The sequence below is a fragment of the Cajanus cajan genome, chromosome 1, assembly GCF_000230855.2.
Source record: "Cajanus cajan strain Asha chromosome 1, NIPB_CcT2T_4, whole genome shotgun sequence".
NCBI lineage: Eukaryota > Viridiplantae > Streptophyta > Magnoliopsida > Fabales > Fabaceae > Cajanus > Cajanus cajan.
Genome location: NC_138517.1, coordinates 2,971,161 through 3,039,429, shown reverse-complemented (window position 1 = coordinate 3,039,429; position 68,269 = coordinate 2,971,161). Strand labels below are relative to the sequence as shown.

General features: G+C 29.2%; 5 protein-coding genes, 1 long non-coding RNA gene and 1 pseudogene across 11 annotated transcripts; 5 read left to right on the top strand and 2 right to left on the bottom strand.

Annotated features, from left to right (window-relative positions):
- Positions 1-3,004: 3,004 nt before the first annotated feature.
- Positions 3,005-4,830, top strand: HYD1 (C-8,7 sterol isomerase). Its single transcript, XM_020383692.3, has 4 exons — positions 3,005-3,271; positions 3,616-3,759; positions 3,851-3,959; positions 4,305-4,830. The coding sequence occupies exons 1-4, from the start codon at positions 3,136-3,138 to the stop codon at positions 4,573-4,575; spliced, it is 660 nt and encodes a 219-aa protein (XP_020239281.1). The 5' UTR covers positions 3,005-3,135; the 3' UTR covers positions 4,576-4,830.
- Positions 4,831-7,751: 2,921 nt separating this feature from the next.
- LOC109818246 (cell number regulator 2) lies at positions 7,752-12,612 on the top strand. Its single transcript, XM_020383680.3, has 4 exons — positions 7,752-10,990; positions 11,604-11,675; positions 11,807-12,016; positions 12,111-12,612. Exons 1-4 carry the CDS (start codon positions 10,888-10,890, stop codon positions 12,185-12,187), a joined length of 462 nt encoding a protein of 153 aa, XP_020239269.1. The 5' UTR covers positions 7,752-10,887; the 3' UTR covers positions 12,188-12,612.
- A 1,223-nt stretch (positions 12,613-13,835) lies between these two features.
- On the bottom strand, positions 13,836-18,346 carry LOC145956922 (uncharacterized). Of its 5 annotated transcripts, XR_014433308.1 has the most exons (8): positions 18,113-18,346; positions 16,908-17,014; positions 16,368-16,505; positions 15,857-15,906; positions 15,588-15,771; positions 14,876-14,942; positions 14,729-14,797; positions 13,836-14,039 (listed from the first exon to the last, which is right to left on the bottom strand). It is a non-coding gene; the product is annotated as an uncharacterized LOC145956922 (long non-coding RNA). The 5 variants fall into 5 exon arrangements; XR_014433307.1 differs by lacking the exon at positions 15,857-15,906 and having other exon boundaries at positions 18,113-18,342; XR_014433309.1 differs by lacking the exon at positions 15,857-15,906 and having other exon boundaries at positions 16,368-16,497; positions 18,113-18,342.
- A 6,552-nt stretch (positions 18,347-24,898) lies between these two features.
- On the top strand, positions 24,899-26,363 carry LOC109818248 (uncharacterized; annotated as a pseudogene).
- A 12,378-nt stretch (positions 26,364-38,741) lies between these two features.
- Positions 38,742-50,160, top strand: LOC109818251 (protein CASP). Its single transcript, XM_020383686.2, has 19 exons — positions 38,742-39,073; positions 39,259-39,369; positions 39,645-39,823; positions 40,434-40,583; positions 41,490-41,578; positions 42,269-42,378; positions 42,593-42,687; positions 44,446-44,501; positions 45,477-45,642; positions 46,180-46,272; positions 46,347-46,475; positions 46,796-46,915; positions 47,072-47,158; positions 47,872-47,979; positions 48,103-48,246; positions 48,345-48,446; positions 49,019-49,098; positions 49,433-49,525; positions 49,899-50,160. The coding sequence occupies exons 1-19, from the start codon at positions 38,974-38,976 to the stop codon at positions 49,957-49,959; spliced, it is 2,073 nt and encodes a 690-aa protein (XP_020239275.1). The 5' UTR covers positions 38,742-38,973; the 3' UTR covers positions 49,960-50,160.
- Positions 50,161-57,782: 7,622 nt separating this feature from the next.
- Positions 57,783-59,558, top strand: ASPG1 (Eukaryotic aspartyl protease family protein). The gene has a single exon (XM_020383685.3). The coding sequence runs from the start codon at positions 58,005-58,007 to the stop codon at positions 59,448-59,450; it is 1,446 nt and encodes a 481-aa protein (XP_020239274.1). The 5' UTR covers positions 57,783-58,004; the 3' UTR covers positions 59,451-59,558.
- Positions 59,559-62,716: 3,158 nt separating this feature from the next.
- On the bottom strand, positions 62,717-65,752 carry LOC109818253 (ATP-dependent Clp protease adapter protein CLPS1, chloroplastic). 2 transcript variants are annotated; one of them, XM_020383689.3, is made up of 3 exons: positions 65,583-65,752; positions 64,983-65,133; positions 62,717-63,268 (listed from the first exon to the last, which is right to left on the bottom strand). In XM_020383689.3, exons 1-3 carry the CDS (start codon positions 65,647-65,649, stop codon positions 63,007-63,009), a joined length of 480 nt encoding a protein of 159 aa, XP_020239278.1. In that variant the 5' UTR covers positions 65,650-65,752; the 3' UTR covers positions 62,717-63,006. The 2 variants fall into 2 exon arrangements, with proteins under 2 accessions (XP_020239278.1, XP_020239280.1); XM_020383691.3 differs by having other exon boundaries at positions 64,983-65,146; positions 65,583-65,736.
- Between the last annotated feature and the right edge of the window lie 2,517 nt (positions 65,753-68,269).

The following is a 68,269-nucleotide window of genomic DNA, read 5'->3' as shown; positions in this document are numbered from 1 at the left end:
CCGCATCCGAGGTATTGTCCGTTTTGGCGCTCGTTGGGCCATCACGGTTTTGTCCTTGAAAAGGCGCCTCGGTGGGTTAAGGAGGAAGAGTGTTTATAAACTACCCTTAGCCTCGACATTATTCAATAACTTTATATTAAATGTAAATTTTGTAAATTCAACCGTTAGATTGAAAATTCATATCACTTTATATGTGTATATCAAATTTTGTTAAAATTAAACAAGAACTTAAAAGTAATCAAATTATTCATATTTTAGTATATTTTAAAATATATATATTACATCAATTTTGTTTTATAAGAATGAAGTATCAAATCATCTTGGATAAATATAAAATTTTGTATATATGATCTAAGAGTAAAGAACTTTCAATCTAATGAAGTAAAAGTTGTATTGGATTGAGATTTTAAATAATTTTTTTACTTGTGGTATTTAATTAAAAAATTAATATAAAAAATTTTATGATATTCAATTAAGATAATTACAATTTTTAAGAGCACATCAAAATTTAGTGGTATTTGACAAACAAGATTTTTTTAATAATACGTCAAAATCTAGTGGTATTCAATTAAGAATTTTTTCACTTAAAAAAATCTTATAATATTAAAAAAAAATAAAGATTTAAATGAATTATTTTAACAAATGAGAATTATGAGACTTTTTTAGTAGAGTTTATAATAATTTACTCATCCAACAATCTCATAAAAATTATTGAAATTTTACATGACTTTTTTTTTGTTTGTTCTCCTTTTTTCCCTTGCCTTTTATATACTTTCCTCTCTTTATCCTCTCTCACTCTTTCTCATCTTCTCTTTTCTCTCTTTTTCTCCTCTTTGTGTCTTTTCCTTATCTTGTCTTTTTATTTTCCTCTCTCTCTCTCTTTCTCCTCACATTCTCATTCTTTCTCTCTATCTCTTCTCATATCTTTTCTATGTCATATTCTCTTTCTCTTTTTTCATTTCTCTCATTTATTTCTTCTTTTCTCTATTTGTTATCGCCCGTATTTAAAATTATTTTGAATTATTAAATATTATATATTAATAAATATTTTAAGTTATTTTAAATTATTTAAATTTAACAAATGCTTTTTTTTTATAAAATTTAATATTAAAATATCAAAATTTTAAACATATATTAAAAATATATTTTGACAATTTTACCGTTTAATGAGTATCATAAATTTGAACATATTATTTAAATTCAATGGTATGAATGAAAAATATAAATACATAGATGATTGTATGTAAACAAAATGTTACTTAAAATGACATGAAATCAAAATAAATTATTTATTAAAAGATTAAAAAAATTTATTGATCTTATTTTCTTTATTTAAACCTCATCATTTATGTATGTAGAAAAATTATTTTGTTTTTTTTAAAATTCACATTGTCTTTTTAAATCTGATAAAATCCTTTCAAATCTTATAAATTCTTAAGATACAAATCTATTAAATTTCATATTACAAAATTTTGATTAATTTTTTTAAAAAAATCTTAAAATTTATTACATTCCTATAAAATCTTTTGAAAAAATCTTAAAAGTCATTAAATTCTTACAAAGTTTTTTAAAATCTACAAAACTTTTTTGTGTTAAAAATGTCTTATGAAATCCGAATTCAATACACTCACATAGTATAATAAATATTTATTTTATATAACTAATACTACCACCTTTCTTATTTATAAGATTCAACTTAGAGCAATTGTGTTGGTTCTTTTATGTAAGACCTAATTCATAATGTTTTAGGTATTAATTTATTTTTAGACTAAAATACTCCTAATTAAAATATGTCATGTTAAATTAATAGAATACATTAATTATATATCCTTTAAAAGATATATAATATATTGTAATTGGTTAAGAGAGTAATTAAAATTAATTATGAGAGAAAAATAGTGTAGAATAAAATATAAAAATAAGACAAATTTATTATTATAAACTAGATTAATTACTTTTCTTAATTTAGGTAAATTAAGTATTTGGATCTTATATATAAGAATAAAAGTAGTTAACCATATATATTAATGAACCTTTATCTTGTATAGAAAGTATTTTTAGAGATTTTTCTTCGACAGGAGTTTATAATTTTTTTAATTTATTATCTAATTTAATTTTTATTTATCATAATTATTTTTAGATTAAATATTATTATTTAAAATAAATCATGAAAAAAGAAATTTTTTTTTTATTATAATACAAATTATTTATCATAAATTTAAAATGTAATTTATATACTTAGAAAATTGTATATAATAATTTTAAATGTAATTTATATATTTAAATAAAAATATATATTTTTATATATAATTTATTATAAATTTTAATTATATATAATAAACGTGTATATAAATTGCAGATACTATAATACATATATTAAAGAATAAAAGATACATGAGAAGATTTGAACGATCACAATCTAAGTTCATAGTAAGATATGCATTCTGTCGACATTATAATTATCATTAAAAGTTGGCGAAAGTGCGGATATTTAATTTTTGTGAGCTGGAGTTCCACATGCTACGAGGTAAAAGCATGGAAAAGTCATACAAATATGTATATGAGAGAAAACAAAAATACCTTTATCCACATGTATTTTTAGATAAAATTTGTTATAAATAGTAAATAAATAATTTAAATAGATACTTGTGAATAATGAATATGAATATTTTTTATCTATTTATAAATAAAGTAGAATTTTCTTTTGGTAAAGTGATAATATTTATATTTGTTATCTACTAAATATATTATTTAAATATTTATATTTTTATATTATTTTTAATATTTATATTATTTTTATCATTAATTATAAATTCAAAAAATTAATATATATTATTTATCTTTAATATTTTGATATATTTAATATTAAATATAAATTTAAAGTTATTTATAATATATATTTTTTAATTTTTAAAATAATTCATAAATACTTATAAATATTTATAAAATTCACATAGGAATATAAGATAAGTAGAGGTAAATTTTTATTTGACAATATGGATTCGGATTTGCATCCCATCAATCGAATCTCTTCCATCTCACAGTGTCCAAGTCACCAGTCAACGCTCTACATTTACTGATCTCTATTCACATTCATTCCCATCACACAGAGGAACGAAGAAGAAGAAGAAGAAGATGGAGGTTCACCCTTACGTCCCACACGATTTGCATCTACCAGACTACGCCCCATGTCTCCTTTCCATGTCCAACATTCTCTTCGTCTTCGCCTTCTCCTCGCTCCTTGTAGTCACACTCGTTTGGATCTTCTCAGGTACCGCCATTTTCTGTTAGAGAATCTCACATGGAATTAAGTGATTAATCTTAAATCAAGATGCTTGCTTCCAACAACAATCCCACTCTAAATTTCTAAAAAGCCCAATTTGTAGTTTGTGAAATAATGTAAGTGGTCTCGCTTCATCGTATAAGTTCTCGCATAGGGTGCCTTTTGGTTTCTTTTAATTAGGTACTCGCACTATATCGTTTGTTGCAAATTCAAGGTTTAGGTTGTCTGATGTGACTTTCAGTTATCATTGTGATTTGAATTTCTATCACCGGATTCGTGGAAATGATTTTAGGTGTTTCTGATTTTGTTTTCTTGACTTTGTATTCTCCCAGGACGCTTTAAGAAAACCAAAGTTGATAGAGTGCTGATGTGCTGGTGGGCCTTCACTGGCCTCACACACATGATTCTTGAGGGTTATTTTGTTTTCTCACCTGAGTTTTTCAAGGATAAGACTGGCTTCTACCTGGCTGAAGTTTGTGAGTTTCTTTGGCATTGTTAGATTGGAGTGACTTTCAAGGAATTTGCAGTTTTTTAGTTGATGCAAGTTTTTTAATGTGCAAATAACAGGGAAGGAATATAGCAAAGGGGATTCAAGGTATGCAGGAAGAGATGCAGGGGTAGTTACTGTTGAAGGAATAACAGCTGTTTTGGAGGGTCCTGCTAGCCTTCTAGCAGTGTAAGTTGAAAATAAAGAACAAAAGACATGACCAACATACCTAATGCAATGACATTACTGGCTTGTATGGATGAATTTCTCCGGAAGCACTTTGAACAGATAAAAAAAAAGGAAGAAAAAAATGAAACAAACTTCTTTAAAAGCTTAATTTTAGCTTATGGAGAATTTTGTTCATTTTTCCTTCCTATTTTTTCCTCTTAAAAGTTTTTCCGGAGAAGTTTATTCAAACAAACCTTATCGTTACTAATGACCTTTCTTTGTCTAATTTAACTCGATTGCATGTTTTTTCTTCTCTTATTTTTCATTTTTTCACTGAACTGTTTGTGTTACCAATGTGGATGACAGATACGCAATAGCTTGTGGGAAGTCATATAGCTACATTCTTCAGTTTGCCATTTCTTTGGGCCAGCTATATGGAACGGCTGTTTATTATATAACAGCAATCTTAGAAGGTGATAATTTTTCTACAAACACATTTTACTACTATGCTTACTATATTGGAGCAAATGCCTCTTGGATTGTAATACCCTCGATCATTTCCATCCGATGCTGGAGGAAGATCTGTGCATCATTTCGGGTTTTAGGAGGCCAGACAAAGAAGTCTAAAGTCCGTTGATGCAGACATTTTCAGGTTATTGGATTCAAAGATCCTGAGCTAATAATTATGTTTTTGGGATGTTGAGAATTGCGATAGGAGAGATTGTTTTAAGAATTGTGCCAATTGATTCTCTTAAACTGCATATCTCAGGGAGAAAAGAAAAATCCCATTGTCGTTTGAGAAGGTGATGTTTTAAGTTTTGAACAAGTATTCTCCTATGATTGAATTTTAGCTGGCACAGGTTAGAATATAGTCAGCAGCGCTTTTGCTCCACTTGTTCCATTCTTTCCCTTAATTTTCATTTAGAAAGAAAAAAAAAAGTTATCTCATTGTAGTGTTTTATGGTGGGTGTTGTATTTGTTTTCTGTCGTATGTAGATTTTTAAATATAAAACTCAACCTTCTTTTTATATACACTAAAAGATATAGAAAACATTTAATCAGATCGCAAACCCAGCAAATCCTTTTCTTCATTCAACAATCCCATGCCTCTTAGAAGCATAACATGATACTGTTAGAATATTTAGAGAACATCATGGAATATGGTTATTCTATCTTAGAAGTTTTGATTTTTACTTACCATAACAAGATTCTTGATATGCTTTTGATAAATTGTTAGTTTATTAAGCAAATCACAGAGATGCATCTATCCAGGTTCTTTAAGATTGCTTGCCAGTGAGATGCTGACCATCACGATTATGAAGTAATATAATACCTTTTTAAAACTTTCTCATATGTGGATAAAAAACAAAGTGGTTTTCACTTCTGACCATTTTTGTTCTACCAATGTTTTGTTTTATCTATTGAAATGCACTACGAATGAACCTATTGCTGACAATTCCTAGAAGTTTGCGGGAAGTAGTTATTTTGTGCATACAGATATCTCTATGTTAGAATTCAAATGTGAAGTGAAGTTTAACATTCGATAGAGTTGGACATGTTGAGTAGTATATAAGTGAGAAAGATCCTCATATCTAATGTCTTAAGATTGTATATAAGTGAGAAAGATCCTCATATCTAATGTCTTAAGATTTTAAGTTATGTTGTGGTGTCAAATTCACTCATGTGACTTACTATTACCTATTATGTGAAGTGCTCTTTGGTGTAAAACTTTCTAAATGTGGTATCAAAGCTGATGGTTTGATCAAGTGGCTGGTGATCAGTAGGGATGGGAATAGGCTAGGTTTGGCTGAGTTTTGAATATACAAGTTAGGTCTGTTCTGATTGGTAGGAATGGTAATATGTTAGGGAATAGGCAAGGTTGGGCTGAACTTTGAATATATAGGTTAGGTCTATTCTGATTGGTAGGGATGGGAATAAGTCAGGTTAGATCGAGCTTTGAATATATAGGTTAGGTCTGTCCTGATTGGTAGGAATGGGAATTAGTTAGGTTAGGTCAAGCGTTGAATATATAGATTAGGTCTGTTATATAAAATTAAAGTCTAAACTAGACCTATTGTCTTTCATAGGCTTTTTTTATAAGTCCAATCTAGCCTTTCTTAAAGTTTGACCTATTAACCTATTTAAAAGTCTATTTAATAATAAAAAGAATATTTTTAAAATAAAATTTACTCAATATTGTTAAAATTTAAATTTTAAAAGAAATATAAGAGAAAAATTGAATAACTTTCTATTGAAGAAATAATTCATGTGTAATTATGTATGTTGATATACACTTATGTACAAATAGTAAACTTATAAATCTATAATGAAAAAAATATTTGTATAAAAAATATTTTAAATATTAATAATTTATTTTTATTTTATAAATTTATTTGTTTATTTATATTTTTAATAATGTATATATGTATATATATATATATATTATTTTATTATTATATTATATAAATAAATAGATTGATCTATCAGGTTTAATCAATTTTTCTATAAGCTTAAGTCTAACCTTTTTATATAAATAGGTTTTTTTAAAAGTCTAAGCCTGACCTTTTTATTAAATAGGTTAGGCCATGCCAAGTTTTAAAGAGGTCAGGCCATAAGCCCCTGTTTAAGGTCTAACTTATTCTCATCCCTAGTAATCGACTTAGACAAGTATTGGTCAACAAAATTGGTGGTCAATGGGTGGGTCTAAGAGTGTGATCCTAAATAATGTAATTGACGATAAATCTAAGAGTGAGATCATCTCATATATTAAAAGTCTCCCTAGAGGTTTGGAACCTAAGAGTGTGATCCTCAATAATGGAATTGATAGGAGATCTAAGAGTGAAATTATGAATAATGGAATTGGCAAAAGATCTAAGAGTGAGATCATCTCTTGTACTAAAAGTCTTCCTAGAAGTTTGGAAGATGTGCAACGACAATGCAAGTAAAACTACCATTGAATACTTATGGATGGAAAAAAGACTTTCACATGAAGTAGTTATTTTGTGCATACAGATATCTCTATGTTAGAATTCAAGTGTGAAGTGAAGCTTCATATTTGATAGAGTTGGACATGTTGAGTAGTATACAAGTGAGAAAGACCTTCATACCTAATGCCTTAAGATTATAAGTTATATTGTGGTGTCAAATTCACTCATGTGACTTACTGTTACCTATTATGCGAAGTGCTCTTTGGTGTAAAACTTTCTAAATGTGGTATCAAAGCTGATGGTTAGGTCGAGCTTTGAATATACAGGCTAGGTCTGTTCTGATTGGTAGGAATGGGAATAGGTTAGGTTAAGTCGAGTTTTGAATATATAGGTTAGGTCTATTTTATAAAATTAAAGTCTAAACTTGACCTATTATCTTTCATAGGTTTTTTTAATAGGTCTAATCTAACCTTTCTGAAAGTTTGGCCTATTAACCTATTAGTCTATTTAATAATAAAAAATATTTTTAAAATATAGTTTACTCAAATTTTAAAAGAAATATAAGAGAAAAATTGAATAATTTTCTATTGAAGAAACAATTCATATGTAATTATGTATGTTGATGTACACTTATGTACAAATAGTAAACTTATAAATCTCTATAATAAAAAATAATTGTATAAAAAAATATTTTAAATATTGATAATTTATTTTTATTTTATAAATTTATTTGTTTATTTATATTTTTAATAATGTATATATATATATATATATATTATTTTATTATTATATTATATAAATAAATAGGTTGATCTATCAGGTTTAATCGACTTTTCTATAAGCTTAAGTCTAACCTTTTTATATAAATAGACTTTTTTAAAAATTTAAGCATGACCTTTTTATTAAAAAAGTTAGGCTATGTCAAATTTTAAAGAGGTCAGGCCATAAGTCTCTATTTAAGGTCTAATTTATTCTCATCTCTAGCGATCGAATTAGACAAGTATTGATCAACAGAATTGGTAGTCAATGGATGGGTCTAAGAGTGTGATCCTAAATAATGTAATTGGCAGGAAGTCTAAGAGTGAGATTATCTCATATATTGAAAGTCTCCCTAGAAGTTTGGAGTGTGATCCTGAATAATGGAATTAACAAGAGATCTAAGAGTGAAATTCTGAATAATGGAATTGGCAAGAGATATAAGAGTGAGATCATCTCTTGTCCTAAAAGTCTCCCAAGGGATTTGGAAGATGTGCAATGACAATGCAAGTAAGGCCACCATTGAGTACTTGTAGATGGAAAAAAAGACTTTTACATGAAAGGAAGCATGATCATGTGAAAGAGATTCACTTCAGAGAAAATGTTAGAGTTCAAATATGAAGTAAAGTCTCATATTGATTAATTTTGGACATGTTAAGTAATATATAAGTGAGAAAAATTTACCTACCTAATATTTTTAAATTTTAGGTTATGTTGTGCCAAGAGAAAGTCTTTAATCTATATTTTTGGTTTGCAGTATCTAGCGAGTTTGCATAATTTGGAAAAATCTTTAATGCAATGTTTCTCCGGTTATCCCGTGCTAATTGTTTGCTCATACAGTACTGCATTAGTTGGATCATGGGTTGCACTTTGCATTCCGTTTGACTACAATATCATGATGCTAATTATACTATTTTATTGTCAGCTAAATGATAGAGATGCGTCCCCTCTTCCTCTCAATTAGAGGTGGAAATATATCTAAATTAAGCTTTACAAGACTTCGCACCTGTTTTTTAAATCAAAAGCTCAAGTCTAACATGTTTATGTAACATAAACTCTTAAAAAAGGCTTATCTTAATATATTTAAAAGTATAATATGAACTTAAAATATATTTAAAATCCTATTTTTCAGTAAGAGCTATTAAATAAGATTACAAATATACATTTAAATAAGTAAAAAAAAAAAGAAGAAAAAAAAGCTACGCTTATATGTAAGTTAACAAGCTTTAGACCGTATTTGAAAAAGTTTATTAATCGTTTATTTGGGTTTATCAAATTGAATAACAAATGTATAATAGTAAAATATTAAAGTAAAAACTTAATCAATAACTAATAATAATATTATTTTTGTTACATTATGAGTGTGTTTAGTAAGACATTTTAGAAACCTATAGTTCATAAGTTAGTTTCATCAAAGTTCGTGTAGCACGAGTTTATAAAGAAGCATAATTCTATTTGCATTTAGGATGCACAAGTTTTTAAGTACTAAATTGAACAGCTTTAAGGTTTGATTTTGAAAGATTAAAATGGGGTCGTGGCTACCTCAACTTCATACACTTGTACAACTACCATAATATTCATAGTTGAATTTATTCATAAACAAAAACATGCTGCGTATAATTAAAACTCTGGTAGAATAAACGGGTTCCATTATTAACTCGAAGGGAGTACGTGCTCCGAGCAAAAACATACAAAATACAGGGGGAAATAAAAACAAAGAAATGATTAGCATGTCATTGGAATTGACTTTGACTTCATTGAACTACACATGTTGATGTTTTATTCCTGTAAATATGATGAATGCGGATAAAATACAATAAAAACTAATGCATATGAATATTTAGTGCAAGCTCAAAATACTTGTATTTATAATTGTTTGTTGTAAATAAAGGTTAAAATATTTTTTAGTGACAATTCATGAGCCAATTTTCTTGTAGTGTATTGGTATACATATTACTAGTATTTTAACCTGTGCATAATATATGCTAAATGTGTATTATACCTAATTAAAATTTATAATAAATTATATATACAAAAAAATATTATATTTAAATACATAAATTATATTTAAAATTTATATAAATATATATTTTTAAACATATAAATTATATTTTAGATTTATAATAATGTATATAATAGGAATAATGATGATGAGATTGGTGACGACAACGGTAATGATCTAAAACAGTAGTAGTAGAAGTGGTAATGCTGTGTTGGACGATGATGGTAAGGTTCATAGTGATGTTGATGTTGGTACATCATAGTAGTGATTTATTTATAATTGGGGCAAAAGTTGTCTCGTGATTTAAACTTTTGTCATGTGTCTTTTTGTTCTCTCTCATAATCTTTTTACAAGTTAATCACAAAATAATTATATTTATCATGTCTAATATTATAATTATTGTCAACACTTGGTAATAGATAGAGAAAAAGCAAAAGATATAAATATGAAAGGTAATAAGATATATGATAGGAAATGAAAGATAAAGAAAATTGAAAAATATTGATGTGATGTTTAAAAAAATAAGTATCTAAAAATTACTACTTGATGTGAAGCTCTAATTTTAACATATAAGATAAAGATTGTTTCTCATTAATATACATTATTTTAGTCATACTCATATCATTTATAAATCTGATGTTTTTAACACATTCCTCACACATATATTATAAACATCTCAAGCATAAATTTTGTATAAATAAATATTTGCAAGCTTATCTCACCCTAAGAAATAGTTTGAACCTAACTCAACATTACAAATCTATCTTTTCACTTATGCACTATTTTTATCCATACCACTGGTAGATGAGATATTTTTGATAATTTTGACAAAAAAAAGAACTAAGAAATTGTATTATTTAAGACTTTTCCTAACCTAAACTAAAAATGTTGTACAGAAGATCGGGAAGAACTTATAACCATTAATAAATATAACCAAATGGCTGATGCAAAGTGTAGAGATCAATTAACTAATTAATTCATGTTCCAAACATACGTGGATAGTAGAACAACACTAACTAGCTTATTGCTTAACTTAATTAAGGAATTTCCCAAGTCCAGCCTTGCATTTTGAAATAGTGGTCATACGTATATTAAAATCAAGTGTTGTCTAACAGCTTGCTTGTTTTGTCAACTTATGGTGCTTTTCCTGTGGCTATATATATATGTGCAAGATAAACTAGTGAACTAGGAAAATAGTTGCATAGTGTTTCCAATCTCATCATCTCATATATATATACAATTATATATTCTGTGTCTATTCAAAATGTATAACGGTGAAGGTACAACACAAACACCAAAGATCAACGCTCCACCAACTGGAAAATGGACAACAGGTTTATATGATTGCTGTGACGACACTGGAAATTGTAAGTTCATCTTGTGTGAATTCACTATGATGTGTATATCACAAAATTATGTGTTGTTTCTTTTCTAATTCAGACATTTGCACATGATTCAGTTGCTCGGATCAGAAAGCATAACAAAAAGAGTGCGGTATCAAATGGCTATGACTTACAAACATATTTTTAGTACATCTATGAAAAGTAGAAAAACTTGTTTTGGTACAAGTGATTATATTATATCTAGTTAGTTAATTACATACATATATATAATCAAAAGTTCCAACACGGTTGAGACAACGGTATGAAAAAAACATAGACAAAATATATTTAACTGATTTGCACATTTTAAAATTAATAAGTTTCTGAAAATTAATAAAGTTCTGACTACATATCGATTGAAATTTTTTATTTACTCAATGTATATATATACCCTCACCAATAAATACTTAAGACCATAAGTGTTTTTAGAAAAAACTTGTCCAAAAAGTTCATTATTTTTGAGAATTTGGTTTCAAAAATTTATATATAGCCATATATATAATAGGCATAGTAGTTCTCAATAAATTTGATATATGCCAATTAACTACTTATTTTACTTTCATCTTAACTTTTCGAGAAATTAACCTTTCCCCTGAAGGTTGTCTTACATGGTGCTGTCCTCGTTTCACCTTTGGTCGGAATGTAGATATTATTGATCAAGGAAGAACATGTGGGTAAACTTATATTTCTAAATTTAATGGTTCCATTTTGAAGTTGCTTACGTTGTCCTCAACAAACCTATATAGTTAATTATCTCCCTCATAATTATTTTCCTAAAAAATGATGGAAATATAATTGCAGCTCCTACAATTGCACGTTTGATTTTTTTTGCCCTGGGATGTTTTGGGTTGGCAAGCTTATATACATGCGGATTCAGAAGCAAACTAAGAGCCATCTACAACTTACCAGAAGAACCATGTTCGGATTGTTGCGTTCACTATTGTTGTTTACTTTGTGCTATTTGTCAAGAGTACAGAGAACTTAAAAACCGTGGACTGGACCCCTCACAAGGTATAAATATAATTACTATATATGCACACATAAATATACAACTATTTGTATAATATTATATTCACAAATTCTAATTAATTACATGTATATCTAGGTTGGAGGGCAAACGAGGAAAGACTGAGAAGAGCAAATCTAGTACCTCCACATGTTGCGCCAGCCATGACTCGCTAGAATTTCTTAAGTCTAGGATTCATTTGTTGTCCTATATCTTACTTGTGCGTAATTTGTTTCTTAATTACCTGTTTGTGATTTTCCTTTGGAGAGCAATAATTACCTTTGTACTTTATATTAAGTGTTCTCTTGTTTTGTTAGTTTCGTTTTGTATTAATTATATCTTCATTATTACATTTTAATTCTTTAATAATATTTTCTTTTTTATATTTATTAAAATACTACTATATATTGAATAAATAGATTATTTTTGCAACATTTTTTTAAAAATGTTATTATAAATAGAGTAATATTTTATATTTCAATATTATTCTTTTATTTGTTTTCAAAATTAAAGTCTTATATTGAATAAAAAAATATCATATATATTATTTTGCAACATTTTTTTTAAATATTACTACATATAAGTAACATTTTTTATCTTAACATTATTTGTTTTAATTGCTTCTAAAATCAAAGTTTCACATTGAGAAAAAATGTATTCTTAACTCCAAAGGTTTGCAGCAACAACTAAACACTAGCACCACTACTTTAAGATTCTTGGGGAACTAAAAGAAGAAAAAGGAAATGAAGATGAATATATTCTAAGCACCATACAAACTTTCAAGTTTCACAAAAGAACACTACTTCTAATGCGTTATGTTACACACATCACTAAAAGAGTAATAGGATTACGTTATCATCAATTAAAATTTAATTAACAGTGAAGGAATATAAAATTAATGATTAGATCAAAATTCTGTATTTTTTAAAATTAAGAGATTAAATGTCTCTATTTTAAAATAAAATATTAAAATTAAGAGTTGACAAAAAAATAAAAAGGCTAAATTATTCATTTAGTATTTTCTTTAATTATTGCTTACATTTATATTTAATCACTAAATAAATAAAATCAATAAATTTGGTTTAACAATTAAATCATTTATGAAAATAACCTTGCCTGACACATCAGCAGGAGCACCCATTATTCATCTGGATAAACAAACATGGCTAGAAAAATACAGCTTACCTATAAAAGCAGATGAATCTCCAAGCCTAGAGATAGTGGCACCTCAGCAATTGCTGGCACAAAATCTATCAACATTGTATATTTGTATGTAGATTTTGGGATACCACAAAACATTCTCATGCACAACACCAAAAATGATTTTGTGGCAATTTTTATGTTATTTAGCGACCATACAAATGGCCATTAATATCTTTACCGGCAATTAGATTATGGTCGTTGTATGTGGAGCCGGTAAAACTATTAGTGGCATTTAAAGTGAGTGTTGGTAATAAAGACATTTTAAATGGCCGGGAAAAATAAAAATTTTTAATGACAATTCTAGTGACAATTTTAATGGCCACTAGAAGTAATTTCATTAAATAATAGATTCTCATATATGTAAAAAAAATTGTATAGAAATACAATTGAATCTCATTAGATAAAATAATTTATTTTGATAGCATATTAATACTCAATTAGTTAAATTCAATTAAATAAAATTATTTTTAGTCCATGCATTGAAATTGATGAGGGAATCAAATTCAATTTTTCATCCATTGAATTTTTTTATAAAAAAAAACTACTTTCTTTACTAATATTCTCATCCACCATTTCTCATAAAAATAATGAGAATAATAAATTTTTTATGAGTACTCCATATTTGCAATAACACTAAATACCCATTTATTAGAGTAAGCAAAATTTATGAGTTTATCATGTCCTTGAGATACCAAGGAAACCATTGAAAAGACAAAATGAATAGTCAATGATGTCATGATCCAAAGAAATTACAACAAAGGTCTCTTATGATTTAGAGCTATTTGCTAAAATGTCTAAAAGGTCTTCATCAATTGTAATTGAATCCTGCAAAGCACAAAATAAACAAATGTCCTCCTTCAATGCAGGTTCATCAATTTCCTGTTAACAATATAACATTTAATGTACTATCAAATCAAATGCAATATTACAACAAAAGAATAACATGTGCATAAGAAATGGATTAGGCTCAATACCACAATATACTTTAAAAGAGAAAATGAATTTGCTGAAATGGAGTATATGAACATAATTGTAATTACTTCAAACAAACATTATGGCGTATCTGATGGCTCTAGCTAACCCTTTCTTTGACAACCAAAAAGTTCTTAAATTCAATCTAGAAAAAGGTGGGGTGCATAGTGGCCATATTCAACGTGGACTTACAAGCCAAATTTTCAAAATAAAACACTGGGGAAACCTGTTGTGTTTGACATGGACATGAGTGCAGGGGATTTTCTAGCTCTATTTTACCTTCTAAAAGTGTCGGTTCAAGTAATCAACCTTAAGGTATTTGATTTTTTTCATTTTTTTTTATTATTTCTTTAAATTTAATTGTTCTACATTAAACTAATCCCAATGGCGATTGTATGGATTAACGACTACATCACGTGTAAGGGTGTAGAAAACATTGTGAAATTTAATGCCAATGTGTGACAAATAAAACTCACAAAATGTAGTAAAACCTATTTAATGACGTTAACAAAAAGCTACAGTTTTTTACACCACAAACTTACGGGTAGAAACACAAGACCATGCAAGAAGCCAATGATAACCAAAGCCAGATACATCTGGAAGTAATACACCTGCAAAGATCCGAAAGCTACTTTAACATTTCTTGAGCAGACAATCTAGTGTTGGAGCCAAGGTGATATGTCACATACCACAAAAATTTCTGATGTTGAGAAGCAAAGGACGAGAACTCCAACTAATTTTGTAAGTGTGATTCCACTGCCAAGCAAAGATAAATAATACAGAAAGAAAAATGTCAAAAATAATAATGTAGACAGACACTAATAATTCAACCACCAATCAAATAATTTTTGTAACGAGTTATTTCTCTGACAACAGAGCAAGAGTTATATCAAAGCTCCACTACCAAATAACTTATAAGATAAACTTGTCACAAAGTCCAATGGATCAAAAGTTCACATGTTAAATTTCTTGTGCATGTGTATCTAATTCGATTTTGTCTGATAGTGATATGATTATTTGAAAATATAGGATATGGTGTAAGATACATATTTAGATATGTATAAAATATAGAAGAATGCACTCAACCAACCAACCCAGCCACTCTGCATGTCCACCCATAATTGCCGCTGAGTGGCTGACTAGAAGTCTGAATATCCCTTCTTTCTTACCAAGGATATGGATCCTAAGAACTAATATTAGTACAAGTCGAAGCCACCTTGGTGGAAAACTCAGCAGAAGTGATCATGGACTAGTCATATTAAAATTCTAAGGCTCCACAGTGTATCATGAATTTGATAGTAAGATGTTACACAAAAGTAACCTAAAGAAAAACTGTGAAATGAAATTAAGTAATACAATGTCTAATAAATAATTATCATTCATGGATAAATTGGAAATTGCCTTTGCTGCTAGTATGCGAACAGCTTCATCATTATCTTTTCTAGTAAGCTTGAGCAAGGAAGTGAGGTCATCATCTTGAACCATATTGTTTTTGTTAACCTCTACATCAAAAGTAAAAGTCTTTGAAACATCTAGTGGCTCCCTACAGGAAGGTGATGGCCAAAGATCAGGATATCCAGTACCCCTACAAAAATTAATAAAACTTTTTTAATTATGAAGATTGAAAAATAAAATTTATAAAATTATGAAAACTAAAAACATAATTAAACCTTTGTCGAAAGTTATAAAAATAGCGATAGAATTAAATAACACGTTAGACCTGCAAAATGTTGCAAATTAGAAAATAAGTAAATAAAAGAAGACTGTGTTAAGATTTCTCATGTAATAATAGAATAACAGACAAAAGGTTTGTAGAGAAAAGACTAGTGAAGTAGTAGTTTCCCTGTTTAAAACTATTCCCCCCACCCCTCACCAAATGGCCAAAATTATTATACTCCTATAAAAAATAGTAGATAATAAAAATTTAGTAATTATTATTTTTATTTAATAATCATATATTACTTTACAACTGCTTATATAAAAAAATGGTTATTTTAATTAAATATATCAATTTATAAATAGTACGTAATGTTTGATCTATAATAGTGACCATCTCAGGTTGAAGAATCACTTGTTCATAAGTGAGTTCTTCGTGTTCCATCTTTTCTCATTGTTGAACTTGTGAAGTGTGCCTAACATTAGCAATATTAATTGTTGTAACAGGAGGCTCATATTTTCAACCTCTTTGGATATCAAGCTGGTGTATGTGTTGGATTGTAGTCTTTTGGAATCTGACTTTGGATAGGAAGACTTGATTCAGACTGCCTCTTTTCAGGTAATGCACTACCAGAGATCTGCTCCTTGACAGGACCTGAGAAACTTGACCAATACAATAAACAATAAGCAGAGCACCATTAAATTATTTAATGGAAAGCCATAAGATCGAAGTAAAACATAAGATTTAGGAGGAAAAGGTAAACAGAGCTATAAGTTTGACAGCACAAAACCAAGTTCTAGTTTTACCATGCAAGAAAAACACACTAAGCAACTTGAAAGTTATGATTAACAGTAATTAGTCAGCATGAAAACAAACTTCATTCAATTACAGAAGTTCCTCTTCAAAATAAATCTCATTCTGACTAAACTTTCCCAGGTGCAAAGGTAATCACACCTTCCATCTCAGTCAGATCATTATTGAACAATGAGCAACAACAAACCCATGTGATTTGAAACAAATACACAATGGTGACATTCAGAGCAGAAACCAAGTACTCTGTTTACCTGCAGCACTGTAATCGTAATCAAATGCTTCAGGATAACACCTCAGATCTAAAGGAGGCTCATCATCATCCTTGTCCGGAACAACTTTGGCGTCATCTGTTAATTTCCTATAGAGGACAAAATGAACAAAGTTGTATTAAATTCAATAATAAATCCCATAGTAACAGCAACAATGGTAACAACACAAACATCACTGAAAAGGATGATGACAACAACAATATGTATCCCTTTACCGAGTAGACGTGTCAAATTTTAACAAAGCAAAATAAATTTGGACACGTGAAAACAGCTCAAATAAATGACATTCTATTTATAGCAAATCAACATGGCAAATAAAACGCCACTAGTTGGCGCAAATTGCATTCTTAAAGTATAGTTAACTATTCTCAACTAAATCCTCTCTCCTTGAAGTTTTAAAAGATCAAAAAGAAGAAAAAAAGTCAATTAAAGTTCTCACAAACTATAGCGTTAAACACTATGCACAAGATTTTAAAAAACAGTCTGCAACCATGATTTTGACTGTGACATCAAGGATTTTGAAGTGCTCATGACCACAATTGTAACCACATTCGTCCCCAATATTAAGGAATGCGACAAAACCATAACTGCAATTTAAAACATTCGTCTGTGCACTTTATTAAAATAGCATCTAATATACTTACAAATCCAACACTAATCTGCTTGTGACCTAAACATGAAAGCTTCACATTAACAGACAATGAAAATTAAAAATAAACTAATTATAATTCAAAATAAATCTCATTCTGACTAAACTTTCCCAGGTGCAAAGGTAATCACACCTTCCATCTCAGTCAGATCATTATTGAATAATGAGCAACAACAAATCCATGTGATTTGAAACAAATACACAATGGTGACATTCAGATAAATGTATTAAAAAATCGAAAGACAGTGCCACTAATCTATTAGTGACGAAGGGATGTATAAATTGGTTAACCCTCCCTGTTACAACTTACAAGTAGTTAGAAATCCCAAAAAAATTAAAAATGGATTGTGAATCAGAGTCGATAATAGTGAGGTATTGGTTCAGAGGAGAAAGGATATTTTACGAATTACAGGTCAAGGACATAACAGAAACAAACAAAACAAATAATTCATGAATAAATAAAAGTCAAAATGGCTTAAACGTGAGAAATTCTGAAATTGAAGATTGAAATTGAGAATGATAGTGAGACCTAACTAACCTTGATATTCAGCGGCAATGAGGACACGGCGGAGGAGTTATTGACGGCGGAAAAGAGACAAAAGGATTAAATTGAATCGTGCAAAACAAACCCTAAAATTGAAATTACTATATGAAGATCCAAAAGGAGAATGAGTTGACCCAGCCGAAGAAGCCATTAGTGAGAGTGAGAAGCGAGAGTGAGAGTGAGATGACGGTGAGAAGTGAGGTAAAAGTTTTAGTGTGATGCCTTATGCACTGTGAGGAATTTTTTTAAAAAAAGTTTAAATAAAAATTAATATTAACGGTAATTTTAAAAAATTGTCACTGTAATTAAAGTTTTAGTGGCTAATTTTTATTGGTCACTAAAAATCTTAGCTAATAATAATATGCAGGCAATTATCTTATTGCCACTAAATAATAGTCGCTAATGATGCTTTTTGTTGTAGTGTGATAGGTACTCATAGACAGAAGATTCATTCAACATGTGTAACATGAATCCTAAACGGCCAAATTGATATTCCATCTTCTGTTGTGAGATCTCTGTTTCCTTAGACCAAAAATCGACGAAGATGAAAGAGTATAGGTATTTGAATTCAAATATTACTTGAAAAAAAAAATTAACCATCAAAGAATTTGCAATGAGTTAAAATTTGAAAGTAACTCACTGCTTATAAAAGGCTCATCTAGTTGCTGCGTATAAAAGGCTCATCCAATTCATTATATTATCATTACACATGCTAAAATATTAGTTGACACTAATGATGTTAATTTAATTTGATAAAATATTAATATTGAATATCTTTTGAAAATTAAAGACCAAATTGAACATTTTACAAATAATTGGATCAAATTGGACATTCCAAAAATAGAGGGACTAAATTGAATAATAATTTATCTAATATTTTTTTGTCTAGATCGATTTGATTTTTTTCACCTATTTATATTTTCTTTTAGGCTTAATTGTGTTTTTGATCACTCTTGTATCATAATTGTACAATTTTGGTCTCGTAAATTTTAATTGAGTAATTTTTAAGTATCATAACTGTACGATTTTAATCCCTTAAATATTGCAACTATTCAATTTTGACCTATTTAAGTTACATATATTATAATTTTTATTCATTCATGTATTAAATGATACATATATTTATTATTACTAAAATCACTAATATATTTAACTTAAATATGTAAAAATTTGTATAATTAAGATACTTGAGTGACTAAAATACCACAATTGTGATATTTTAGGGACTAAAATTATACAATTATAATATAAAAGTAAAATTGCTCAATTAAAATTTAAGGGACTGAAATCGCACAATTACTTTACTTAATGGACCAAAAACACATTAAGTCTTTCTTTTAGTAGATAACTCTTCCATTTTGTGATTAATTTTCCAATAACTCAATTCATTGTCTTTCAAGATCCTGTTAAGGCAATTATTTTTTTTCATGAATCCTATTCAATTTTGATTATTGTTTCAAAATTTGGATTGGACTATTTAATTCAATTAGCCTAATCGAGAACTGATGTGATGATTGGTCCACTAACTTTAATTAGTTTGATTGAGAATTGATGTGATGGTCGGTTTTATCTAATTTTGTTATTTTTAAATGGTTCAATTTGATCATCTAATTTTTTTAAAAAAATGTTTCTTGTTATCTTTTCATCCAAATTCATTACCTTTGTTAGTGTGAATTTTCAGATGAAATGACATAACTATTTTTTTTAAAATTAGATAAGTGAAATAGTGAGACTAAGTTGAATCCTCAAAATAAATAAAAAGACTACCAATATAATTTAGTCGATAAATTTAATAGTCCGTTCTTATAGATTTTTTTTTAAGTTCGTCCTTGGAGTATCCACCGCTGATAGCAGTGACTAATTTTCTCGCTACGTTGGAGGCATCTCAAAGGGTGGGATAGTTGGCTCCAAGATTTAATGCAACTGCATACACAAGACAGGATTCGAAGTCCGTTCTTATAGATTAAAACATATGGTATAGAATAAAATGATAAAAAAAAACGGTTATAGATTAAAACATATGGTATAGAATAAAAAAAAAACGCGCTTAATTGCTATTTGTTAATAGTATGACTCTATTTGTTTATTTATTTATTTTAATTTCAAAGGGGGCTAGCAACCCAAATTTAAAACCCATAAAAGAAAGCTACAATAAGAAAGTTTATAAGCAAAGGAAAGTAAATCCAAACTAGGAGAGTATCAAACACATATGTATCTCCTCTAATAAAGTAAGACCTCTATTGACAAAACAATTTGCCACTTGATTAGCTTTCTTAAGGGCATAAGCATAATCATGGTTATGATTGTCTCCTGCCATTTGGACCATAAGATTCACAAGGTTGTAGCATAGATGATTTTAGAGACAACCTTCGTTAATGTATTTAACAACAAGAGTTAAATCCAACTCCACTAAAATCTTTCCCTGAACGCCTTTATCTCTAATGAGTTTTAAGCCATGATAAATGACCCATAACTCAACTTGAAACACCAATCAAGGACCACGAAGAATTCCTCCATAGATTTTAATTTGATCCGATAACACAGCCCCATCATAATTGAGCTTAACACATCCTTCTAGGCATTTAACCCAACTCATATGAGAACTCTAAGGATTATGGTAGTTGAGGGGTCCACCACCTTGAACTCCAACTTGCAAAATCTTATGCAATCCATGTATCTCCAAGCTCAATGTTGTTTTCTCATAATTATGTGTCGTTATCTCTCTCTAATTTCATTTCAATCATTTTGAATGAATTGTCTTATTCCTTTTTTGTGTCTAGTCATTTTGAGTCGTAATCAAATCAAGGTGTGTGTATGTTTAATTTTCCCATTCATTTTCTTTATAATAAATTTTGGATTTTAATAATTTTGTCACATCATAGAGTGTGTGAACTATCAATTGGGAGAAATTGACCTAACACATAATGACATCGAAGGTGCTCAAGGTGGTGACACCATTAACAAGGAAGTGAGAGACGCGATGACAAAAGATGATATGGTGAATTACTAGTGATCCTAGCGATTGTGAAAGATTCTATAGGTTTGTGTATAACAGAAAGAAGAAGAGAGGTGCAACACCCACGAACAATAATAACATGAATTAGTGAGTATTCTTTGTTGTTATGAAGCACTCTTGCAACATAGATAGTGACTACATGTGGTTCTTGTTTATGGCGTTGAATTACATCACAAAGTTAAAGTTCACGCTTAAGGAGCTCACTGAGTCCCTTCTAATGGACCTTTTTGTTCCACATATGCATCACAAGGAATATACTTGGTGTAGGTAAAAAAAATAGGAAATTAAACCATTTTTTTTTTACTTATACCTAGTAGATCCTCTATGACGCGTATATGGAATGAAAAGGTTCCATTAGAAGGAACTCAACAATCTCATTAACCGTGAAATTTAACATTATGATGTAATTCAACACCACAAACAAGAAGCATTAGTAGTCAACATCCATATCACAAGAGTGCTTCATAACCACAATGAACATACATCAATTCTTGTTATTATCATTTATAGGCATTGTGCCTCTCTTCTTCTTTCTGTTATACATCAGCCTATAAAACCTCTCATGCTCATTGGGATCACTTGTAGAAAGAGCTTTTCATACCCTTCGATTCACCATATCCATTTCCGTCATTGTATCTTTTGCTTCCATGTTGATGATGTTGTCGCCATTCATCGCCTTGAGCACCATCGATGTCATTGTGCATTAGGTCAATTTCTCCCGATCAATAGTTCACACACTTTGTGACATGACAAAATTGTTAAAATCAAAATATTATTATAAGAGATGAACATGAAAATTAAACACACACCTTGGCTTCATGGCAAGTCAAAATGACCGAACAAAAAAAAAGGAATAAGAAAACAATTTATTCAAAATAACTAAAATGATATATAAAACAAAAGGAGAAAGCAAAATAGACTAAGAATGAAAAAACAACTTTGAGCTTTCACAACCCAGGTAGAGGAGAAAAAAGAGGTCAATGAAGAGAGAGAAATCTGAGAGAGAGAGAAAGAGAGTGCGAGTGAGTTACAAATAGCGTTTTCTTTTTATAAAGAGATAAGAAGAAGAGGATATTTATGGCTTTCTTTAGAATTTAATTTATGTAATTAATTTTTATGTCATTAATTACCCGTGAAATTTATTACACCCACTTATACTTTACCACGTTGACTTAGGAGGGTGTATTGGTTTCGTAGGATTTTAAAATACTTTTTTTGAGTAAAAAAATCCATTGGTATTCAATCAGGATTTTATGTCACTTAAAAATAATCCAGTGGTATTCAATCTGGATTTTCAGGGATTTTTTAAGAGTCCATTAAAATCCATTGGTATTCATTTGAGATTTTTTACAACTCAAAAATAATCTATTGGTATTAAAAAATATAAGCATTTTAAAGGATTGTTGTGTGAGAGGGATTTTGAAGGACTTTTTAGTGTTATCTATAAATACCAAATTCATAAAACAATTTCATCCAAACCCATCGAATTTTGAAGGATTGTTTGAAGTGATTTTTCAAGTGCTTCAAGAATTTTCAAGTGATTTTTTCATCTCTTTTTTTTCTATGCTTCTCTCTTCTCCATTTTTCTCTACTAATAATATTACACTATTGTTCATTGCTCATATATAATATTGTAGTACTGTTCTCATTCTATTCCCCTATTTTGTGAAACTTCGATATGTAAATGATAGTGTCATTGACTTGCTCTATTTTTTTGTTCGTTCTCTTTAATTGGCTTGTTCCATTTTATTCTATTTAGTTGAATTTGTTCTTTTATATAACACAAAAAAAATACTGGAAATTTTGACTTTTAAGTGATAAGTTTTTTTATAACACACGTCAAGAAAAGGAAAAGGTGAAAGATAAAATTGATATCATGGTCTCTACAATATATATATATATATATATATATATATATATATGTAAAAGATGAATTTGAGATAGGGTTTTTGTGAATAGAATGAGATGAAAATGGATCTTAATTGGGGGAAGAACCCTCTCAGGATAAAAACTGCGATCTCTCTCCTTCCTTGTTACTCTTATCCCTCCTCCTTTTATGACTCAACAATTATTTTTTTTTTACTATGAATTTTTATTATTATTTTATATTGTGAACTTAGGATTTTTTATATTTTAAAAAAATTAACATAAGATATTGTAGTATCTAATTTTTTAGGGTTTAAGGTTTATGCCTTCATTAGCTTATTTTTATAAAAAAGGAAATATTGTTAAAATATTTGTTAGAATAATTTACATTTATAAATATCGTTAAAAAATTATCATATAATATATAACTAAAATAATATATATATATATATATATATATATATATTCTCTATATGTAAATACTCCTGTTTATATAAAATTTTATATATCTAAATATTTTCTCAGTATCGAATATATTGATTTTTTTATATAAAAATTATCTTATATTTCTATATTTCCGTTTTTACATGTTTTTTATAATGGATGAGGTGTTTTTTTATATAAAAAATTATTTTAAAATTATTTTATTTTTTTTACTGTGAATTTTTTATTATTTTTATATTGTGAAATTAGGATTTTTTATATTTAAAAAAATTGTCATAAGATATTGTAGTATCTAATTTTTTAGGGTTTAAGGTTTATGCCTTCATTAGCTTATTTTTTAAAAAGGAAATATTGTTAAAATATTTGTTAGAATAATTTACATTTATAAATATCGTTAAAAAATTATCATATAATATATAACTAAAATAATATATATATATATATATATATATATATATATATATATTCTCTATATCTAAATACTCATGTTTATATAAAATTTTATATATCTAAATATTTTCTCAGTATCGAATATACTAATTTTTTTATATAAAAAATTATATTATATTTCTATATTTCCGTTTTTACATGTTTTTTATAATGGCTGAGGTATTTGATCCATTTGGATGACCAAGATATATTCAATCTTGTATGATTGATGTGCTTATAAAAATAATAATATAATTTATTGATTTTGTCTCTTATCCATAATTATTTGTATAACTAGTTTTCAACATATATTGTTTTAGTAATTCAAATGGGAGATTCACAAGGAAATAATAAAGGAAAAGAGAAAGAAAACTATGACGCTTGGACCAAGGAGGATTCCAATGAATTGTTACAATTGATAGTGGATGCTATAAAAAGTGGACTACGTGATGCTAATGGGTCAATTAGCAATAGTCAAGCCAAAGTTCTAGAAAATCTATCTGTTGGCATTGAGACTATAGCTGCCAATTTTGAAAAAAATTTCTAACTTGATGGAGAAAAGAGAAAGATACCAAGAGGCAAAGGGAAATATTTGGAGTGCCATAAAAGAGATCCCAAATTTAGATGATCGAACTCGCTACATGGTGGTTGGTTTGCTCGATACTAATGCAAAGAAAGACTTTTTCTTGATGTTATCAATAGAAGAGCGTTCAGATTGGATAAAGTACAAGCTAGGATGAACAATATTGTTTTGGTGTTATTTCAGTTGCACTTGATTTGAGTATTTTATTTATAATTTGGTTGTGTATGAACACATGTTGGATTTGTCAAACTATATTGTTTTGGTGTTATTTTGGTTGCACTTGATTGAAGTGTTTGCTTTATATTTTGGTTGTGAATGAACACATTTTGAATGGTGGAATTATATTATTTTGATGTTATTTTGGTCGTACTTGATTGAAATATTTTAGCATGTTTTATTTTCTATTATATTATTATTAGTTATATTGTTTTATATAGGTACAATGTCACATTCGAGCATGTATGAAGGTAGTGACATAGATGAAGAAGCAATGAGTGACAAAGAGATATATGATAAAGAGATATATGATGCCATGTACGCATGTGTAATGGCAATTCATGCATTAATATTGCATGTGTTGACTCAGTTTATAGTTATGATACGTAATGAACAAATTGAGCGTCCATTAAATCGACAATGAATTATTAACATGGGAAATGACTATATACACCGAGCATTAAACGATGATCCTACAATATTTCGACAAGTTTATAGGATGTATCCAGATGTATTTTGAAAGTTATGTGCAATTCTTAGAGTAAAAATACCTCTAGAGGATACACGATATATTTGTGTTGAAGAAATGCTTGCATCATTCCTACAAATTGTTGGTCAGAATACTCGATATTGTGTAATTCGTAACACATTTGGCCGATCACAATTTGCTACAAGTGAAAATTTTCACAAGATTTTGAAGGCTTTGAATATGATAGCACCTACTTTGATGGCTAAACCAGGATCAACTGTGCCAACTAAAATTAGAGAAAGCACAAGGTTCTTCCCTTTCTTCAAGGTATGTACTAATAATTATCTTACAATAAAAATTATAATTAAATTTGACACTACTATATTTATAATTTTCATACGATGAAGTGTTATAATGTTAAATTTTAGGATTGCATTGGAGCTATTGACAGCACACATATTCTAGCAATAGTGAGGGGGCGAGATGTAAGTAGTTATCGTAATCGTCATGGCAAGATATCACAAAATGTATTAACCGCTTGTAATTTTGATTTGGAGTTCATGTACATTCTTAGTGGGCGTGGGAGGGTTCGGCTCATGATTCTAAGCTACTAAATGATGCTATAACAAGGAGGAATGGACTTAAAGTGGCTCAAGGTAAATGTTTATTCTTTAAATAATAATAATAATTATTATAATTATAATTATAATTTATTATTATTATTATACTAATATTATATATATTGCATATGTAATTAGGTAAATATTTTTTGGTGGATTGTGGATTTCCTAATCGATGTCAATTTTTAGCTCCATTTTGAGGTGTAAGATATCATCTACAAGATTTTGCAGGTCAGGGTAATGACCCTGGAAATGAGAAAGAATTGTTCAATCTTTGTCATGCGTCTTTAAGGAATGTGATCGAGAGAATATTTGGTATTTTTAAATCAAGGTTCACAATTTTTAAGTCAGCACCTCCATTTTTATTTAAGACACAAGTAAAACTTGTACTAGTATGTGTAGCACTACATAACTTTCTACATAAAAAATGTCGTTCTGATAAATTTCCAATTGAAGCGATGGATGAACCTTCATCTTCAACATTACCGGTTAATGAAAATCACACTTTTGAGCCTATTATTCAAACCCAGAAGCAAGAGCGAGAAGACGTTAATGCTTGGAAGACTAGTATAACCATGAATATGTGGGTGAATGCTATTTAATATGATAGGCTATTATGAAAAATTATTATTATTATTATTGTTATTTATCTAGACATTGTTGTTTTTTTTATTATTTTTGTCTTTGACTCTTTTTAAATTTGAATGTATGAGTATTTTTTTGAAATCTTATCAAATGTCAAAATTTCACGAAAATTCTACAAAATCCACAAAATCCCACAGAATCCATTAAAATCCTGATTTAAAAGTCTTGTAGAATCCATTAAAATCCTAATTTTAAGTCTTGCAGAATCCTGCACAATCTTAAAAGTCATGAAAATCTTGTAAAATCTTTTAAAATTCGTAAGATTTTTTTTAACTAAAAAAGTCTTTTAAAATCCTAATCTAATATACCCCCCTTAAACTACTTTTGTTCGAACCACTACAGTTTGTCTAGTTGTGGGAGGTTGAGATAAAATGTATAGGGTCTTTGGTTCATTTTGGAGTTTTTATTGTAATTTTGATAGATAAAAAAAATATTACTTATATTTTTTTTAGTAGTCGTATAAGGTTGTTCTACTTCTACACAAAGGATGTCAATCTTAAATATTAGTTTTGTTTCTTTATAGTAGTCATTTAAAGTTATTCTACAAAGAAAAAAAAGATGTTGATCTTAAATGTGAAGGGTGTGGTCTCACGTGTAAAATAAAAGTAATTGTTGTGTAACTCTTTATAACTCTTTACTTACTCTAAGTTAACCATTGTGTTGGATTTCTTAGAGTCTAGACGTAACTTAGCCCATCAAACATTAATTGTATAACCCATCTTATTTTTATTATTATAACTAGTTTTAAAAGGGATTTTTGTGTCCTTTAAAAAATAAAAAATGAAAATATAATAAAAGTGAGTAGTTTGAATAAAAAATTTTATGAAAAGTAGAAAAAAAATAATAACCAAATAAAAAATGGTGGAGAGAGAAGAAAAAGTAGTTTGATAAATAGTTATAAGGACACAATTATCCAAAAGAATATGTACATGAAATGAGATAATCTCCTTTATTTTTAGTATATATTATAATTATACAAACACCCTTTATTTATCCTTTATCTTATTTTTTAGATTTATTTCGGTTATTTATCTATTAAATATTTGTTTTAATTCTTTATCTTTTATATTTGAAGCAATTTAGTCCTAAAATAATGGTTATTTTCAATTTTACAACACAATTTAAAATCAACTTTTAATTTTTGATTGATTTAAAACTTGAAACTTGTAACATTAAATTCACCTATATGAAAATTATTAAATGTAATTGACATTTGAATTCAAAAAGACCATAATTGTGTGAAACATAAATTTCATGAACAAGTAAAAACTAATAAGAAATTATATTTAAAAAAAATATATATTTTCACCATATTTATAACACATTTAGTTTAAACTTAAATTTCATTAAAATAGTTTTAATATAAGTGAGTTTTATGAGATAAATTTTAAATTTTCAATCGGTCAAAGAAAATTCAAAAGAATTATAAAAGGATCCAAATTTAGGAGATAAAAAATTAAAATAAATTAAAAAAAATAAAATAAAATACCAAAAAAAATATAATTTAACCTTTATTGTAAATTAATATTTTGAAAGATAAAAATTGACATCGGAGTTATTTATTCTATAAATGGTAGTAGTTTATTAACCTGTAATCATTATACATATTCAAAAATATTATAAAAGTAGTGAAAAGATAAAAGGGAAAAAGTCATTCAAATTTGATTGAACATTAAAAATTCACTGCAACTTTCAAAACTCAAAACAGAAGGAAAAAAAAAAGCAAACTTCTTAATGAGAAATATTAGTTTTAATTAAAAAAAAAGGCTAAAATAGTATTTTAGTCTCTTATAATAATTATTTGTTTCAATTTAGTCCCATTTTTATTTTTGGTCTTAATTTGGTCCCTAATAAATTAATTGGTTTCAATTTGGTCTCTAATAAATTAATTAGTTTCAATTTGGGACTTCCGTCCAAATTATTTAAACGGAGTTAACTGTTGGCCACGTGGATGCCACGTAGATGCATAGGTGGATGCTACATGGATGCCAATTTTTTGAAAACACCTGGAACCAGAACGACCCGTTCTGAAACCAGAACGACCCGTTCTGGGTGCACTCTTGGTGTGTAAATTTTGCATCCAAAATGGCCCGTTCCAGGTGCAAAATTAACACACTAAATGTGCAACCAGAACGGGCCGTTCTGGTTCAAGACTGCTAAACATAAACGATCAATGATTATAGTTCACGATTGTGAATCGTGGAAGGAAAAAGACCCAAGGTACAAAGCATTTCAAACACTGAATTTTGTAATATTGTCAATGGAAATTGATAACTTCAATTGCTAAACAGTTAGGCTATACAGTGTATCATTAAGGACAATGCAGTGTATCACTAAAAACAATGGTAGCAGATTTTATTTCATTTTAAACTGGAGTGAACCACTTACTACCAAATTGACACTATGCAGTAAATGATGAAATGATATGATATTTTTCCTTGAAGTCATTAACGATGTACCCCCACAACAACAACCTGTTCTTGAAGAGGTAGAACCTGAAGTAAAGGAAGAGGATACACATGACTAACATTTCACCACACAACCACATGCAGAGACAGATATAAGTTAATCATAGTGGGAGCACTAAAAAAATTTTCATTCTTTTTTATATATAAAATATTAATAATTTTATAAAATATATATTATTAATTATATTTTAATTATGTTGTTATATCTAATATAATAAATACTTTAATTTTTTTATTTTATTTTATTGTTTAATTGTTTTTTATTTTGTGGTAAAATTATCTTCATTTTTAATGAAGAAAAAATTTACTTACTTCAAGAGTAAGTCTTAATAGATTTATTCTATTTAATAATTAATGTTCTATATCAAATTTTTAAAAATTTAATTGTTAAATTAAAAAGCTTTTCATGTATAGATCAAATTTATAAAAAAATTAAAAATCATATGATACTTCGTTAAATTAATTCAAATTAACATATACAATATTTTTGTTTTAAATGAATGTAAAAATTTAGAGGACACTAAAAGAAAATAAATTAATAATTTTATTATGTTTATCCTATTAATTTTTATCATTTTATTCCTCTAATTTTAAATAAGTTGCAAAAAATTATAAAGTAACACTTAAATATTTCTTCAGACAGAAAGAGAAAAGGGAAAAGTTATTACTCTTTTTATAAGAATTATATTTTATAAAAATAAGTAATTTTAAAAATTTTACCATAAAAAATATTTTTTAAAATTATTATATTTTTTAATAAAATTAATAAAGAATATTTTATTGTCTTCATTGAGTTCTGGAACGGGCCGTTCTAGATTCAGAACGGCCCGTTCCAAAACCAGAACGGCCTGTTCTGGTTTCAGAACGGCCTGTTCTGGTTTCAGAACGGACCGTTCTGATGTACTGGTGGTGTGTTAATTTTGCATCTGGAACGACCCATTTCAGATGCAAAATTAACACACCAAGAGTGCACCCAGAACGGCCCGTTTAAATAATTTGGACGGAAGTCCCAAATTGAAACCAATTAACTTATTTGGGACCAAATTGAGACCAAAAATAAAAGTGAAACTAAATTGAAGCAAACAATTATTATAAGAGACCAAAATAAGTTTTTAGCCTAAAAAAAATTGTGATACACAAAATATTTTTTGTACAATGAAAAAAGTCTTTTGATTACTAATTATTTTACATAATAATTACAATAATAATGATTGGTTTTAAAAGTATATAAAAAAATTATATATGTCAAGAGAATTATTTTATTTTATTATTAAATTTTATTTATATTTTTCTTCTCTCTAAATATTATGTCATTAAATATCACATCATTTAAATAATAATAGAATTACATGATGAATTAATTGAAATTTAATAGTTAAGAAATGTTAAATTCATGATAAGATTAAAATTATGGATTTTTAAAATTAAAAAATTGAATGACTCTTTTAAAATTAGGAAATTAAAATTAAGAGTTGAAAAAAAATAGAAAGACCAAAATATTTATTTAATATTTTCTTTAATTATTACTTACATTTATTTTTAATCATTAATTAAATAAAATCAATAAATTTGGTCTAAAATTTTCAAATTAACAATTAAATTATTTATGACTGAAAATACAGCTTGCCTGACACATTGGTAGGAGCAACTATTATTCGTCTGGAATGGATAAACAGACATGACTAGAGATTGTGGCACAAAATCTATTAACATTGTGTATTTGTATGTAGATCGTGAAATACCATAAAACACTCATCCTGTGTTAAGGTATCAAAACGGGTCACGTGAGTTGATATTAAGAAATTAACGGATGAAATTAGATATTCTGATTTATTAATTTGTTTAGTTTGTTGGACTAAATGGTGGGCTAGTTTGACGGTCCTTTTTTAATTTTATTTATATATTTATTATTTTTAATATAAATTTAATTAGTATTTTTTATTTTGATAAGTTTAACTTTTTTTTTTGCTTATTTATATTTTCTTTAGAGTTAATTGTATTTTTTTTTATTATACCATTACAATTCTATGATTTTAATATTCTAAATTTTAATTAAACAAAGTATCACATTAGAATTAATTGTCGCGTTACAAAGTGTGTCAACTATCGATTGGGAGAAATTAACCTAACATATAATGACATTGAAGGTGCTCAAGGCGGTGAAAGGTGGTAACACCGTCAATAAGGAAGTGAAAGATACAATGATAAAAGATGATATGGTGAATCAGAGGGTACAAGTGTAACAATCCACCGTAGTCTCTACACTTAATGGAATCGTACAAAAAAATTTGCAAACTAAGATAAATAATAAAATTGGATAACTCATAAATACAAAAAGTGATAAATATATACAATAATTAAGTTTTTTAAGTATTAGTATTTACACAGTTATCCAAAACTACTATCTCCTAGTGTCGGTCAAGCACAAAACTGTTACCCAAAGTGGTAACTCTGACATTAGGAACCAAAAAAATTCCACTTCTAGCAGTAGACTCAGCCAATAGCTCCAACCTAGCCCTGATCTGCTCCCATACAACGTATGATCATAGCAGTCCATCCACATAGAAACAAAAGGGTAAGCTAGAATTCAATAATCAACCATATGAGTATAGGGAAAATACTATACTACACATTCATTACATCATCATCACAAACAACCATACAGTTCAACATAAAAACACAATTCATTCATACAACTTAGAAGCAACTTTAATACAACAACAACAACAACAATATACAACTTAATATTTAATGCGTTGTCAGGCATATACAACTGGGAGATCTCCAACAACTGAAGTTGAGCAGTCTAGGTGACATAAACCCTACCGAATCCAGCGTTTGACCTATCTCAACCAGGTCAGGTATAGAACAACGTTAGGAACTCCGAAGAGAACCAGGTATAGACAACAATAGTTGACTTCTCAGGTGTGCCACTTAGACTCGGAGGTCCAGTACTACTGTCAGAATAAAAGGGTTTGAGTATGAGCCTACCACGGCCTTGGCTAGCTTCACCAATCCACATATGGAGTTAGCCCACCCATTGTCCTCCAAGTACCACGCACCCTCTAGTACCTAGTCAAAGACTACATCTCTAACTAGATACCTTACTCAATTTGGTCATTCAACCATGACATGGATCGACTATCTGTCTATTTCCATGTCGCCCACACAGTACTAAGGGATTCAACTTTAAAACAGCTTTCAACTTTAAAACAACTTTCAACTTATCACATTAGTACTATGTATCTCAACATAGGACATATATCTTCACCATATGTCCCCAACTTTTCAACTTTACAACAATAGACATCTTTACAACTTTACAACAATAAGCACCTTACCACAATAGACAACTTACAGCAATACAACAATGGGCATCTTACGATGATAAGCAACTTACAACAATACGACTATAAACATCTTACAACAATAGGCAACTTTTTACAACTTTTACAACTTTAAACTACTTCAACTTATACATCTCAACTTATTAATAACTCAACAATAAACAACATAGAAACAATTTAGTTTCACAATGTATAACAACTTTAACAACATAACACATAGTAGCAACACACAACATATGATCAACTTAAGTCAACAACTACTCAATCCACACCCAACAACTTAACCAATTTCAAGGAAAACAACGCATGAACTTCCCTAACTCTCCTGAAATTAAACAATCTACATTCTAGCTTCCCTCACCTGAAAATTGGCTCAGATATTCAAAAACTGAACTGAAGTAGAATTTCCCCTCGAAGCTCAACTCGAAACTTCAATCCACCCAAATCAAGTTTTCTAATCTGAATTTCAAGAAATGACAGGAGACATTAGTTGTCTAGAGAAGAAAATGAATCATACAGAGGAATTTGGGAGAGAAAGGAGCTCACAGACCCAGAGACCTTCTCTCTAAAACTTCTTTCTAAACTCGCATTCTCCTCAAGGCCCTCAACCCCTATTTATAGACTTTCCGGAAAGGCCAGAACGGCCCGTACCGAATCCGGAACGACCCGTTTTGTATCTCTTCGTCATGTGCAAAAACTACATGCAGAACGACCCGTTCTAAAATCAAAACGGCCCGTTCTGGGACTTATCCAGAACGGCCCATTCTGCATCCATAACGCCCCGTACTTCAACCAAAACGGCCCGTTCTCAACCACGAATTACAGGTAAATTTAATAGCTTGGAACGGCCCGTTCAAGATTGGAAACGGGCCGTTCTGGACTATTAAATTACCTATATTGAGCTTTCTAAAACAACTTGCTACGTTACAACAAAAGACTCTTCCTACAAGTGATCCCAACGAACATGAAAAGTTTTATAAGTTGGTGTATAGAAGAGGAAAGAAGAGAGGCACAACACCCACAAATGATAATAACAAGAATAGGTGCGTAATTATTATGAAGCACTCTTGTGACATTGACGTTAACTACTATTAGTTATTATTTCCGACCAAAAAATCTGTCGATAATTTCTAACGGATTTTTTGACGGATTTTTTCGTCAAAAATTTTTGACAGATTTTTCTGTTGGAAATTTTTGACAGATTTTTTTATCAAAAAATATAAATTTTCCGACGAATTTTTCCGTCAAAAAATTTATGTTTTACACCGGTCAATAACTTTATATTAAATGAAAATTTTGTAAATCTAACCGTTAAATTAAAAATTCTTTACTCTTAAAACATATATACAAAATTTTATATTAGAAAATAAAATAAGGATAAATACATTTTTTAAATTTTATATATTTGATTTAAGATAAATAAATATATTAAAGTAATTAATAATTTATATTTTAAATTTTAAATTTTAATTTATAAGTATGTAATAAATAAATATTTATAATTTTATAAATTATATTATCATTATAAATTATAAAATTAAATAATTTAAATTATAATTTTAAATACAAATAAGTAGATTGTTAATTATAAAAATAAGTATATATAAATAAAGATTCATTAAATATATTATTATTATTATTATTCGTAATATAATTATTATATATTATTATATTTTTATAGTAATCTAACGGTTGAATTTACAAAATTTATATTTAATATAAAGTTATTGAGCGGTGTGTCATACTTAGTAAAAGTTACACCGGTGTTAGTATAATAACCTCTTTCTATATATATAAAGAGAGATAGAGACATAGAGACAGGAAAAATGAATGGAAGATAAATAGTTAAATAGTCGTTTGATTATCTATAGTAATAGATAAAGGGAAATATACATCATCTTGTAACTGATTTTTGTCTCCAAAATTATGGATAATTATATCCTTAATTCTTAAGAAATAAATAAATAATTTTTAATTATTTTACTTTTAAAAATATTTAAAGACACGAAGTGTGTGTTTCCTCCTTCTCCTAGTATATATAATGGTACGTGATAACCTAATGAAGAGATATCCTTTTATTCCAAAAGTAAGTTTACCTAGAACTACTCCGTTCAATAACTCATGTTCAACATTAAATTTCAACTATCAAATTGTTCAATTTAAAATTCTTAATGCATAGATCAAATCTGCAAATTTTTAGAAAATTTGAAAATTATTTGATACTTCATTTCATTAATTCAAATTGACGGATAATCATAAAATCATTGTATACATTGATTCAAATTAATGAAACGAAATATCAAATGATTTTAAAATTTTCTGACTATTTACATATTTGATATAAAAATAAATAATTTAAATTATAATTTTAAATAGAAATAAGTAGATTGTTAATTATAAAAGTAAGTATATATAAATAAAGATTAATTAAATATATTATTATTATTTTTTATTTGTAATATAATTATTATATATTAATATATTTTTTTATAGTAATCTAACGATTAGATTTACAAAATTCATATTTTAATATAAAGTTATTGAGCAATGCGTAAAGTGTAATACTTAATAAAAGTTACACTAGTGTTAGTATAACCCTCCTCCCTCTCTCTCTCTCTCTCTATATATATATATATATATATATTATAGAGAGAGAGAGACTGAGATAGAGAGAGAGAGTGGAGGAATCAAATAACTTACAAAATAACTTTTAGTAAAGTTATTCTGCTCAATAACTCATGGTGTTTGTTGAATTTCATCGATCAAAATGTTAAATTAAAAGTTATTAACTTTTACTAATAATTAATATAAAAAAATAAATAACTTTAGAATAAATTATTTGCTAATTAACAATATAATTGAAACATTAATTATTTTAAATTATTTAACTAAAATCTTAATTATTGACAATTTACTATATGATCTTAATATTTTTGTATAACTAATATCTGGTTTTAAATTTAATATAAAAATATTGTGATATAATTAGATAAGATTTTAAGGTAGTATTTTATTAATGGTTGATAATTAAAAAATAAAACAAGGATAAATACATTTTTGAATTTTATATGTTTCATTTAAGATAAATAAATATATTAAGTTAATTAATAATTTATTTAAAATATTAAAATTTAATTTATAAGTATGTAATAAATAAATATTTATAATTTTATAAATTATATTATCATTATAAATTATAAAATTAAATAATTTAAATTATAATTTTAAATAGAAATAAGTAGATTGTTAATTATAAAAGTAAGTACATATAAATAAAGAATAATTAAATATATTATTATTATTATTATTATTTGTAATATAAAATTATTATATATTATTATTATTGTACAAATATGAGATTGTATAGTTGAAGATGACTTAAATGAATTAATTTGTACAAGTTATACTGACAACATGCATATACATTTTGGTAGCTTATCTCATTAGAACTTCACAGTTAAGCGTGCTTGACCTGGAGTAATATAGGGATGGGTGACCTTCTGGGAAGTTTATCAGAAATTACCCAAGTAAAGATAAAACACGATAAAAAATAAAATGTTGTGAAATAGAACCCTTGAAAGGCCAAATATGATGGTTGTTACATTAATAAATTTTGTAAAATTAAACAAAAATTACAATTTCTGACAGAATTTTTTGATGGAATTTTCTGTCAGAAATTTTCCAATGGAATATGGTATTTTCGATGGATTTTTTTTTCTTCTAAAGCCACTTTTTTCGACAGATTTAAATCCGTCGAAAATTTACTTGTTTCCGTCGGAAATTAACATTTTTTTTGTAGTGTATATAAGTATGCATTTTTAAAAGTCTAAACTTAATTTTTTTATTAAACAAATCAAGACAAACTTTAAAAAGGTCAGATTATAGGCCATCATTTAAGACCCAACTTATTCTCATTCCTAGTTGTGCGTTAAGTCAATTTCTCGTAATTGATAGTTCACACACTTTGCAACATGACAAAATTATTATTAAGATCAAAATATTATTATAAAAAGATGTATGTAAAAATTAAACACACCTTGACTTAGTGCCAACTCAAAATGACCAAAAAAGGGAATAAAAAGATGATTCATTGAAACAATTGAAATAAAATCAAATAGAAAGGGAGAGAGTAGAACAAACTAAGTGTGACAAAACAATGTTGAGCTTTCACAACCTCAACGGAAGAGAAAAAAGAGATTAATGAAGAGAGAGAGAGTGAATTGCAAAGAGCATTTTCTTGTTATAAAGAGAAATGTGGGGGAGGATACTTGTGGTTGTCTTTGGGATTTAATTTATGTCATTAATTTTTTATTTAATTTTTATGTAATTGATTATCCGTGAAATTTATGACTCTCACTCATTTTACCCCGTTGACTTATACTACTTTTGTTCAAATCACTAGAGTCAGCCTAATAGTGAGAAATTGAGGTAGAATATACACGATTTTTGATTCAAATCCTAATTTCGTCATTGTAATTCCGATAGATAAAAAAACATTACCTTTATTTATTTTTAATAGTCTTTTAAGGTTGTTCTACACAAAAGATGTTGATTTTAAATGCGAAGAGTGGCATAAAATAGAAGTAATTATAGAGTAACTCTTTTTAATTAACTCATCACTTACTCTAGGTTAACCATTATGTTGAATTTCTTAGAGTCTAGACTCAACTGAACCCATCAACACATATTAATTATAAAATCCATCTTATTTTTTGTTATTATAACTAGCGTTAAAAGGCATTATGTGTTTCCGTGTATTTTTTTTTAAAAAATATGAATGAAAATATAATAAAAGTGAGTTGTTTGAATACAGAAATTTATGAAAATGAAAAAAAAAACCCAAATAAAAAATGGTGGAGAGAGAAAAAGTAATTTGATAAATAATTATATGGACATGATTATCCAAAAAAATATATGTACATAAAATAAGATAATCTTCTTTATTATTAGTATACATTATAATTATAAAAATACCCTTTATTTATTTTAGGCTAAATTATACTTTTGGCCATTTATCCTATTTTTTAAAATTTATTTTGATCATTTATCTTTTTATATTTGAATCAATTTGATAATTTAAAAACAATGATCATTTTCAATTTTGTAATATGATTTTGAAATAATTTTTGATTGACTCAAAAATTTTAACTTGCAACATTAGATTCACATATATGAAAAACATTTGAATTCAAAAGAACTATAAACATATGTGAAAAATAAATCCCATGAATAAATAAAAAATAATATGAAAATAGATTTTTTTTTGAAAATTTTGGTTTTCACCATATTTATAACACATTTGTTTAAACTTTAATAGCTTTAAATAGTTTTCATATAAATAAATTTTACCACATAAGTTTCAAGTTTTCAATTAGTCAATTTTTTTTAAAATAACTAAATTGACCTAAATTTACAAGTTAAAAGACCAAAATAAATATTTTAAAAAATAATTGATCAAAATAAATAAAAAATAAGATGAAGCACCAAAAATATAATTTAGCCTTTATTTTAAAAGTCCAATTAACCAAATTAATTACGCAAATAAAATTGATTATATACATTAAACAACTATATTATTTTATTAAAAGAAACAACCACATTATTTTATTTTAAAAAAAGATGTTACATCTATACCTGACCACTCTTAAAACAATAAGCTTTATACTTTGATAAATATTTTGAGCCAAAATACTCTTTTTTATTATCCTATTTTTAACTATTTTATTGAAATAATCATTTTATCAAGGTAAATAATTAAGAATTTTCTTCTCTACATTAGTATTCATTTTTAATCGACTAATAGTTAAATTATATATAAATATGAAATTTTTGCATGAAATTATATTAACATCTGAAATACAATATACATTTTATTACAATTTTTGAATCTTTATCTAATTTATTATTATAATAATTTTAATATGATCATTTTTTTTACATTGTCTTCTCCCTTAAGTAATAATTCATTAAATATTTCTTTATCTAACAAAATCCATTTTCTCATGTAATTTAAATATTAATCATAATTTAGATATTTTTAAATGTCCTGTAAAAGTAACATAATTAATTAAGTCCCCTTATTTCTTTTAAATATAGAATCATGTTAGGATAAAACATTTATTTTATATATGTTTATGAATTTTTACAATAGATATTTCATATCAATATTGTGATTATCTAAAAATAAAAATTATAAAATCAAATTTAACTTTTCTTTGTTTTATATCATTTAATTTCATGTGGATTTACTTTTAAAAAAAAAAAGTAGGCGATGCATAATTTCAATGTAAACAATGCTAAATGCATGGAAATAATTTTTGGCATACTCATTACTCGCCGCAACTTCATAGCCATTCAGCATTGACGATCAAAGTTAGAACTGTATACACCATGGGCCCAACATTTCACAAAGCAACAAATACAAGGGCCTAAAGCCCAAAGGACCAACTCGGCCCAATGATTACGAGGAAGAACCCGTCCAGTCTCCTTCAAAACTCTGCACCTGTAAAAAATACTCGTTGATTCTGATAAAATCGATAGTAATATCAACCCAGAAAAGACATTGCTTATCGACCAAAAATCTGAAAGAAAAAAAATAAACTAAGCTATTACTTAATTAACTTCCCAAACATTCAGATCCGTTTTTCTGATCCCACATTACCAGAAGAAAGAGTTTTCCGTTCGGGGAATATAAATCTCGAGACACAGAAAATATAATTTCTTCAACCAATTTGGATACAGTGCACCGGAAAATGGAGGCTCCGCCAAGTGGATCCGGATCCGGACCCGAGAGAGACAAATCCACCGCTCCGACGTCTTCTCCGATCTCCGTCGTCTCCGCCTTCTGGAAAGGTAATGCGCTCAATCGGAACTTCACTTCCACGTTTCGCTTTTTTCAATTTTCATCGATTTTCGTAGCTTTCGTCTTAGTTCTTAATTCCACGTGAATTGACTTGTTGATCTCGATGTGTTGCCGCATTGTTTCAATTGCTGCGAGATTACTGACGGTGTTGTGACTTTGTTTTTCGTCTTTTTAGATTTTGAGTTGGAAAAGGAGAAATCTATATTGGACGAGCAAGGGCTTCGAATTGCAGAGAATCAGGAAAACAGTCAGAAGAATCGGCGCAAGCTTGCAGAGAACACTAGAGGCATGTTCAGCTTAGTGCTTTTGTTACTGTTTCGAAATTATGCTAGAAACATAGTTAATCGCATTTATTATGAAATCGTCATTCAATATGTGCTTCGCAATCATACTTACCCGCTAGGTACCGTAAATGATCACGTTTTCACTAAAATTGGAACTAGGGAGGAGCACAGCTGCACTCTGTGATTTTTTATTTTATTTTTATTATTGTTGTTATTTATTTATTGTTTGGGGGTACTAAATGGATGTCTGAGAAATTACATGTTGTGCTGCTTACAGACTTCAGAAAGGCTTCGCCAGAGGATAAGTTAAGTTTGTTCAGTGCCTTGCTTAAGGGCTATCAGGAAGAGGTTGATAATCTTACTAAGAGAGCTAAGTTTGGAGAAAATGCTTTTCTCAACATCTATCAAAAGCTCTATGAAGCTCCGGATCCTTATCCTGCTATTGCATCTATTGCTGTGAGTTCAAGCATTTTGCTTACGGGCCCTGTTCTTTTTATTATCAATCTTTTTGTACGTATGTGATAGAACTTTTGCAATATTATTGAATGTATTACATATATACATGCATGAAGTAGTTATGGACTTATGGATGATGAGTGCATGGTTCTCAAATGTAAATATATTGGTGTAAAGTGTAATAATGCTATTTTTGCTATGAGCACTGGGAATGTCTTTCCATCTTGGCCTGCATGCATCTTTAAGGGTATATCCTTGCCATCAAATCTATGTTGGGTTAGGATTCTGCTTCTAGTATCTCTTTTTGTGTTCTGCCCACTATTGCTTTAATTAAGGTGTTTTCAACTTTTCATCTCTTGACTTTCAGAGAGATTGGCAGCCCTCCAACTTTCCCAGTATGTATGTTTAAACATTACCATCTTAGGTGTTTTCCATTACTCCTTATTAGTAATTTAATATGGTTCAAAAAATTTCATTTTTATTGCTTACTAAACTGTATGTACGATACTTGTGTGCATTGACATTACATTTTAATATTTTATGCATGTAAGGAAAGCCATGTGCATATTTACATATGTTTGTTCATGTTCTGAATGTTTTCATTGTACAGGAGCAAGATCTTAAGTTATCTGAGCTTGAATCTGAAAACCGGAAAATGAAAGTTGAGCTTGAGGAGTTCAGAACAGAGGCAACTCACCTGAAGAATCAGCAGGCTACAATACGAAGACTTGAAGAAAGAAATAGGCAATTAGAGCAACAGGTTATTGATACTTCTGATATTGTGTATATGAATCATGATTAATTAATGTCGCAGTTTCTTTCATTTCTTGAGGAAAATACCTGTTGATACCTTTATATGTTGCTTCTTGTATTCGGTCTTGTAACACTGGTGTATTGTCAGGATCCTATTATGACCACCTGTTTTCATTTCTATTATGAAACAACTCTCCCAAAAGCTTAAGCTTTTTGGTGAAAGCACAACAATGGTTTTTAATATATTGCTCCTCTAAAATTAATATCCTAATCCTTTATCATTGTTTCTTACCCAATTTAATTTTATAGCAATTTAAGGATGAATAAGATTATAAGATTAGATGAAAAATAATTATAAGTACTGTATTGACTAAAGGTTGCCTTACGGATGTTTTTGTGTCTAATATTGTATCCTATAATTATCCTTAAATCTATTTTGTAACTTGATAGCACCTTGGAGTTAGAAAAGGAGCAAAGTAGGACTTACCAAGTTGCTGATTTCTCATGAATTGCTAATTTCTGAATTTGAGATGCATTGGCCTGGTTTATGCATATATTGTGCAAATGGGTGAATCTGCACATGCATTCAAACAAGTGCAGAATTTTTCCTTTTGTGATAAAGAACGTTGTTAATTGTGGTGACTGCCCCTAAATGTCTACTGGTAAATTTTGGCAGAAAGGCTTCAACGATTTGCATTTATGAGATGCAATAAATTGATTTCCTAGCTTACCTGAATTTAACTCCCTACTGTCAAATTGATAAAGTTCCTTTCAATTTGTATGTTGATATTGTTATCTTATGATAAATTTGCAAGGTGTAGAATTCTCTAGTTACCCAACATCTTTAAAATTAAATTACAAATTAGATCCAACTTTTTTTCATGATTTTTTTATTTGAATTTATGTGAGTTAGATGGAAGAGAAAGTTAAAGAAATTGTGGAGATTAAGCAACGCAGTCTGGCAGAAGAGAACCAGAAAACATTGGAAGTTTTGAAAGAAAGGTACCTTGTAATCTTGTCTGCTGTGGCAAATCGTTTGTTTATTCAGTGTAGTACATGTTCGATTGCATTTGGTAAATGTTTATAGCATTCTTATCATTGCTGGACTATAGAAGAACAGAGGAGAAGTGTTAAAGAGATGATTCTGTTATGATTTGATCTTATGTAAATAGGGAAATATGGAAACTTGTATAGCTGAAAATTAGGGACTACAGTAGTTATTTCTTTTCTCTAATTTTAGCTTATTGATTATAAATAAAGCTGATATGTGCAATCATTTAAAACACACGGTTTCTGTAAATCCTTTAAGAAGCATGGGATTGTCACCTCTTGTGAGCTGAAAAGACACTGGCTTCTTGAAGCACTACCTGCAGACATAGGAGGGGGGTGGGAGGAAAGAAACAAAATTTGTTAATGGTGTGAAGTGTAAGAAGGGAAGGCAGGGAAAGGGAGGACCAAGCTATGATTGAGTGAGGGATTGAATGGGATGTTCAGGTCTATTGAATGACCTTTTTTCTTTTCTGCCTGCAAGTATTTCCATTAGCTTTCTGTTTGCTGCAAGTGAGGGAGAGTTTATGCTTGACAGTTTGTCCTTCTTGCTTTGTATAGAACGACCACGACTATGCTATTGGAACTTTACTTCTTTGCCTTGGCATTGCTTACCTAGTCTGATGATCTCTTTATTGTATGCAGGGAACAAGCACTTCAAGACCAGTTGCAGCATGCCAAAGACAGTGTTTCTAATATGCAGAAATTGCATGAAATTGCACAAAACCAGTTGTTTGAACTCCGAGCCCAATCTGGTAATCAGATAGTTTTCACTTTTCATTTCAATTTTAGTCATACACTTCACTTGAATCTGTAGCATCAGTACTTAAATGTAACATCAGTTCTTACATTACTGTATAATCTCATCACTATGCCTTTCTATCTGCATATTAAGAGTTAAGTCCATGATTCTCCTAATATTGTTTAATATTGAAGAAAATGATCTCTTGTTTTTCTTGAAAACTGCAGAGGAAGAGAGGGCAGCTAAGCAATCAGAGGTTGGTCTTCTGATGGATGAAGTGGAACGTGCACAATCAATGCTTCTTAGTTTAGAAAGAGAGAAGGTGCAATTTACAAACTTTTATTTGATTTTGAAGTGTGATTATTTGTAATTGTGTGTTTTCCTGTTCAGTCAAATTCTCCATTTTTTGCTGCTTTCTATCTGTTTGTTTTAGAATTTATGAAATATTACAGTCCACCGTTTTTAGATTTATTTAAGTGTAGTGAACTGTGAACATGATTAATGTTGAGGTGGATGATTGTACACACTAGATTATAAATATGTATTTGAAATGAACTTAGAATAGCACCTATCTTGAGAAGATGACAGAACCTCAACGAAGTTGATTTGGTCATGTGAGGAGTTGATTAGCATAGTTTCTGAAATTGAATCAAATGGAGAAGTCAGAAGAGAGAGATCCATGGGAATTTTTTTGGATAAACTATTAAGAAAGATTTTGCTCTAGAATTTTTGGATAAACTATTAAGAACTATTTTTTTGATAAAAAAAAAAAGTTTTGATAGAGTCTAATAGCAGAGTTTGATCCATGATGATTCCTAGCAAGATAAGACTTGAGTTTTGTTTTTTGTTCCATATTTGGAGGTGCTTTGTTGAATTATAACAGTTAGTTGCTTCTATCCTAAGTATCCTTTAACAAATTATCACTGCTGCAATCAATTCATATTCCATATACATATTAATTACAGCTGGGAATCTCTTACAATTACAAATCAACAAACCAGAATTGTAGAATAGAATGTAAGATGGAAAGAATAAGGATGAATCTGTTATTGGAGAATGATATTTGAACAGAAAAGGAGAGAAATCCCCTTCTAACTTCTAAGGGTTTCCCCTTGACAAGGAGTTGCCCCTTTTAGGCTTTCACAACTGAGCTATTGCTTTGTTTTCCGATACGAACAATTTTGGATGCCTTCTCCTTTCATTCCTCTTCTGTTTATGCTAACCAATAAACCACTTCTGTAACTGTTGTAACTACTTTGCTGAGTCCTATCAGAGTCCTTCTATATATTTCAAGCTCAAAAGAGGAAGAAGCCGTGAGAAATTTTTAAAATTTTGAAATCATGCAAAATCTGCAAGAACAAACTGCCAAAAGAAACACAGTTTTTTGTAACTAGGAAGATTGTGTCTTAACTCTAAATCTCTCTTTAACTATTCCTTGTGGAATGACTTGTGTTTGAGTATTCAAGTATTTGTAGTCATCCCGATTCTTGGGATAAGGCTTGGTTGATGTTATTATTTTAAGTTTCTATTTTGTTTCTCTTCTTTTGTAAAATTTTCTTTAAATTGTTTTAAGCGTATCCTTACTACTCAACTTTAAATTTCTATGGACAACTTACCCCTCAACCTCCTATTCTGTTCTGGTCTCACTGGCAATGTTATTCCCATCTGTAGGCATAAATAATAGGATTACTAGATTATATTATTTGCAAAGGCTGTTTTCAATGACTGTAAGTTGAATATAGTTTGTGTGATTGTCACTGGATGAACTGTGTATTTGTGTACGCCTTTCTTGGGTCTTTCTGATGTACTAGTTTACAGTTGTTACTGTTTAGTCATAATCAAATCTTAAAATAACTAAGGCTCAGTTTGATATGCAGACTTTGGTTGGGTGGGGAAGGAAGAAGGGGAATGAAAGGTTTTTTCCCTTGTTTGGTATCAATTTAAGGGTAGAAGGAAGAGAATTGAAAAGAATTTCCTTCTGTAACATTAAGTGGAATGAATCTTGTCTCAAGCTGCTGAGTGATACTTTAACATATTCAGTCAGACTTCCTGTTTATTCTAGTGAAACTTGTGTATGCAGGGGGTTCTCCGATCACAGTTACAAACAGCAAATGAAGAGACTGATATTAAGAAAAGGTATGTGACACTTTATTTTCTATTTAAATAACAATGATGATAATGATGATGATGATAATAATAATAAATAATAATATTTTGTTACCAAACATACAAAGCAGTATTAATTGGACATATTTACATGTATTTCCCTTTCTAAAATTAATATTTTCCACATTTTAAGTTTCTAACATTCGAAATTCTACATGGAGAAGCATTTTTTTTTATTGGCCGTTAAAGCAATTTCTTGTAATTACGCTATCCATCTTTAGCATCCCTTTTGAAGTTGAATAACACTACAGTTCTGCATATCCTTTAAAGATTCTTTGGTCTTCATTGTTCCAAACATGATGAAATAATGCATCCTAGTTCAATTTGTTAAAGATTTGCCAGATGAAATATTTTCCTTTTTCATCAAGCCATCCAGTTTTACTTTTATCATCATTTTACTATTTCTTGGAACCAAGTAGAAGTTGCAGCTGCTTGTTCCAAATATCCGAGTAAGTTTCATATTGAAGAAATTATCACAGTTCTCTGAATATGGTAAGAAACACACCAGAAGTTGTTGGATATATAGGGAAGTTTCTATTAGTCTTGTATCATTTTAATTCTGTATCTTTAGCTTTATGTTTTATTATTTTAATTATTTTGTACAGCTGTAAAAGCTTGTCAAACAAATCTTTACTTGATAAAAATTCAGAGCATGGTGTCTTAAATAAACTTCATTCTCCACCTTTGGGGTTATCTCTTTCTGATAATAAAAGTGATTATTTGGATCACTTAACCTGTTAATCCTTCCTTAGTGAAAGTATTGTCAGATAAGTATAGTCTCTGAAAGAAATAAGACCATAGAGCTACTGGACTTATTTGTGTTTTCTGTCTATCTGCCCTCTATTGATAATGCATATTCTCATTGATACTGATCAAATCCTTCTAATTTCTTATCCTTTACACTGGATCACAGTCTTCAGTTTACTGTTTGCTTTTATTTTGCAGAGATAATTTTGACTCAAATAGTGCGCTTGAGAATTCTTTAAATGTCAAAGAAAAGCAAATCTCTGAATTGAACATGGAACTACACAATATTGAAACAGTGTTATCAAATGAAAGGGAGGAACACATAAATGAAGTCAAGAAACTTACAGCAATGCTCAATGAGAAGGTGATATTTTTGTGGCTAAAGTCTCTTAAAGACTTCCTTAATATATTTTGGTTCACTTATACTTCAATGCATTACAAGTGTTCTTGAATACCAACACATTTTGATCCAATATATTTTAGTTTCAAACCAAGACCCACATTAGATGCGTTGGCAGCAGTTGATATATTAGCAATTACATCCATTTGCATCATTACATGGCTCATAATTTTGTTCCTCCATGTTCATGAAATTTCAAAACCATGTTTTTAACTAACCCAGTCATAAAATTCTCAATTCAGATTGTTGTTTGGCTTGGAGGATCTTTGTGAACTTTCATTTCTAGGATGTTGGAATTTTCTTTTTCATTGCTTGTGATAATTGAAATGCAACTTGATAGTGCTATTTTTGTGTAATTTTATGTTTGATACCCTGATTTACAAGCATTTGCTCAATTATCTAATAGTATGAACAGTAAAATACATGTCTGCTAATAAATTTGTGTCTCTAAATTTCTTTTTGGGCTCCAATTTACTTTTTTATTACCTTCTCTTGATATAGGAGGCTTCCCTTGAGGAGATGAAGAAAGAACTTCAAGCAAGGCCAACAGAAAAAATGGTTGATGATCTCCGTAAGAAAGTGAAAATTTTGCAGGTGGTTATTCTCATCTTGGTGACCTATCTTGTAACATCACTATTTATGTAACTCCTTGTGAGCTATACATGCAGGCAGTGGGTTATAATTCAATTGAGGCTGAAGACTGGGAGGTGGCTACAAGTGGGGAAGAGATGAGCAAGATGGAGTCTCTTCTTCTTGATAAGAACCGTAAAATGGAACATGAACTAACACAGTTGAAGGTATGAATGGGATTCATTTAGCAATTGGACATCCGGTCCTCCTGCCCCCATAAACAAAGAAGACCATGAAAAAATTAGAGTGAAAGAAATAATAAACTAAGAACTAACATAAAACTGGCCTTTTATATAGTGTAGCTTGCAAAGAAAGCAAGACCAGTTAGGAAAGGATGTTCTGCACTTTATTCATTTAAGCAGTGTTCATGTTGTGGAATCAATAACAATTTCATTTAGAAGACTGTTCTTTAAGATGATATGCAGGTATTATTGCCGTGCATTTTGAAATACATCTTTTATTCAGGTTGAAGTTCTACCATTTTCAGGTCACACTTACAGAGAAAACATCCTTACTGGAAACAGCTGAACAGAAGATAAAAGAACTTACAGCAAAGGTTAATGAACAACAAAAATTGATACAGAAGTTAGAAGATGATATATTGAAGGTTTGGAATGATTACCTCCACCACCTCTGTTACATGTCAACCACTTTAGAACATCAATTGCTCTCTTTTTGCTAATATCTGTTTATGAATTTATAAATTATGATGAAATTTTATGCTTTTTATTTATTAATGCACTTAGTAACCCTTTTCATACAGGGATATGGTTCCAATTCAAAAGATCGTAAAGGGAACTTCCTTGATGATTGGGATCTTTCAGAAGCTGGTGGGGGTGAGGCTTCTGAGGTAAATTCTCTTTTGTGCTGCCATTCTTTCTGCGTTTTCTTCTTTCTGAAGAACAATCTTCTAAAGAAATAAGTGTCATGCAGTCAAAAATTGGAAAGAGATGCTGTCTCATCTTTTTTTCATTACTGTTGTTTTGTTTTAGGTCAACAGAAAACCTAATCAGTTTTCACCAGTGATTTGTTAAGTGGAGTTTACAATGGAAAAATATAATTCTAATTTTAGATGTATCAGTAAGAGATATAAGTAAAATCTATCATAGGCCTTCTCATAACATCTTGTGCTTTTAGGATAGTTCATGGTAGGGTGTGAATGCCTTTTCGACCAAGTAATTGGTAGATTGATTCTCAACATTCCAATTCTCGCATTCAAATTTAAATGAACTTTATATGTGCTTCAAGCTAACTGGCTTCGAAGGAGTGTGAACCATTATTCAACTTTTTCTTAACAGCTTCAGCTTTTGAGCCAAATGGTTGAATGATGCAATTGTAATCTTCTTTTTTTTAAAAAAAAGATGATGCCTTTGGGTTCAAATGTTGATTTTCTTACAATTTACCCATGCAATTAGAAGATTAAGATTTTGGGTAACATTGAAAAAAGTCTTGCTGGATAATTTTATAGTGAATGATTAATCACACACCCAAGGCTTCTTCTGTATGTAGCATTTCTGTATAATTGGATTTAAAGAATACTTAAATTGGCTTCTTTTGCATCAGAATACAGACCAAAGGCAAGTATCCTTAGACCAAGATCAGAGCTCAATGCTTAAAGTAATTTGTAATCAAAGAGATCGGTTTAGGACCCGCTTGCGAGAGACAGAAGAGGTATGTTTATAATCAATATTGATTCATTTCTTTTTATTTGTTTCTATTTAATATTATTTCAATTAAATTTTAGATTATGGATATGGCAGTGTTGACAATGGTGAAATTTTTTACTTTTAATAGGAGATAAGGCAGTTGAAGGAGAAGATTGGGGTATTAACAGTGGAACTGGAAAAGAGCAAGGCTGATAATGTGAAACTATATGGGAAGATTCGATATGTACAAGATTATAATCATGAGAAAGTGGTTTCTAGGGGTTCTAAAAAGGTTTTTAAATTATGCTTAAAACATCATTCTGTTTCTTTGTTCAAGATCATTTTTTCCCTTTTTCTGAACTTCAGATTTGTTTGTGATTTTTTGCTCAGTATGCTGAAGATCTTGAAAGTGGTTTAACGTCAGATGTTGAATCTAAATACAAGAAGATATATGAGGATGATATAAATCCTTTTGCTGCATTCTCTAAAAAGGTGACTCAGCTTGGCTTCTTTAATGAAATAAAGCATTTAAAAAAATGGCTCATGCATTTTAAGTTGCTTCACTTATGAAATTTGCAAATGTTGAAACTGAAATGTTTCTCTCCGAGATAACAAAATGACTAAAACCACACAATAAGATCTTTGAAGGAATTTTCTATCTATTTTAAGGTTGATGCTGCCAAATGCAACTTCTTCACAACTGTTTTGAATTAACTTGAGTTTTCAGGTGTATTATTACTGATAAAAAAATGGTATATGTCTCGTCAGCGGGTACAGGGAAGAATATTTGTTATGTCCTTGAATAAAAGCCTAAACTTTGTTGGTTAAACATGCATTTAAATAGTTGCTGTTGCCTGTTGAAGTTATTGAACACCAGACTATCCTTATAGATCTCCCTCTCCCATTTCGCATCTTACCAAGAAAAGGAAGGGTGGATTGGGATTGAATAAAAGATAAGGAAGTGTTTGGTTAGAAACATGAGAATGTTATCTTTCACTGTGTTCTCTAATCAATATTATTTAATTTGAATTATGAACAGTTCCATTTATTTTTCATGTAATTAGGAAAGGGATCAAAGATACAAAGAGTTGGGATTCAGGGACAGAATTACGCTCAGCAGTGGACGTTTTCTCCTTGGTAACAAGTATGCTTGAACGCTTCTGCGACTTTTAAACATTCTCCGATGCTCCTGTTTTCTTCTGCTTAAATAGTTTGTTATCCTGTTTGATATTGAAATAAATGAAGAAAAAGAAAACTTTCTTATTTTTTCTTTTAACTCATCATTAACTGTTTCGCCAACCATTATTTATAAAAAAAAATTAGCTTTCATAGTTTTGATTCTCCAATTCATCTTGCTGGTTGTGTCTGCTGAAGGCGTCTCTTTCGGAAGATCGAGTGTATTATTCGTGTTTCTTCCTTTACATACGTGGATAAAATATTGTGTATCGTTACTTAATTGATAAAGAATCCCCCTGCAGGTATGCCCGAACTTTCGCATTCTTTTATACCATTGGATTGCATATCTTGGTCTTCACCTGTCTCTACCGAATGTCTGCTCTCAGTTATCTTAGGTAATTATCTGATGATTAATTTCACTATTATAAGGAATTTTAAAAAATCTAAATTAAACTGAACTGATTCAGTTAACCAAATTATTTATAAAGTGGATTGATTTGATATTTTTTAAATATGAATTGATTCTTAAATTAGATTGGATCGATTGAGTTCGGTTATCTACTCTATGCTCATATATATGATTTTATTTTTTCAGAAAACTGAATCAAATCAATCCACTTAATAAAAATGACTCAGTTAACTAAGCCATTTTTACAAAATATATCTGTTCGGTTTTTATAATCTAAATTGGATCGGCTTTGGATCCCTTCAGTTCGGTTTTTACCATAAATGGATTTCTGCCACTCTTACCCTTCTCTTTACCTGCAGCAATGGCCCAGAGGAATTCCTGGTTGGAGAGAAAAACGTCGATCTTCCTCGTGGACCATAGTGAGTATGCAACTCAGTTTTCAGTGATCGATTTCTCAAATTAAACGGTGCACGTGGCCGGTATACAACCTTTTTTCAGTGGTCTTTTGCTAAATGACAACGATAATATATTGTCAATATTCAAATATCAAATGTATTGTACATATGGCTGTTGTTTTACTCCGCACTGTTGCAATGAAATATAGAGGCATTTTTTCTTGAACACGAGAATGGCAAAAACACTGAAATTATTTTTATGGACTGAAAATAAATAAACTTAAATTGCATAAGTACATATATTAACATATTATCGGACTATTTTTTGCGGTTAGGTATTAAATTCTGTAAAATTATACTTTCAACAACTTTTTATTAAAATATTTTTATCAATTAAATTATTAAAATTTTCATGAAATAAATTATTTATAACATTTGTTAAAAAATACTTAAATATATTTTTAGTCCCTTTAAAAAATAAATTTTATATAATTGTATTCTAACAAGAAAGAGGCGCCAGACCCCACCTTTTCCCCCAATGAAATAATGTACAAACCCCTCTTTCGTTTATCTGTTTATGTTTTTCTAAGGCGTCTCATGGTCCTTGTGTTATTAGTGATAGTAAAGTTTCATTGATCGGGCTTCATGCTGTGCCAAGAATTTGATGCAGTAGTCTCTTCTTCCTGTGGTCTGAACTGACAAAAGGGTCCTAAAACATGGATTTTGGTTCTAAACAAACTAAATTTGCTGCATTTGATAAAGATACAACGATTTAAGACTGCCAAAATGATATAGCATACAAGTTGAGTTTTGAATAAGAGACAAACAGGGTCGTCTTGCCAAGTGATTAACTCAAAGCGGTTTTTTTTTTGCTATTATAAATTAAAAGAAAATAAAAATACTAAAAATAAAAATTTTTAAAAATCATTTATTGAAATAAATAGTTTGTACCAACGTGACACTGGATAAAAGAAAAACTCTGGAGGGGTTACGTTTTATGAACATAAAATATTTGAATAAAAAATGTTTAAGAGGGAAGTGTTTTTTTGTTAAATTTTTTTTTAATAAAAAGCATTTAGGGGACTAGACGTTTTCTGTTCACAACTCATCATGGGTTAGTTGAATGAAAGTTGAATGAAAAACGCCTACTTCCTTAAACGTTTTCTGTTCAAAAAAAAAATTACCCTTAAAATATTTATAATTTAATTTAATATTTAGTTTTAAAAATTATATTTATTTTTTTTGTATTATTAAATTTTAAGTTTATAAGTTTAAATATTAATTTTATTATATATGTAGATTTAAGATAATATTTATTATTTTATTTATTTTTTAATATTTAATATATTATGATTGATTTTTAAAAACTAATTTACCTACTAACAACTAAGTTAATCTATTGTGGCTATTACATGATATGATTATATCTAAAATCATTTAAAAATCATATTACAAAAGTTCACTTCAATTGCAAATAAAACAAGTTTATAAAAACGCAAATGAATATATCACTTTGTAGATGCAAAGCTTAAAAGAAATTATTACAAACCCTAAATACTAAAAAATTTTAAAAAAATTATAAGTATTATCTTAAATCTACACATATAATAAAATTAATATTTAAATTTATAAACTAAAAATTTAATAATACAAAAAAAATAAATATAATTTTTAAAATTAAATATTAAACTAAATTACAACTTAAATATTTTAAGGGTAAAAAAAAAATTGGACAAAAAACACTTAAGGGGAGAGACGTTTTTTGTTAAAAAAATTTTTAAACAAAAAGCGTTTAGGGATAGACATTTTTTGTTCATGTCCCATCATGGGTCATTTGAACAAAATTCTATTCCCTAAGTGCTTTCTATTAAAAATATTTTGAATAAAAAATGTCTCTCTCTAAAACTTTTTTTTCCAAATATTCTATATTCAAAAAATATTATTCTCCATGGACGTTTTCTTTAATCCAGTGTCATGTTGGCTCAATCTATTTATTTCGATAAATAATTTTTTAAAATTTTTATTTTATTTTTTATTTAGAATGACTAAAAAGCCACTCAAAGCACCAAAAACCCTAAACACTAAATTGCATTTCCATTAGTTAATTAAATGTTTTTACCATTTTCACATATAACATTACTTGAGAGGACCAACACTACTTATACAAGCAAGAATCCCCATTAGTTGATTATATATTATCATGTTTGGATAAATTTCTTCATAAATATTTTAAGAAAAAAATTAAAAAATAATCTTTTATAAATTAAAATTAATTTATACATAAATTGTTTTTACACCAACTTATACAAAGTTAAAAAACATATTTTAGAGACCAATATGAAAAATTTTATCTAAATTAATTTATATATGCACTAATATTAATTTATAAAAAATATTTTTCTCCTAAATATATTTATAAAACATTCAAAATATTGTTACTAAAATTCCATTCGATTTTTTAGAAGACTTTGGCTAACATAAAAGCAGGTCAATAATATTTTTTTTTTTAAGAAACGATGACATGTTTTTTTTATTAAAAAGATCATCTTTGATTGTTAGCTCTGGAAGCACACTTCAAAGAAAGTTTGTTGTGTTATTTGTCGAAAAAGTTTGTGATGTGGTAACTTCTCCATTGATTTTATGGGCGGTTTTACTCTTCCATTGGGATTATATAATTCCTCTTTTGACCATACCAGAAAAAGGAAAAAGGTAAAGAAATAAATATCTGCAAGCTTTGCGAAACCATGATTCGTTATTTTCAATGGTGATGTGCATTCCTTTATGCACACCCTAACTTCTGTGTGAGAAAGAGAATTGTCAACTTTCTTCCAAAAATGTTTGATATATTGGCTTGATTTGTTTTGGAAAAATTGCCAAATGTTTTCTTAAACTTATTGTAGGTCAAATTCTATAGTCTTTTTTCTTTGTCAAGATTTGGATGTGTGAACTGTGAAGGTAGCAGTTGGCCATAACAACTATCTTTAGAAAAAAAAGAATACTATTGAACGATAGTCTATAGTTATGTAATCAAATTATTTTTAGAAAGTGCTCCATTTTGAATCAAATTTCAATTAACTGCAGTTTATACTCCTTCACTTACCCTCCTCTTTTGTACTCTTGACATATACCTCTGAATGATCCCAATGTGTAATAAGTGGTCAACGTACCACTTTTTCATATAGGTCATTATGAAAATATTGTAATATATTTTACAGCAATATCATAATATATATAATTAATTTGTAGTGAAAAAATATAAAAATAAAAATTATTTTTGTCAGTGACAAGATTTGAACTTAAATATTTCTCAATAAGTTCTTGTATAAGCTAAATAATAAACTATATTGAACAACTTAATAACAAATTTAAAACATCTTATAAGTTATTAAAAAGGATGGATTCATGTTAATAAGTGTTTGGGAATTTTTTACTATTTAGTTATTTATTTATTTTATATATACATATTATAATAATGAGTTCCTAATTATTATGCTTAAAACTATAAGTGTAACAAAAATTGATTAAAACTAAGTGCCTTTATTGCTCTCCTTATTTTTATTTTTTAAAAAAAAGTCAAAGTTAATATATTAATTTTTTAAAGTATTTTTTTTAAGTATATAATATTAATTATAGTTAAATTAAGTTAGTAAAAGAGATTTCAAGACTGACCCAAGAATAAGACAAATAAAGTTTAAGGTTCATAAACTAAAAATATGTACTAATAGGCTTTTGTAAAGGGAGAAAGGTTACATATATCGGTAAAAAGGTAAAACATATAACTATTTTATTTTAAGTATAAAAGTCTCTTCCAAATTTTGCTTTACACTTTTGTTATCGTTGGGTTGGCCTTAAAAAGGATATTAGTTGACCTGTCGATATTATACTATTTTTAAAAAGAAAAAATTAAAATTTTTATATGAAAAATAAATAGATAAATGATTAATTAGCTACTTATATGGACAATGGTATTTTTTGAAAGTGTTGAAAATGAAAAAATCATTTATGGTGTATTTGGATGAGGAATTTTAGAAATTCAAAAAATTAAAAATTCTTAAAATCTGAATTACTTTAATTTCAATTTCTATCATTATTTAAATATTTTGTTTGGATAAGTGAATTCAAATTTTTTAAATTTTAAATTCTTCGTTCAAATATGATAATTTGATTTTCATTATGGATAAAATTGATTATATATATATGGATATTTAAGATTAAATTTTATAAAAATAAATATTAGCCTATTTTAAAATTATTAATAGTTTGAAAAATTAATTTTATATAATATTTAATAATTTTAAAATTATTTTTGAATATTCAATAACTAAAATTATTTATATTTTTTATGTTGACTTCGAAAGAGAGGTGAGATAGATAGGAAAAAACAATAATAAAAAAGAGAGAGAGAGAGAGAGAAAGAGAGAGAGAAAAATGAAATAGAAAGAGGGAGAGATGAAGAGAAAAGAGAAATAGGGGAGAGAGAGATGAGAAAGAAAAGAAATAAAAATTAGAGAGAGAAGAAAGAAAAGAAAAGAAATAGGGAGAGAAAAAAAGGAAAGAAAGAGAGGAATAAGAAGGAAGAGAGAAAATAGAGTATGAGAGAGAGAGTGAGAAAAAAGATATATAAGTGAGGAAAGAAAGAAAAAAATATGAAGAATCTCATAATTTTACTTTTTTGAGAGAATTTAAAATTCTATTATTTAGGAAATCTCACAAATACTTGAATTTCAAATTCTTTGAAAAATTTCCATCTAAACACAACATTTCACTCCCAAGACATTTGAAATCATTTTTAAAAAAAATAAATTACTCTATTTAAATTTTTCATCCAAACATTCTCTTAATGTTTTTGTAATATAAAAGAAAATAATTGTGATACATATTTATATTTTATAAAATGAAAAGTTATATGTGTAAATGCTACAAGTTTATATATAAGAATTGTTCTCATTATCTAAAATTTTTAAATCTATCACTAATTATTCATAGAATATTTTATAAGTTTGTTTAAATATTATTATAAACGTTTATAGAATAAGATAAATATAAATAGTTGTACATAAACTCTTTTAATGAAATATTTTTATGGATGAATAATCTTTATTAAAAAACTTAATTAATCACTTTTAACAAAAAAAAAAAAAAATTCTTCTCTCAAATTTTTTTTTTCATTCATAAGATTCATACTTAAAACCTTAAAAAATTTGAGACCCTTTTCACTTGAACTAACCATTTGTTAAGTCACCATGATACATAAAACAAAACAATGAATGAGGAAAAGGTACATGATTTGTGGCTTTATTAGTGGCATAACACGTGCAACTTTTTTACATGTGAGGCAACATATTTAGGAACTTGCAACTACTTTTTGTGGCATTTGTAGTTGACCAACCTGCATTGAAGCATTTTGTCAATGGCTTGATTGTGAGAACTGAAAGTCCCTTGCTTGCTTTCTCTTTGCTTCAACATTTGCACTCCCAACTACTGCCTTCATTTTCTGATACATTTTCTTCTTCCATGCACATCGAGCATCCATCTTTATGACAATTGACATCACGTTGATTCAATTCACTATGTTAGACAAAATGGCATCATGTTGATTCAATTCACTATGTTAGACATGTGAAATATTATCCTTTGCCAGATCTTAAAGTTCTTTATATAAAAACGTTAACATAATAATTTTCTACGTATTAATTAAAATCATATTACCAATCTTATCAAATTATTACTTGAAGACCGAAGACTCTTTTTAGAGAGTTACTTAACGCTAACATGGGACCCTATCTGTGGTTAATGATACATAAGGTTTCATTTGATATGCCATAATGTTTTATCAAAATTATTATTAGTTTACATGTTGTTTTGGAATTCAATTGTAAAACTCTTTGGAGTGTTTCTTAACCTTTTATATTTTCTTTTATTCAAGTGAACAATTGTTTAATATTTTATTAAATTTTTGTACTTTAAATAATAAATAGAAGAAATCATTTTAAAATAAGGGGTGTCACATTTAAAAATAATTACTCGCCATTTATCTATGTACCAAGTTCAATAGTATTGGACGTGAAGGAGTGTACTAGGAAAAATCAAAGTCCTATACTAAAGATATAACAATTAAAAAATATATAAGTAAAAAATAATTATCACTTTAAAAATAAATTTTATAAGGTTGAGTTAAACTCTTAACTCACATTCTAATTATACACATGCATTAAATATTTCTAATGTGAGTATTAAAATTCTTTTTACAAATATTCTGCACATTTTCTCATTATTAATAAACACATAAATAAAGTTAATCTTGATGACAAAAATTTGTAACAGATGAGAAGTTCTTACTTTTAGCAAGAACATTTTCTAGATAATTTACATGAAATTTTATGTTCTTTGATTCGATGTTTAACACTTGTTTTTCTCAAATATAAACACATGAAATATGTCCTACGTAACTGTTAAAATCCCTTTTACAAATATTCTGCACATTTTCTCATTGTTAATGAACACATAAATAAAGTTAATCTTGTCGACAGAAATTTCTGGCAGATGAGAAATTCTAATTGTTAGCAAGAATATTTTCTAAATGATTTACATGAAATTTATGATTTTATGTTTAACACTTGCTTTGCTAAAATATTTTACCTCTATCCAAAATAGTAAAATCTAGTCATTTAAATGTCTTTTTCCAACCGCCAATATTATGATCATCCTAACTAGTTATGCAAATATTGAAGTGTTACACGATAATACTTAATCAAACGTGCATGGATTCTCTCATATCGCATCAAATTTTTATCTCCAATACAAATCATAACCATTCATTATATTTTCTCTCTTCTTTAATTGTTGTACAATAACCAATAAGACTCAAATGCTGTAAGATTTTGACAAGAGGGTGACTTTGCTAGAGATGATTCAGATTCTACTCTAACCTACACAATTAAAAGTTTTCGTTTGACAGCATCGAAATGGATAACATCACACCCTCCTATGACGTAAAGAATTACCCATTCTGTGATCCAATACATTGTTGTAAACAATTCTAAAATTAGGAAACTTTTAATTGGAAAAATGGTACTAATCAAAGTTAATTAATTGTGATGTAGAAATGAATTGACATTTTTATCTTTATCTTATATATATATATATATATATATATATATATATATATATATATATATATATATAATATGAGGATATATTTATTTATTTTAAGAGATAGACTTATTTTATTTAATAATTTATGTTTTATATCAAATTTTAACAATTTAATTATTAAATTAAAAAATTTTAATACATAAATTAAATTTATAAATTTAAAAACTATTTAATATTTTATTTCGTTACTTCAAATTAATGTATAAAATAATTTTATAATTATCTAATAATGAATTAATTTTAAAAGTTTTTTCCTAAAAAAACTTTAATTTATTTTTCAAAATGTCTTTTTAAAAAGTACATTTTCTTAGAAACATTTTTTTTTTAATTTATAAAAACGAACCCATAACAACTAATTCAAATTCAAGCATACATCAATAGGAACATATATGCTAAGAAGGGAGAATACTATACTTCATAATACACCTCTTTTAATATATTTATTTTTATTTATTAAAAACTATAAAATTAAGAGAGTCACTATATAAAATGTGAAATGTATGGAATTTTATATTTGTAATAAATTTTAATCAATTAAAGAAAATTGTTTAAAAGAATATATTATGTCGCTAACAAAATTTCTTACATGCATGCATCCAAAATAATAATAAATAATAATAAATAAAAAAACCGTAAACTTGACCATGCACATAAAAACAAAAGGAGCGATTAGCAATAGCAATGGAGCCTCACTATTGAAATTCATAATTTATAATACCATGATGCATCACCAAACACTTTTTCTGGCTTTAATTTCCCCATCCACCAACCAACAACAAATCAACCCCCATCCCATGTAATGCCATCACCTCTCTCTTTCTGCCATCTCCTTTCCTCAAACCAATAAAGCCAATCACCCCTCACACCCTCACACCCTCACTCACACTCTCTACTCTCTTCCCAATCCCAAAAACAATGGCTTCCAACCTTAGCCTACACCTCTCATTCCTAGTATCAACACTTTTCATAGTCACAACACTTTCCTCACACAAACACACCACTCTTCTCAATGTCACCTCCTCCCTCCACCAAGCCCACCAAATCCTCACCTCCACCCCAAACCTTCTAGAACAATCCACTCCCACAACCACACCCACACCCCACCTTCTACAATCTTCCACTTCCTTCTCCCTCCACCTCCACCCCAGAGAAACCCTCCTCAACTCCAACTCCCCCAACTACAAAACCCTAGTCCTCGCCCGACTCGCCCGCGACTCAGCCCGAGTCACCTCGCTCCACTTAAAGCTCCAACTCGCCCTCACCAGCCTCGCCAGATCCGACCTCCACCCGACCCGACCCGAAGACCTCTCCGCCCCAGTCTCCTCCGGCATCGGCCAGGGCAGCGGCGAGTACTTCTCACGCGTCGCCGTCGGCAACCCCCCGAAGCCCTTCTTCATGGTCATCGACACCGGCTCCGACGTCAACTGGCTCCAGTGCAAGCCCTGCTCCGACTGCTACCAACAAACCGACCCGATTTACGACCCGACAGCATCCTCCTCGTACGCGCCACTAACCTGCGACGCGCAACAGTGCCAAAACCTCGAAACGTCGGCGTGTAGAAACCAACGCTGCCTCTACCAAGTCTCCTACGGAGACGGATCCTTCACCGTAGGTGAATACGTAACCGAAACCGTTTCCCTCGGATCCGGGTCGGTTAACAGAGTCGCAATCGGGTGCGGACATGATAATGAGGGCCTCTTCGTCGGGGCCGCTGGGCTTCTTGGGCTCGGTGGTGGGCCTTTGTCATTAACCAACCAAATCAAAGCGACGTCGTTTTCCTATTGTTTAGTAGACCGCGACTCAGGGAAATCGTCCACACTCGAGTTCAACTCGCCTCGACCCAGTGACTCGGTCACTGCACAGTTAATCAAAAACCAGAAATTAAACACATTCTATTACATCAAACTCACCGGATTCAGCGTCGGCGGGGAAGCCATCTCCGTCCCGCCGGAGACTTTCGACGTTGACCAGTCCGGTGCCGGCGGCGTCATCGTTGATTCCGGCACCGCCATCACGCGGCTGAGGACCCAGGCCTACGAGGCCGTTCGCGACGCGTTTCGAAGGATGACGCAGAACTTGCGCTCCGCCGAGGGAGTGGCGCTGTTTGACACGTGCTACGACATGTCGTCGCTTCAGACCGTGCGTGTGCCGACGGTGGCGTTTCACTTTGGCGGTGGCCAGACGTGGAATTTGCCGGCGAAGAATTACTTGATTCCGGTGGACGGCGCCGGGACTTATTGCTTCGCGTTTGCGCCGACGTCGTCGCCGCTGTCGATTATTGGCAATGTGCAGCAGCAGGGGACACGTGTCAGCTTCGATCTAGCGAATTCTGTAGTGGGATTCTCACCCAATAAGTGCTAGATCTTTTTATTAATTTACATTAATATTTAACCTTATTGTTATTAGTATTAGATTTATATGCTCCTTTTGTTTTTATAGCTTTCAAATCTTTACAAATTTTCCTCTCAATTTCTTTTTTCCCCAAGTTTCTCTCTAGTTTTCAAAAATATGTGAATTGTTTCCAAATGAAAATTTTAGGTGGTTTAAAGAAAAAAAAATTGTTATAATGTATCGGTTCAAAGGAAAAGTTGTACACAATTATCTTAATTATAAATAAAACTTACATGTAAAATTATATATGTGTGTATTTTAGTGTTGTTTTTATAAGGATCGAATTGTATCTTTGATAATATATTTTGACAATTTGGTGAAATTATTATAATTAATGATGTTAGTAAGTTTATATTATTATTATTATTATTATTATAATTATAATAATTATTATTAAAAGCTACTATAGGGAGTGACCCACTCGGCCACTCAATTAAATTTGGGTTTGCCTTGGATTGCGTGAGATTGTATTGGGATATCCAATTTTTAGCTTTTGAAAAATGGTTTGTGAATTGTGATTGAATACTCGATGGCATGGCATGCAAATTTTATCAAGCTTTGGGTCCATTTTGGCTAGAAAAGTAGTTTGTGATTGAATGCTCGTTTCATACTACTTTGTACTTTGTGGTGTCGGTGTAAAGGCTTGCATGTAGGCCACATGGCTAACAATGTGACAATGATATGAGATTAATTTCACAAGGGATTGTGTGTGGCTAGTTATGCATCACTTATTTGGATAAAGAAGGGTTTCAGGGATGTTTGTCTGTTAATTTTTTTTATTTTTATTTTTATTTTTTATCTTCTCATTTGTGGCACTCTGTTGACTAGAGTCTACCTGTAACGATAAGGAAGACAGTTTAATAATAATGTTGTTTGGTACTAGTGTGAAATAAGGACAATAACCTTTGGGTGACTTTGGTCTAATTCAGTGTTTGCCGGGAGATTACGAAGGGATAATCTAGATTCTTTTATTCTTGTACCAAAATTAGATGCACTACAAGGTGATTATTATGGTCATTGTTTATTAAAATTTGTTTGATTTTTGCATTCGTTGAGTCTTAAGAAACAATTTTATTTAACTGTAAGCTTAACTAATGGAGTTAATTAGAGAATAGTAATAAGAAAGTTTTGCATGGTGGGTAAGAATATTTGGAAACATTAAATTGTTGGGTCAAATATCCGTGATTGTAGGCGAAATAATGCATGGGTAGGGTAGTAAATAGGGGTGGTGGTGGTGTGTTATCACTTATCATGTCCTCTGGCGTTTTCAACAGCTGGATCCCACTCCAGAGTTCTCATTTCAAGAAGGGTCTGCCTCTCCTTAATGGCTGTCACACGGACATTGGTTAGAAAATCAAAATATATAATTGATATATTATTTTTATTAAAAAAATTATTAACTTATCTTAAAAAGTGTGTTGTAATACTACCTTCCTTAAATTTATTTTACTTTTTTATTTGTCTTTCCGTTGCATTTAATAATTATTTTAATATTTTTATTTAATAAATAATTTTTTACAAAATATAATAAATGTTTGAAATTAATTATATAATAATTTTATCTTTTATTAGAATTAGAAAAAATAAATAAACACATAGATATATTTCCTTCAAGGAATTATTAAGTGGATTGAGAAGATTAATTTTAGTAAAGTAGTTTAAATTATTGAGAAATTTAATTCTCTTAATTAAATTGACTAACATTTTTTTAAAAGTATAATTTAGTTGAAAGGATTTTATAATTAGGGATGGAGATAGTAGTACATGATACTATTTTTTGTCTCATAATAAATGTCCTTCTAGATTATTTTATTCAGATCAAGAAAAATTAATAAATAGAGGACATATAATATTAATTTTACAAAATTAACCTTATAATTCTTTTTCTAATAAAAATGATGTAACACAAAAATTATTTTTTACATAATATTATTAGAAGTATAAATGTAAAAGAGATAATTAATACTATATTAAAAAATTAAAATAATACTTATTTTATGACTTATTTTTTTTCTTCTAATGCAATACTTACAATGAAACGGATAAAGTACTTTTTAATAAAATAAAAATTACTTTTAATTTTTTTAACTAATAGTTAGCATTTTCCTTTCAAGAATATATTTTCTTTTTACATTATTAACAAATAATAGTTCTATCTCTTACTATTAGTTTAATAAACACTGAAATGTGTTATATTAATTTCTTTGTAATATTAACACGATAACTAATTGGAAATCATACATAAATTTAAAAATAACTGAAATTTAATATATATATATATATATATATATATATATATATAATTATACTACATTGCATGATCAGATGATAGTGTTTTTGTCGGTGTAATTTAATTCAGTTGTTATGGTTTTTTACAACATAATTTATGATGTTATGTAGCACAATTTGAAGAAAAAATAATTTATAAAGCAAGTGTCATTTGACGTTGTATTGATTATCTCTGTTTTATTTATATTTTTCATAATATTTTTTTAGAAAGTAGTTTTATTTGTATCGTTTATAATAAAATACTCATAATTAATACAATCCCAATCATTTTTTTTATCCCGCTATTAATTCACTCTGATTTGAGCCTTTTGTGCATTTAAATTTTTCCAATTTTAGAATTGTTGATTACAAATTTACAATGTATTTATCACGTAATAGGGTAATTCATTGCATCATTCGAGGATGTCATTATCCATTTCAAGGTTGATGCTGTCTAACTGAAAAACTAGATAAATTTTGTTAGTTAATATACTTATTTTACCTTGCGTTTAAATGTTTATGGAAATATAATTGACAAGGAAAGTGAATGCAATGCTAGTGTATTTAAATGTTTCATCTAAGGGCTATAAGGCTATAAACTCAATTGAACACGCTTTTAATTGTGTAGAGTATAGTAGGCTAGACTGAGTTTTCTGGTGTAACACTTTAATGTTCACAGACCAGCTACTTAGGATGTTCATAATATTTGAAATTTGGAAAGGGCATAAGAATAAATAGGTTAAAAATATAGAATCCAAGTTGAACAAGTCCAAGTTATACGGATTGATCAAGTCAAGTGATAGATCGATTTTTTTTTTTTTCATTTTCAAAGAGTATCAAGAATTAATCTATGTTGAACGTTTGACAGGTATAAAAAAGATGAACATCCTCTTTGAATTTAAACAATTAAACAAGATAATATTGTCCCTACGAGGCCTACTATATTGCGCAATTCAACCCAATTCAAATTCTTAAGTATAGCCAAGGTGAAATTATTACTAAGTAGAGCATTGTACTCATGATAGTATGTATAACACGTTAAATCCAGCGGTTGGTAGTAGCAATTTATGTTCTGTATAAGTACTAACTAACACTATCCTTTTCCTCTCCTAGTCACTATTTTCCTATACAATTATCTTCAATGATTGAAAAGATGCACATTATGAAACTGTGTATGATATGATATGTGACCAGTGACCACCCCCTCCCCAAATGAAACTATTAGCCAAAGCTCATGTCAATGGTCTCTCTATCTCTATCAACAGCCACCATCAGCAGGCTCAATTGAACTCAGAAGTCCGTTTCCTCTTAACTGCATGCAGTGGTCTTCTGCATCCACTTGGGCACACACGATCACCACTGCTAGTCCATTATAATGTGCCTCCTGCATGATGTTAACTGCATTATCAACTGTCATTCCTGGTATTACCTTCATCAACACTTGCACAACATATTCTCTCTTGTTGTAGTTGTCGTTGTGCAGCAAAACTCGGTATGGTGGGGATGTTTTCCTTGATTTCCTGGTACAAAACATGTCATCAAAGGTTTGAGCATTAATTCTCTTTTGCTCTAAAACATGTGATGTAACAGAGAAATTATTAGACAATTCTGGACCACTTAACGTTCATGGTCATAACCAATCTCTACTTGACACGGTTAATTATGAGAGAGAATTAAGAAAACTCGATTACAAGTCTGATGGGTTCGGGCGTCACTCTTGAGTGAACGTACTTGGATCAACTTGAAGCAAAGGACGTGGATTCGTTCTTAAACTCAGATCCAAACATGCACTACATGTTACGTGAAAATTGATTGAGAACATAATGGTACTAGACTATGTAATAATTTCTCCCCAAACGGAGACATGAATAAACATAGAGAAGAGACAGCACATGCAGAAAGACAATAATTAGTTTCCACAAAATGAAATTTCCTAGCAACTTCATAATACAATTCTTTTCCAATGGCAACAAATGAAAGAAACAATTCAATCACTTTTCTATTGACGACTATGCCTGCTCATCTCAAAGACAAATATAGTGAATCTAATAGCAAAATGTTGAGAGCTAGAAAACTAAAAGAATAATTCCCACCCTCGTTAATAACATGCCATTTACTTTGAACTACCCAAGTAAAGTGGAATTGTTATCAATTGAAGTGACCATAACTAACACGGCAGACAGCTAATGAAACCTTGAGTAATGAGTGTCAACATAATTGCGTAAATGTTATAGACACAGCTTTGGCATTTCTTCACCATCACCAAGCTCACTTCCAAAAATCCTATAGTAGTATTGATTTGATAATTATGTTATTTGTTCAAAGTATTGATCACTTGACAAGTTGAAAATTAATTTCCATTGAAAAATTTGACTAACTTCTTTTAGTAGAGTCTCCCTTTTCAATCATGTTCTTGTCATATTAAAAGATTCTAACTCGAAATCTTGATTAAAGTGATTGAATTCAAAAATCCTCAAATTAAGGACATATTGGTGTAACATCTAAATTTGATATTTGGCTGTAGTAATTTAGTTCAATTGAGGGATAATTATGAAATATGGACTGGTCATTACTGTTATCCCGTAAGAGAAACCTCTCAGCACATCTTACAGTAACACAGTAGGAAATTAAGGGTTCAAGTCTGTACTTCAGAGACTGCATCTATTGGTTTTCAAATGGTTAAACAATTATTAGAAATAAGAAGCGAGAAACAAAATCAAACGCAAATACCATATCAGTGCTTCACCTTGGCCTAAGATTAAAAATAAAATCAAATGCAAACAAGAAGATGGACCAAAAGGAAAATAACACAGCAGAGTTTCATGCAAACAGAGGGAAAGATATAATTTGCATTTAGTGTTGTTGACAATCGATTAATTTGTGTCCTTGAACTAACGGGTTACAGATCCTTAATTATAGACCATCCCAAAATTCAGTTTTTCTGATCTTATAATATATTTGAATGCATCATAAATGGGGACTTTAACATAGTAGCACAACTATATAAATTGAAGAACCAAACTCACCTAATAGCTTAATTAATTTGTCAGTGAAGGCTGAGGAAAGGTTTTGATTTAAACATCCAACAGAGACTATTTTAGTTTTTAAGAACCAACTAACAAGAGCTTCTCTTAATTTTACATTAGTATGAAACATTTTCAAGACATTTCTTCAATTCTTCTATATAATATATTGTTAGATTCCTCTAAATTGTGCTCCTGATGTTATTAATACCTTATGTCAAATTCAGATTCCCGACCAGGTGATGTTGTCTCTATGGTCGGCCTCTCCAACAACCCACCACCTTTCCCTAAAATTCCAGTGGCTGCCACTGTCATTACAACACTGCGATCTTTGCTATATTTCAAAGGAAAATTTTTATCTCCTGCATTACAAAGCTAATAGCAATTAAAATATGAACCCTTCTATTTACTAAGTAACATGAAATTTTAATTAGAATTGAAATATATGGTCCAGCATTATCTCCTCAAATTTTCGGAAAAAAAGTCATAAACATAAACAACTTGGGCAACATGTTCATGAAATAACATAAAAGTATGCAATTTATTATTTTACTATGTTAAAGGTGAAAAATATCATTATTCACCGAGTTTAATGATAATCAATCTTTGTAAAAAATCCAATTAGTCATGTTTTATGAGATTTTTTCTTTCAAGTACTTATCCACAGTACTTAAACTCGAGACACTGGCTAAGGAATTTCAGGTAGGTTCCACTTGTATCAACCATTTTTTTATCCTTGTGTTTTAAAAAATAAATAAATAAATAAATGGAACATAGTTAGAAAGTGGACTATATGGTATAGTAATAGTACCAGGATTTGATGCATTGAATACTTGGTTGGGTGAAAGAGCAAGTGCACTGCATAATGCAGCTTCCATGGCTTTGTGGTGGTCGACACTAGCAGATAGCAACTATAACAATGGCAGGATAGCAATAGTGTGTGTTAGAGAAATATTCAAATATTGTCTTTGTCGTTACCACACTGATTTTTTTGGGTGGGTGAAAGAGATTTTAGTGAGTATGAAAGCTAATGGAAATTTTGTACGGTGCACACTGAATTTGGCTTTAAACGTTAATATGAATAACACGTGTACATTGGAAATTTTTGAGGCTAGTGTAGTGCTCTTGTGATAATATAAAATTGTTTTATGGTCTGAGACGGGACATAAAATTTTGGAGAACTGCACAAAGCCACGAAGTGACAAGAAATACGAGTCTATCCCAAAGAATATTTGTGGGTAAAAATCTACAATCAATTATTCTAGCACAGCCCTCAATCCAAATTCAAACAAATCAACATACAAAGAGCATGCTTTTGCAGCTTATGATCATTTTTAACTCCAAAACCTCTAAAATTATTAGTCTCCAATGCTCGAGTCGCAAACAACTGTCCCATAGTTGCCAATTACTTCAACTGAAACACAAGAAATAAATGGAAGATAACTATCAAAAGGATAAATTAAAAATAGGGATAGGTGAATTAGAAAAACATGTGATTCATCTATAGAGAACTAATAAATACCTATTAGGTTTAAGAAAATTTAAATGAATGGATTAGATTTATTATTTAAATTTTTAAATTAAATTTATATAATAATATTAAATGTCTTTTTTAATCTTGATTTTTTTTTATCTAAGTTCTTCTTTCTTTCGATATGTTTTTCTTGTTTTTTTTTTTGTTTTTTTATTGTCATCTATTGTTATCATTGAGAACCATTTTCTTCAATGAGTCTAAAATTTGATCCACCTCTTCAAACATGACCTATCCCTACAACATTGACATCATCAAAGTTGTGACACACTCTCACGCATTGTTTCTTTTCTTTGTTCTGTCAAGCACGTATTGTTCACGCGTGATTTTCTACTTTTTGTAACTTCATCGCATCACTATTGTCTTACTCACTTAGTTTTTATTTTTAGCCTTGTTTTGGTAATGGGTCTAGTCTCATTGTGCCTGTAACGACTTGTCATAGCCGTCACACTACGAACAACACTACACACTATAAAATATATATACTAAAATAGTATAATAAAATATTTACAACACAAGTTGTTAATCGAGCAACCAACGACAACCAATTATATACAATAAAATATGCTACTACAAGGTAGCCTAAAAAAAAATTCATCTCTAGGCACCTCCTATGACCTCTAGCAGCTATCTCCAGTCTATCCATGCCCTGCTCCCATACAACGTATGATCATCGTAGTCCAAACTACATGAAAACATGCAAGGGTAAGTTAGAGATAATAAATAACTCATAATAATTTAATATGCAACATAACAATTATATAATCATCTTCGCATTCGACACATGATACAAACAACATATATACTATACATCTTAACATCATTTCAACTTATAACATAACAACACTATCATCATCCTCAACAAGGTTAACATACAACACAATCACAGCTTAACAACACAACAACAAATATACAACTCATATCAACAACAAATCAATTCATCAACTACTTATGCGTCGTCACGCATTTCAACTCGGAGATCTCCAACAACTGAGGTTAAGCAGTCTAGGTGGCATAAACCCTACCGAATCCAACGTTTGACCTATCCCAACCAGGTCAAGTATAGAACAACGTTAGGAACTCTGAAGAGAACCAGGTATAGACAGCAATAGGCGATTGCTCAAGTGTGCCACTTAGACTCAGAGGTCCAGTACTACTGTCAAGACAGAAGGATTTGGGTATGAGCCTACCACGGTCTTGGCTAGCATCACCAATCCACATATGGAGTTAGCCCACCCACTGTCTTCCAAGTACCATGCACCCTCCAGTACCTAGTCAAAGACTACATCTCTAACTAGATACCTTACTCAAATTGGTCATTCAATCATGACATGGATCGACTATTTCCATGTCGCCCACACAGTACTAAGGGATTCAACTTTAAAACAACTTTCAACTTATTTCCTTAGTATTATGTTTCTCAACATAGGACATATATCTTCACCATATGTCCCCAATTTTTTAACTTTACAACAATAGACACCATAACAACTTTATAACAATAAACATCTGGCCGCTTGTAATCGGTATAGCTTAGCCTGATCCCAATACCGTGGTCGCTTTATACATGTGTGCCTCGACCTTGCCCACACACGGGATCAACTAAGTTCTAGAAGAGAATAACACAATGTCCACTCCAAGGGACAACTTCCCAAGGAGGGTTTTCAACAAATTGGGCTCTCAGAGCACCATAACTATCTCAATCCATACAATGGGATGAGCAACTTCGAAAACATCTCCTCTAGCCCTAGTGATCAACAACTTATCATCACAACTTAATCAACTTACAAATCGACAGTACAACTCAACTCAACAACTTAAACAACGTATAACTTTTCAACTCATCATCTTAATCAACTTTCAACTTAAACAACATGGTATATCAGCACAACAACTCATCAACGTTATTTAACAACACATTTTAACAACACAACATCTCATTTCAACTTTAAACAGCACAATCAACT

What these genes read in the sequence shown, in the direction of transcription:
- HYD1 (XM_020383692.3), top strand. Translation starts at nt 3,136, where the DNA reads ATGGAGGTTCACCCTTACGTCCCACACGATTTGCATCTACCAGACTAC. An exon ending in ACTCGTTTGGATCTTCTCAG is followed by an intron (nt 3,272 to 3,615) that starts GTACCGCCATTT and finishes GTATTCTCCCAG; the next exon opens with GACGCTTTAAGAAAACCAAA. An exon ending in CCTGCTAGCCTTCTAGCAGT is followed by an intron (nt 3,960 to 4,304) that starts GTAAGTTGAAAA and finishes TGTGGATGACAG; the next exon opens with ATACGCAATAGCTTGTGGGA.
- LOC109818246 (XM_020383680.3), top strand. Translation starts at nt 10,888, where the DNA reads ATGTATAACGGTGAAGGTACAACACAAACACCAAAGATCAACGCTCCA. An exon ending in TATTGATCAAGGAAGAACAT is followed by an intron (nt 11,676 to 11,806) that starts GTGGGTAAACTT and finishes ATATAATTGCAG; the next exon opens with CTCCTACAATTGCACGTTTG. An exon ending in TGGACTGGACCCCTCACAAG is followed by an intron (nt 12,017 to 12,110) that starts GTATAAATATAA and finishes ATGTATATCTAG; the next exon opens with GTTGGAGGGCAAACGAGGAA.
- LOC109818251 (XM_020383686.2), top strand. Translation starts at nt 38,974, where the DNA reads ATGGAGGCTCCGCCAAGTGGATCCGGATCCGGACCCGAGAGAGACAAA. An exon ending in ATGAACTAACACAGTTGAAG is followed by an intron (nt 46,476 to 46,795) that starts GTATGAATGGGA and finishes TACCATTTTCAG; the next exon opens with GTCACACTTACAGAGAAAAC. An exon ending in CGTTTTCTCCTTGGTAACAA is followed by an intron (nt 49,099 to 49,432) that starts GTATGCTTGAAC and finishes ATCCCCCTGCAG; the next exon opens with GTATGCCCGAACTTTCGCAT.
- ASPG1 (XM_020383685.3), top strand. Translation starts at nt 58,005, where the DNA reads ATGGCTTCCAACCTTAGCCTACACCTCTCATTCCTAGTATCAACACTT.
- LOC109818253 (XM_020383689.3), bottom strand. Translation starts at nt 65,649, where the DNA reads ATGGAAGCTGCATTATGCAGTGCACTTGCTCTTTCACCCAACCAAGTA. An exon ending in ATTCAATGCATCAAATCCTG is followed by an intron (nt 65,134 to 65,582) that starts GTACTATTACTA and finishes TTTGTAATGCAG; the next exon opens with GAGATAAAAATTTTCCTTTG. An exon ending in GAATCTGAATTTGACATAAG is followed by an intron (nt 63,269 to 64,982) that starts GTATTAATAACA and finishes GTTTTGTACCAG; the next exon opens with GAAATCAAGGAAAACATCCC.